We start from the raw sequence: 72,089 nt of genomic DNA, 5'->3' as shown, positions 1-72,089 counted from the left end.
TATATTTTTGAAGTAATATTATGATTGCTTTATTTTCTATGCTTATTCTTTTCCTATTTTCTCACTATGAACGTGCATTTATTAGGTAATTCAAATGTTAGCTGCTATGGCAAATAAGTTTATACAGACTAATGTTTATTGACATAAAGATTGTGCATGTCATAATACATTTTAAATGATAGTTACATGTGGTCAAAATTGCCCTCCAGAATTTTTTTTCATGTTTAGAAATTTGCCACCTGAATATGTTGGTATATTTTCCTACATCCTACCTAGCAATTGCCGTTATTATTCTTTTTAAAAAATCTTACCAATATTCTAAGTGAAATATTACCTTTTTCTAAATTATATTTAAAGCATTGTTTATATGATTTAAGTGCCTTCATATTTATCGATCCACTGAATTTTTTCAACGTTTTCCTGTGGATGCCAAGTGCTCGTTTTTTTCTAGCAGATTGTTTATCTTTTATTTATACTGATTCTAACAAAATAATATTTGCTTACATGTACTGAGCAGTTGGGCTTCCTTGATGACTCAGACAGTAAAGAATCTGCCTGCAGTGCAGGAGAGCTGGGTTCGATCCCTGGGTTGTTAAATCTCCTAGAGGAAGGCATGGCAACGCACTCCAGTATTTTTGCCTGCGAATCCCCATGGACAGAGTGTCTGGCAGGCTACAGCCCATGGGGTCACAAAGAGTCTGACACAACTGAGTGACTAAGAGAGAGAAACTGAACAGTTCCTCTGTGTGGAATGCTAAAACGACAATATCCACTAGCTATATTTTTCTCTGTAATAACTAATATGTCTTAAACTTACAAATTTGAAATATCTCTTCATATAAAAATAATATTTATCATTTTTCCATCATATATGGTATCATTTTCCCACAATTTATAATTAGTTCTGTACTTTTATCATTGTGTATGATGTTAATGGTGATTCTTTCTTTTTTTGGTCAAATACATTTATAATAATATATTACACAAATACATCTTTCAGTGGTTTTGCTGTCAGACACAAAATGATTTTCTAATCTCTAAATAAATAAAATAACTACATTTTCTTCTAGTTCTTCTGTGGCTCAATTTTTTTACATTTAAATCTATTCCATGAGAAATTTATTGTGGTATATGATGTAAAGAGAATTCTAAATTCTTATTCACAAGTAATAATTTGTCCCCAAATTTACCTTTTCAAATAACCCTTCTTCACTAATATGAGATGGCAAGATTCATCAAATTCATTATTTTATCAATAATTTTTCATTGCTTAAGGAATGAATTTTTCATTTCCTCATCCAACTATCTTTATAATTTATGTAGTTTAAAATATTGTTTGCTGTTGAGTCGCTAAGTCATGTCCGACTCATTCTGTGCAGGGAGGAGCTCATCAGACTCCTCTGTGCGTGGGATTTCCCAGGCAAGAACACTGGAGTGGGTTGCCATTCCCTTCTCCAGGGGATTTTCCAGAGGCAAGGATCAAACCAGTGTCTCCTGCATTGTTAGGCAGATTCCTTACCACTGAGCCAACTGGAAAGCCCAGTTTAAAATATAAAGGAGTTTATTTGCCAGTGTTACTTTTTTCCTGCAAATGATTTTGCTCTTTTATAGAAATATTAGAAATCACTAATTTTATTCATTAATTTGGAGAAAAAATGATATATTTTTTATTTCCATTTTTTCCCAAAACATTTAAAATATTACAGCATAATATCTCTTGAGAGTTTATTTTCAGTGGCCTGTGTTTGTTTCCTAAAATGGCTGTAACAAATCACAAAAAAGTGAATGGTTAAAATAACAGCAATTTATTGTCTCTGTTTTAGGGTCTTGAAATCTGAAATGGAGATGTTGGCAGAGCTACGCTCCCTCTAAAGGCTCTAAGGAAGAATCCTTCTCTTCTTCTTGGTTTTTGGTGGTTCTTGGGGATTCTTAAGTTTTCTTGGCTAACATTTGCCTCACTGCAGTCTCTGTTTCCATCTTTACTTGGCCTAAATCCATATATATATATATATATATATATATATATTCTGTCCTCTAATTGTATGCCTTCACTGAATTCAGTGCCCACCCGAAACCAGTATCATGTTATCTTAACTAATTACATCTGCAAGGGTTCTGTTTCCAAATAAGACCATATTCCAAGGTTCCAGGTGGACAACAATTTTGGAGAGGACACTACTCAACCCAGTACACAGCCCATAAAATTCTCCTCAGGTGGAAGAAGATCTCATGGGTCTGGTGTTTTTTTTGCCTACATGCAGATTAAAAAAAAAAATTATTAAAAAGAAAAATACAATCACTTTAAGATAGTACATTCAATCTAGACTTTCTATGCTTATTGTATTAGAAGATAGGGTAATTAATCAAATGATAATTCAACAGAATGTTCATGGCTTTATTTATTGTGCTGTCAAATAAGTAAAATTACTCCTACTGATTTGTAAATACAAATGTATCTCACTCAAAAATATTTTAAGGCAATGCTTAGAGTTTGTCTGTTTTATCTACCCAAGAGTGTGATAAGGAGAACAGTAGCCACTCATTTTATTGCAGATATAAAAATGTTGACATTAATCAGTGCTTACATGGTCATCAGAACAGCTGAGGAGTAGACATCTGGGAAACTACCATTGAAAGTCATGGTAAACTGCCATCAGTGATCTCCCAAACTGACATTTAGAGTCTCAAGTGGAAGCACACAGATGTTAGATCTCAAGAGCTTGCTGGAAACCTCAGTGATTTTTGGTCCACCTGCAAGTCTGGCTGTGATCACTTCTGGAAAATAATGGCTCTGGTTCACTTCTACTTTCTAAGTTTAGCGTGAGCTCCTCTCATGGGAATTTTCAGGTCAGAACTTCACAGGAAAGGTGAAGCTACTCTGGGAAGTAGCTTCCATCTTTTCAAGGAGTGGAGGTGGTGTCATGTGGACATCAAGTAATCTAGCATGTTTGGTATCATGTAGATTAAGCCTCACACACAGAGTGGTCAAGGAATTATGTTGGCAGAGATTTTGGTTATTTAGCTGTTAGCTGTGCTGTTAAAAACTTTAAGGAAAAACAGTTGAGACTCTTGGTAGATAAATTGCACAGACACATGAATTTTGGGTCTTAAACTCAATTCTCTGCTGTTTGAAACACTGCACAAATTAAAACTTTATTAAAAAGGAAAGAAACTCCCAAGACTCTTAAACAGGCAATCATTCTCTGTATTCTTGCCATATTTTGTAGAGAAACATTTAAACAATAAGTAAATTGTATTAGCTATAAGAAGTATTTGATATACATGAAATTTTAGAGACATCTCTTTGCTTAAGCATAAATATTATGAATAACATCATAGCTAATATTTACTTATTATACACTCACTATATACCAGTCACTGCCTGAAACCCAGTTGCTTATTTAATACTTCCAGCAACACTATTAAGTAGATACTAAATATTAAAACCCACTTTTTAATTATAATAATTCTGAGGATGATAAGAAATAAAATGACTCAGAGTGGAATTAATCTTTCTATTGGTTGGACATGCAGCTACTGTTCATTATGTTGAGTAAGTAGCTTTGTAATGAGTTAAAGGTCTAAGTAGCCAAGATTTGATGAGATTCTTCTTAAAAGAAATTGTGTGGAATTTGTGTGAAATATTTACATTAGAATTTATTGGTCTAAAATTTGTCCATTACATATTCATCCTTGTACAAACTGAGCAAATTAATCTTGCCTTTCCTAGACTAACTATCCCTCTATAGTCCATTCTTATAACTTGTGAATAAAGAAAAAATTCTAATCAGAAAAGAAATTCCATCTCTTATTTTGAGGTCTTGACCTCACCAGAGGATAAAGACAGCTACTTTCAGCAAAGGAAAGAAAGTAAAGAGCTCTCATAACTTAATGTCGTGTGTGTCAGTTTAACTGAAACTGTTCAAATCTTAATAGACTAGTAAATCAGGACATCCTATGATGTAGTAACTGAGAAAACATTAGCCTTTTACCTTTTTGAATTTGGGGATGATTCTGACTTAGGTTAAAGGGAAAAAATTCTATTATTCTTGGTGTCCACTGGTCTGTGATCCAAAATTGCATTAGCCTCCACTTGGGTTAAAGAGGCGTGACAGATGATTTAAACACCTTGGGTCAGTTTCTTCAGCCACCCATAGATACACTGACAGGGGAAAGTATCAAGAAACTGAACAATACTAACTCAAAAGTTATCATTTAAATTTTAAACATATGCTTAAAAAAATAAAAACATAATCACTCGACAGGATTTTTCAAAATAAAATTTCAGCAAATATAATGACCTGTTGGCACTATATTATTTTATAGTGTTAAAAATATTTTCAATTATATAGTATTCAATTCCATGTGCTGAGAATATTAAATGCATGCTCATAGCAAAAACACACACTGACTAACAAATACCAAGGAAAAAAAATGGACCAAAAGCACATGCAAATATGTTCAAAGTTAAATGCAATCAGTTCAGTTCAGTTGCTCAGTCATGTCCAACTCTTTGTGACCCCATAGGCTGCAGCACACCAGGCTTCCCTGTCCTTCATCACCAAGTCCCAGAGATTACTCAAAGTCATGTCCACTGAGTCGGTGATGCCATCCAGCCATCTCATCCTCTGTTGTCCCTTCTCCTCCTGCCCCCAATTCCTCCCAGCTTCGGGATCTTTTCCAATAAGTCAGCTCTTCGCCTCAGGTGGCAAAAGTATTGGAGATTCAGCTTCAGCATCAGTCCTTCCAATGAACACCCAGGGCTGATCTCCTTTAGGATGGACTGGTTGGATCTCCTTGCAGTCCAAGGGACTCTCAAGAGCCTTCTCCAACACCACAGTTCAAAAGCATCAATTCTTTGGTGCTCAGCTTTCTTTGTAGTCCAACTCTCACATCCATACATGACTACTGGAAAAACCGTAGCCTTGACTAGATGGACCTTTGTTCGCAAAGTAATGTCTCTGCTTTTTAATATGCTATCTAGGGTTGGTCATAACTTTCCTTCCAAGCAGTAAGTGTCTTTTAATTTCATGGCTGCAATCACCATCTGCAGTGATTTTAGAGCCCCCAAAAATAGTCTGACACTGTTTCCACTGTTTCCCCATCTATTTCCCATGAAGCAATGGGACAAGATGCCATGATCTTAGTTTTTTGAATGTTGAGCTTTAAGCCAACTTTTTCACTCTCCTCTTTCACTTTCATCAAGAGGCTCTTTAGTTCCTCTTCAGTTTCTGCTATAAGGGTGTTACATCTACATATCTGAGGTTATTGATATTTCTCCTGGCAATCTTGATTTCAGCTTGTGCTTCATCCAGCCCAGTGTTTCTCATGATGTACTGTGAATATAAGTTCAATAAGCAGGGTGAAAATATATAGCCTTGATGTACTCCTTTTCCCATTTGGAACCAGTCTGTTGTTCCATGTCCAGTTCTAACTGTTGCTTCCTGACCTGCATGTAGGTTTCTCAAGAGTCAGATCAGGTGTCTAGTATTCCCATCTCTTTCAGAATTTTCCACAGTTTATTGTTTTTCACACAGTCAAACCATAAATTATAAAATATATAATTTTCACCAAATTATTTTCCTTGTAGGAAACTGTCTCAAGAAATAAATATTCAAAATATACATATATACACAAATTATATATATATATAGCATATTTGATTAAAAATTATTTTAATGATAAAAGTATAATCCATATATTCAATTTAACATAAAATTATAATAAATTAGAGTACATCCACACAATGAAATACAATGCAGCAAATAACAAGAATTTAGAAAATCTTTCATGAGAAAAAATTGGTAATAAAGTCATCACTGGAAAATGTAGAGTAAAAATTGCTTTAAAAATATTGTCTTAACAATGTTGATGGATGTAGAGAGCTTTATAGTAAGTGAAGTAAGCCAGACAGAGAAAGACAAATATTATACGATCTCATTTCTACGTGGAACTCAAAAAACAAAATGAACAAACAAGATGAAATGAAAACAGACTGACGGATACAGAGGAAAAAATGGTGGTCACCAGAGGGGACGGGGGTAGGGCACAGTGAATTAGGTGAAGACAATGAAGAGGTACAAACCTCCAGTTGTGAAACAAGCTGCAGGGATATCATATTCAAGAGAAAGAATATAGTCAATAATATTGCAATAATTTTGTATGGGGATAGATAGTTACTAAACTCATCCTGTTGATCATTTCATAATGTATGCAAATGTCCAACAAATGTCTTAGCAATGTCCAATGCTTCCCATGTCCAGTGCTTCCAACGTCCAATCCTTGCAAATCCTTGTAAATGTTCAACACTGGAAGCTACCATAATATTTTATGTCACTATATTTCAATTAAAGGAAACCTCAAAATTGTAAAAAAACAAAAACAAAAATTGAACCTCTTTAGAAAATACTCGAATCCTTAAGGAAATCAACTCTGAATATTCACTGGAAGGGCTGATGCTGAGGCTGAAGCTCTAATAACTTTAGACACCCAATACAAAGAGCTGACTCATTGGAAAAGCTGGGAAAGATTGAGGGCAGGAGGAGAAGGGGACAACAGAGGATGAGATGATTGGATGGCATCACTGAGTCTATGGACATAAGTTTGAGCAAATTCTGGGAGACAGTGAAGGACAGGAATCGCTGCATGCTACAGTCCATGGGGTCACAAAGAGTCAGACAGGACTTATTGACTAAACAACAAGAGAAAATACTCAAAGGGAACCAGACGAATTTCTGATATTGACTATCTCTGACTGTGGATATTGTGGGACTGTTGAAAATTTCTGTTTGTGACAATTTACTTTGGAAAACAGATACATGAACATATTGTACTTTTCTGTTTAAAAAATAAAGACATACCTATTAAAGTATTTAATTTCTTATCCTTTTTTTTTAAATGACCCATTAGTTGAACCAAATGTCTAAGATTTGAGTATGATATTTTAAAAAATTATATGTAAAGCAGCAGATAAACTGTAACAAGTTAATCAACTCAAGATCTATGATAACATAAAGAGTGAACACAAAATATTATAAACAAGATTATATTTTCTTTGGTTCTAAATTTATTATTATAAACTAAGTTCAGTTTACAAAAATCATAAGCTAAATCTATAACCTGCGAATTCTTTGGTTCATCGTATATCCTCAGATGTGCTTTTTATATGGGTTAGAGTGTCTGCCTACTTCTCTGTTAACGCAAGAATTGCAAAACTCAAGTTTTGAGGGAGCTTTATTGTTTATAGGACAAAAATCCTGATTATAAAAAATAATAAATCAAACTCCATGAAATTCAACCAAGCATATTTGGTAAGGCAGGGAAATTTTCTTCTCATATAGCAGAAGATATATTGGTGTTATGGTTAAATAAGTGCTATTATCTACGACTAGCAGCGGAAGCACTGACTACAATTCTCCCCATCAGTGCATTTTGCATGCATTTCATTCATTCACTTCAGTCATGCCTGATTCTTTGTGACACTATGGACTGTAGCCTGCCAGGCTCCTCTGTCCATGAGATAGTCCAAGAATACTGGTGTGGGCTTGGGTTGCCATTTCCTCCCCTAGGGGCTCTTCCAGGCCCAGGAATCAAACCCGCCTCTCTTATGCCTCCTCTCCTGCATTGGCAGGTGGGTTCTTTACCACTAATGCCACCTGGTAAGCCTATCAATGCATTTTATACCTAATTAAAAGCTGTGAACTATTCAAGACTCTCAAAATGACATGTCAGAAGGTCAGAGGCAAATAGTACATTCAGGTAAAGTTCTCTATAACCTGTAAACTTATGCCTACTCCTTTTACCTGTATTACTTAATAATTAGAGAATAATAAATCCTGTAAGTTGAGGATTCTCAGATGGCACAGAGGTAAAGAATCCACCTTCCAATGCAGGAGAGGCAGGAGAGGCAGTTTCGATCCCTAGATCTGGAAGATTACCTGGAGAAGGAAATGACAACCCACTTCAGTATTGTTGCCTAGAAAAGTCCATGGACAGAGGATCCAGGCGAGCTAGAGTTCATAGGGTCACAAAGAATCAGACGTAACTGAAGAGACTTAGCACACATGCATGCAAAAAATGCTGAGCCATGTGCTTCTTTCTATATTTCAGAATTCCAGAAAACTTTAACTGCAGAAATGATAGTAATGATGATATTGATGAAAATGCATGAAGAAAAGGTTTGCATAAAATGTAGCTTTAATAAAATAGAATGTAAACAATAAAAACAGGAAATGACTTTCTTTTATTCACCTCTTGAAATAAGGTTTTGAGAACATGGATAAAAAGAAGTTAGAAAAGAGGGGTTACCATTGTAAAAGAAGCAATAGAAAAAGGTCAAACGATAGACTGTTCTGGAGAGGAAAGGAATGGATTTCTAGCATATGTATATTTTAAAAGCTCCTTTTATCTTCTCTGTACCTGAGAGCCCTTTTCAAACAGCTCAAGAAGCCACCTGGATGCACTTACCTGGTAACAGGTGGACAGAATTAAGCACCAGCCTCAGAATGTCACTGCATATTATGTTTCCAATATGCTCTTCTAGTTTTAGCAAGTAGGCTGTGATCAGGGTTCAAAACAAACACATTTTAGTCTGTCTCTGATTAAACTAATGATAAACCAATAACTGTTGTTAGAAGGAAAAAAAAAAAAAAAACACACACACTAAAGTTCAGGCTGTCAGGATGCATTCTATCTCCAGCTAAAGATGTTCATGCCTGATAAGCTTTCATTTAAAGCAAAGATTAAGCCATATGTTACTTTAGTCACTGATATTTTAATTTGCATATGCCGATATCATGTATAGGAAAACTGTTCTAAATCTGTAGAGTGGGCGGCACTTAGCAAATTGGAGGAACTGCATATTGGTAGTCAGATGATTTATATGGAATTGATTTCACAGAAACCCAAATGTTGTTGTGGTTGATTTTGCCCTGCTGTTACATAAAGGTGCTCTCTTTCTTTAACCCCCTTTCCTAAGCACTCCCTACTGAAGCTGATGAGATCAGAGAATATGTGGGTTTCTTAATAGAACTTGTTGACTTGCTTATTTTTCCATCAGTCTGTCCATCCATCCATCCATCCATCCAATATGTATTAAGAACATATTCCCTTCTACACACTGGCAGAATTAGTGGTTGGGGATGGAAAAATGAATTAAGGACTTTTTGGCGTAAAGACTGTTTCTGTGAAAGGTGAGGCAATACAATGAGAAAAGAGCTAGGGCACAAGATGATTTTCTCAGCTGAGACCTGCAGCAGTGGTATTAACAGCAAGCTCACAATTCTAGGGGCTTCCCAGGTAGCTCAAATGGTAAAGAATCTGCCTGCAGTGGGGGAGACCTGGGCTCGCTCCCTGGTTTGGGAAGACCCCTGGAGAAGGACATGGAAACCCTCAGTATTCTTGCCTGGAGATGTCCATGGACAGAGGAGCCTGGTAGCCTACAGTCACAAAGAGTTGGACACAACTGAGAGACTGAACTGAACTGATATGTATATACTAGGAATATGGACTATGAAGAACAATAGAAAACAGACCTTTTTTTCCCCATTTTTGTTTTGTTCAGTCTCTCAGCCGTGTCTGACTGTTTGTGACCCCGTGGACTGCAGCATGCCAGGTTCCCCCTGTCGTTCACCATCTCCCGGAGTTTGCTCAAATTCATGTCCCTCGAGTCGGTGATGCCATCCAACCATCTCATCCTCTGCCATCCCCTTCTCCTCTTGTCTTCAGTCTTTCCCAGCATCAGGCTTTTTTCCAGTGAGTCAGTTCTTCACATCATGTGGCCAAAGTATTGGAGCTTCAGCTTCAATATCAGTCCTTCCATGAATATTCAGGATTGATTTCCTTTAGGACTGACTGGTTTGATAGGAGTAACTAAACTTCTATCTAAGAAATGTTGGGAGCTCACTATTACCAAAAAATACCTGTAACTGTAATGCTAAACTTCTGTTAGATAGAAATGAAGCAGAGATAATCTTAGAAATCATGCTACAATTTAAAACTTTTTGGAATTCAGCAGTACCATTTGGAATTATGAATTTATGATTTATTGTCATTTAATGAATCTTATGGGCTTCCTCAGTGGCACAGTGGGTAAAGAATCTGCCTGCAGCTCAGGAGACACAGGAGACGCGGATCGGATCCTTGGGTTGGGAAGACCCTGGAGGAGGAAATGGCACCCACTTCAGTATACTTGGCATGAAAATCCCGTGGACAGAGGAGCCTGGTGGGCCTTAGTCCATGGGTTCCTAAAGAGTTGGACACGGATAAGTACTTAGAGGAAAAAGAGAAATGAATCTTTTGATTTATCATTTTCAAAGCAAGATCTCTTAGCTGTAGTCCATAAGGAAAATGTAGGATTTGGAAGAAGAAAATGAAAAAAACATAAAACATTAAGGAGAATCAGAATTTTGTGGGTTTTTTTGTTGTTGTTGTTTTGCATTAATTAAAAAAAAAAGAAAAAAAACTACCTTTCACTTATAATGCCTAAAATAATTAATTTATTTTCCTGTGAGTAAACATTATAAGACACTCTCAGGCTTAGATACCTGAAATTTTCCAAACCACCATCTGAAGTATAACAAACTCATTGCCTGAGAACAGATTTAATCCACCTAATGAAAGAAAAAATCTATAGGTTCTATTAATTCATAAAATCTGTTTTATAATTTATCCAGGTACTTTACTGAAAAATATGTGGCCTGTTATGCTTTAATTTTTCTTTAAAGCATATTATTTAAATAATTTATTAGAATATTTATCTTTTAAAAAATCTAGGGGACTTGAAAATTTTTCCCAGGGCTCAGTATCAAGGTGATGATATAGAAAGCTCCTCAGTTTCCATCCTCCCACAGGCCCACCAAGCACACAACTATCCATGAAGCAATTTCCAGTGAGAGAAATCCAGAATATAGTTGAGGGACTCCAACACCTCAGGCAAATGAGCAAATGCACACACTGAAATGATATGAAAGGCTAGATTGAGACAAACTAAAGCTATAAATCCCATCATTGGCACAGTGCCATATAATCAAAAGGGAAACTCCAACTCCCAGATTTCCCAGGAGGAGCAAAATGTTTAGATGTCACATCCATTGCTTCAGATTTTAAGCCTATCACCCAAAGGATGGACCCCGAATTACCTAATTCTGAAAACCAATGGGATTTGCATTCAAGAGTTCCGTAAGATTATATTTTAACAAACAAAGAATCGGTTGTTAATGATTCTAATAACACTCTCCTTGGCTCAGCAGAATGGGGACAGACAAAAATGCCCATCATTCAGGCTTTCTTTGGAAGGGCTTTGACTAAATACTTTCCCAGGTCCTGCTTGAGGGTCCAGTTTCTAATCAGTCTGAATCTAGGTGCTGACTGCAGTCTTTTCCTTTGGGACACTGAAAAGTGTTAGCACCATCTCAAGTACTGGAAGCCATTAAGAAAAAGAAGGCAGCTTGGGTTAACCCCAAAGGTTACAAAACAGTTGGAAGCTTAGACTAGACCCATAGATGAGGCTAATCCCTGTGAAACCTGTCTGGCAACACTGGGAGAGGTGACTATTTAATGTGCAGAAAGTGACACAGAGCATCAGGTAAAAAAAGAAACAGGGAAAACATTCTAAACACAGAACAAGATAAATCTCCAGAAACAAATCTTAAGAAAATGGAAATAGATAATTTACCCGAGAGAGCTGAAAATAATGATTATTAAAGATGTTCACCAAAGTCAGAAAAGCAATCTTTGAACAAACTGAGATTTAAAAAAAAAAAGCATTAAAGCTGTTAAAAAAAAAAAACAAAAAAAAACAACCAGAAATCATAGAACTGGAAAGTATAATAATTAAACTAAAAACAAAAAAATCAGTAGAAAACTTAAACCTTGGTCTAGATCAAGCAGAAGAAAGGATCGGCAAACTCAGAGAGGGCAATGGAATTAACCCAATCAGAGGAACTAAAAGAGATGAAAAAAGAAGGAAAGAAAGTAAAGATAGCTTAAGGAACTCCTAGTACATCATCAATCACTGACTATACATATTATAGGAGTTCCAGAAGGAGAAAACAGAGTAAAAAGGGTAGGAAGAGTATCTTAAGAAATAATAGGCAAAAAAAAAAAAAAAAAAGAAATAATAGGCAAAAACTTCCCTAACCTGGGGAAAGAAACAGACCTTCATCCATGAAGCCCCAAAAGTACCAAATAAGATGACTTCAAAGAGATTCATGCCAAGACACATTAAATCATCAAAAATTAAAGACAAACAGAGAATCCTAAAGTAGCAAGAGAAAAGCAATGTGTCACACACAAGAGAACTTCCTTAACACTATAAGTGGGTTTTTCAGCAGAAACCTTGCAAGCCAGAAGGGAGTGGGATGATATATTCAAAGTGCTGGAAGAAAGAAAAAAATACAACGACAACAACAAACTGCCAACCAAAAACCGCTCTATCCGACAAAGCTGACCTTCAGTACTGAAGGAGAGCTACGGAACTTACCAGGAAAACGAAGCTGAAGGAGATCATTACAATCAGACCAGCTTTATGATAGAGAATATGGAAAGGAATTTAAGGGGAAATTAAAAGATAGTAATTAATGACAGGGAAACTTACAAAAGTCACTGGTGTAGATAATTATATAGTCAAATTCAGAGTAATCTAATGTTGTAATGATGATACGTAAATCACAACTCAAGACAAAAGTATTAAAAATAACTATGACTAAAATAATTTTAATACATGCACAATATAGAAAGATGTAAATTGCATCATCAAAATCATAAAATGTTTGGGAGGGAGTGTCAAAATATATGCTTTCAAAGTTAAATTGTGAGCTCAAAATGCATTCTTATATGAATTGGATGGTTGATGTGTCACAGTAGCCACACACACACACACAAAAACCTACAGTAGATACATGGAATTTATAGAGAAAGGAATCAAAGCATACCACTGCAGAAAACTATCAAATCACAAAAGAAGAGAGCAAGAAAGGACAAAAGGAAAAAAGAAACTGCAAAATAACCAGAAAAATAATTAACAAGTGGCAACAGTCAGTTTATATTTATCAGCTATTAAATGTAAATAAACAAAATTCTCTAATCGAAAAGACAGAGTTCAAAAGCATCAATTCTTCGAGGCTCAGCTTTCTTTACAGTCCAACTCTCACATCCATACATGACTACTGGAAAATCATAGGTTTGACTAGATGGACCTTTACCTTGGCAAAGTAATGTCTCTGCTTTTTAAAAAGCTGTCTAGGTTGGTCATAACTTTTCTTCCAAGGAGTAAGCATCTTTTAATTTCATGGTTGCAGTCATCATCTACAGTGATTTTGGAGGCCCTCAAAATAAAGTCTGCCACTGTTTCCCCATCTATTTGCCATGAAGTGATGGGACCAGATGCCATGATCTTTGTTTTCTGAGTGTTGAGTTTTAAGCCAACTTTTTCACTCCCCTATTTCACTTTCATCAAGAGGCTCTTTAGTTCTTCTTACCTTTCTGCCATAGGTTGGTGTCATCTGCATGTCTGAGGTTATTGATATTTCTCCTGGCAATCTTGATTCCAGCTTGTGCTTCCTCCAGCCCAGCATTTCTCATGATGTACTCTGCATGTAAGTTAAATAAGCAGAGTGATAATATACAGCCTTGACATACTCTTTTCCCTATTTGGAACCAGTCTGTTGGCCCATATCCAGTTCTAACTGTTGCTTCTTGACCTACATAGAGATTTCTCAAGAGGCAGGTTAGGTGGTCTGGTATTCCTGTCTCTTGAAGAATTTTCTGCAGTTCTACATTTCAGTTTTAGGGACACACATAGATTGAAAGTAAAGGAGTGAAAAAAAAAGATATTCCATTCAAATGGAATGCAAAAGAAAGCAAGATGGATATATTCATTTCAGACGAAAATTGCTTTATGCCAAAAACAGTAACAAGACACAACACAATGATTATGGGTCAGACTTTATTTTTCGGGGCTCCAAAATCACTGCAGATGGTGATTGCAGCCATGAAATTAAAGGATGCTTACTCCTTGGAAGGAAAGTTATGACCAACCTAGATAGCATATTCAAAAGCAGAGACATTACTTTTCCAACAAAAGTCTGTCTAGTCAAGGCTATGGTTTTTCCAGTGGTCATGTATGGATGTGAGAGTTGGACTGTGAAGAAAGCTGAGCACCAAAGAATTGATGCTTTTGAACTGTGGTGTTGGAGAAGGCTATTGAGAGTCCCTTGGACTGCAAGGAGATCCAACCAGTCCATTCTAAAAGAGATCAATCCTGGGTGTTCTTTGGAAGGACTGATGCTAAAGCTGAAACTCCAGTACTTTGGCCACCTCATAAGAAGAATTGACTCATTGGAAAAGATCCTGATGCTGGGAGGGATTGGGGGCAGGAGGAGAAGGGGACAACAGAGGATGAGGTGGCTGGATGGCATCACCGACTCAATGGACATGAGTTTGGGTGAGCTCTGGGAGTTGGTGATGGACAGGGAGGCCTGGCATGCTGCGATTCATGGGGTCACAAAAAGTTGGACACAACTGAGCGACTGAACTGAACGGAACTGAATCAAGAGGATATAACAATTGAAAATATTTATGTTTCCAGCATTTGAGTACCTACATATCCAAACTAAATACTAAAAGGTCAAAGGAGATAGATAGACAATACAATCAAAGCAGAGGAACTCAACACTCTAGTTTCAACAATGGATAGATCATCTTCTCAAGAACGAATGAAACATTCTCCAGGAAAATTATGTGTTATGCCACAAAGCAAGTCTTAATTAAAAAGACTGAAACTATATCAAGCAGCTTTTCTTACAACCATAAAATGAGAATCTTTTAAAAAAGTCCAACTCATAGGAACAGAAAGTGGAAGGGTATTTGCCAGGCACTGGGGCATGCGGGAAATAGGGGGAGGTTAGTAAAAATGGTACAAACTTTCAGCTACAAGATGAATAAGTTCTGAGAATCAAATGCACAGAATGGCGACTGTAGTTTATAGTAATGTGTTAATAAACCAAAATTTGCTAAGAAAGCAGAACTTAAGCACTCTCACCCTCAAAACAGGTAAATATGAAAAGCGATGAATACACTAGTCAACCGGATGATGGAAATTCTTTTGCAGTGTATACATATGTCAAATCATCCTGCTGTCTACAATGAACAATCACATATTATCTGTCAGTTATACCTCAATAAAGTTGAAAAAATTATAGCCAAATTTGAAAACAAATACCTGTTTGCTGCTATTTTGTATCTCTAGGAAAAATGCACATGAAGAATTGATATTATCATTTAAATAAAGGGTGGACACTACTGGCATTTTTGCTATTCTATCACTATACTGGGATCAAGAGTTTTGAGATACACTTTTTTTGTATAATTTCCTCTATATGAGGTTTGGTGGTAAACATATTTTTGTTTTATTGTGCATAAATGAGGGGGAAAAAGCATATGGCATTGACACTGATTTCATGAAAGACTTGAAAGAATTTTATAGATTTATTTTATAGGTTTATCTTGAGTACGATTTGATGAGTTTGAAAATACAGTCCCTTTGTTCACCACCTCAAATGCCTCTGGAATTAGTATGGTCACATAAGTTCAAATAACATTTACCTCCTTTATAAAAACAGCTCCCTCGGAAAAGCAAATTTGAAACAGCCTCTGTGTTTGGTGTCTTTCAAAAGATGCCCCCAAAAGTGAACTGAGGCCTCAGTTTGTCCAAATTATTTTTCCACCAAAATGTGACATAATCATCGACGCATGAAAGAGTGTGTTTTTGCCCATGATTCCCACACACACTATGCCCCAGGGAGGGAGATGAAAAGGATGAGGGTGAGAAATCTCGGATCGGGTAGTTCCCTCTCTCCGAAAAGCTTCAAATCAAGAAAATGACATGTAGCTTCTTTTACAGTGGGATCAAAAGAAACCTACAGACAGCTGTGTTTTTGTGCACATGGATTTTTTTAAGCAAGTTTGTAGTTCGAATTTTTGGTCTCAAAGACCAGATGTTGGTGATAATAGAAACTTCCACGTGTACTTGGGAGGAAGAAAGAGAAAGGAGATGCTTTACCAATTGAAAGCATGTTTCTCTTTTCTTTCTTTTTTTAATCATAAACTGTAACTGTAAAATATCACACAACAAATAGTCATTTACAAACTTTAGGATCCACCAAAGTCTTGATTTCCAAAAACCCATAGAGTCACAGAAAAAAATGATAAGAAGATGCTAAGCATAATTAAATCAGGTGAGCACAATGGTCAGTGAACTTGGCTTTGGACTTGTGCCTAAAATATGACATACTTAAATCTTATGTGTTTTGTTTTGCTATTAATTTTTCTTTTTGCTAAGAAAGAGGGAAAAAGAATGGTAAAGATAAATAGAGTTCTTCCCATGTTTAGGGAATGGCATGAAGGAAGCTGCATGCTGCGTGCTAAGCTGCTTCAGCCATGTCCAACCCTGGGCAACCTATGGACTGTAGCCCACCAGGCTCCTCTGCCCATAGGATTCTTCAGGCAAGAATACTGAAGTGGGTTGCCGTGTCCTTCTCCAGGGAATCTTTCTGAACCAGGGATCAAACCTATGTCTCTTGAAGGAAACTGGGAAAAGCCAAAAAAAAGAAAGAAAGAAAGACAAAGAAAAACATGTATTTAAAGCAATAGAGTTGCAAAGGAGAAAATAAAATGGAAGCAGAGTCTGGAAGGTGTGTGTGTGTGGGTGGTTGGGATGTCAAACCCTGTAAGGGATCAAGGGTGATCAGAGCAACAGCTTTAATGGATAACCATGGATAGATTTCAAATGGAAACAAAAGAATATGTGTTTTCTAAAATCCTAAAAGTATTTTATTCCCTCTCTTAAGAATATTCAGTGTATCTTCACTTAATTTGATCAGCAGTATGTAACTCAGGGATCGAGAGGAAAGGTAAAAAGCATTCCCACAGACACGGTGATTTTGATTAGTATCAGGTCTGTAGATCTTCACTTTGCATCTCAGTTTTTTTTTCTTGTATACATATAAAAACATCTGTGAAAATATACCCTTCGTCAGGCTCAGAAATTGCCTTTTAAAATAATTTCAAATATTATATTTTCCTTGAAGGCCCTTACCCTGGATAGCTAGTCACCCAAAATGATATGCTTGTTTTACTTTAAAGCTAGAGGAAAAAGTATTACTCTTCAAGAAGTGCAAGACATTGGATTTCAAATGTCTCCAGCTTCATTAGGTTTGTTCCCCAAACCAGTTGCTGCAACTCTCCAAGTTTCAGTTTGGGTATTTGTTAATTCATTGGAAGTTTACTTTATACTCTAAGCAGGGTTTTATTGCAAAAAGTAAATTATATATGTGTGTGTGCTTAGTTGCTCAGTTGTGTCTGACTCTTTGCGATCGCATGGACTATAGCCCACCAGATTCCTCTGTCCATGGGATTCTCCAGGCCAAGAATACTGGAGTGGGCAGCCATTTCCCTCTCCAGGGGATCAGAATACTGGAGTGGGCAGCCATTTCCCTCTCCAGGGGATCTTCCCAATCCAGGGATTGAACTAGGGTCTCCTGCATTTCAGGCAGATTCTTTACTACTGAGCCACCAGGGAAGCCCATATCAATATCTATACCTGTATCTGTATCTATATACACACACATGAGAATATTCCTTGGAAGCAGAAATCATTGTTATATGAAACACTTTGCAATTAACAGGGAAAAAAGATCATTGGTATTTCAATGCCTTCTATGGTATTCAACACTAAGAATTGTGTTAAGTGATAGACAAACTGAAAGCTGGAATGACAATTACATAGATAGGCATGTAAGCAGATAGATAGATGATAGCTTGATATTGCCATTCACATAGATACATGCCATTTTATTCCCATTCATTAGGTTGTATTTTGTTGAGGACTGAGATTTAGGGAGACTCAAGCAACTTGCCCAGAGTGACACAGCCATAAAATAACCAACTCTTTGTCCCTAAAGACTACTGCCTTCCCTTAATAATATATGAGTCAGAGAGGACCTTCAAATACATATATTGATTATTTGCTATGACCCTGTGGCTCAAGTGGTTCTTCTGGTCTGGGTTGGGTCAACAGGCCCGTGGCTGGGATTCAGCTGGCATAGACAGGCACATTGGGTTAGCTGGACTAGCTGGACCCTCCCTCCATGTGGTTTCAAGTCAGTCTGAGCTTATTCACACGAAGGCAGAAAGAGTGGCACAGGGCAGTGGGAGAGGCCAGCCTCAGGACACAGGTGCTTTCCAAGGCTCGCTTGTGTCATGCTCACTAATGTCTTAATAACCAACTAAGTTATATGATCAAGCCCAAATACAAAGGCATAAAAACAGACTCCAGTTCTTGAGGGGAGAAGCAGCAATAGGATAAACATGTAAGAATAGAAGACTTTATGGTCATTTTTGGAGTCTATCAAACTATGACATATATTATATCATAGAAACCACATTTATTATTTGATTGTATATATGGATGTTGTATATTTATGTATTTCTACATGTGTGTTGCTTTTGGGGCTTAGGAGGCAATGAAAGGAAACAAGAAAGATGCTTCTAACATCTTGTCTTGACTTACATGAGAATAAGAAGACATTAAGGAAGCACAAGCTAATGTCTTGAACTTGGTGCTTGATATAGCCCTGCAAATTTGTGTGCATTTTTTGCCCATCTTTTGCCTCCCCCACACACTGTTTTAATTCTGAATTGTTTCTAATATTTAAAAATATGAATAGTGCATGGAAAAATATAGATTTCTGGCTTAATTTGTAATATTGAAAGATCTGACCACACCAGGCCACATGACTACAGTTTACTGAAGATAAGAAGTCTTTAAATGGGGTGGAAGCCACAGTTTACTAGTCTCTGCAAGCATTTTCTTGTACTTCCCTCTTCCTAGTGAGGCTGAAGGTTTAAAAAGAAGACATGAAAAGATGACTGGAGATTGTTTTTAAATGCAGTATATCCAGCCTCAGTGATCCTTGTTATTATTATCATCAACCAAAAGTCCCTTACCTCTGATTTAAGAAATATTTCTATATAGGTAGTAATTAACATCATTAACATGAATTTGGCATCATCAATTAATTAAAGTAAGGTGTTTTTTCTCTTGGGAATTCAGTAAATTGCATATAATAACACTTGTGTGTATCTGCCAGTGGGGTGAAAAAAAAAAAATCACTTCAGAGGCTAGAGATGAGAGCTTCAAATAAGTTCCATCTCTAACTGTCAAATCTGAGCAAATCACTTAACACCAAAGTATTTCCCTAACAGTTAAAAAAGAATAATAAAAGAGACTTTCATAACCTTCCAGGGATGCCTTTGGTCTTAAAAAAAATTAAGACAGATGGAATGCACATATTTCTGGGGGGGAAAGGGAGGGGAACTGGGAATCTTTAAAAGTGTGCCTCAGATTTTGCTAGGTTTAGTCATGCTACTTGGGTTTAGAAGCAGAATCAACACTAAAAAGAATCTTTACCAGTATCTTGGCTTGTCAAAACTGTACTAAGCAAAACACTCAGGCTTATCTGATTGCGCCTAGATTCAGGTGCACAGGTACCAAATTACCAGACAAGATCAAAGAGACTTTTTTCCATCTTTTTGAGGCAGAGTGCCATATTCTTGGCCAGACAGTTTCCCACCCCACCCCACTTTTCTTGGCTCTCTGTTTACTGTTTCAGTAGTATAGAAAGATGGCAACAGTCTAAGCCTAATGTGTATGAGCTCATCCCCTATGTCAATCACAGGGGGGAAAGGTATGCATATGAACATTTAAAGGATGTTTTTGAACAATGTCTTCTTTCCATTTGAAACAAGATTTAAAAAAGAATATGTTTCAGTTTATCTTTTTTAAAAATGAAATACATACAGATGGCTAACAAACACATGAAAAGATGCTCAACATCACTCATTATCAGAGAAATGCAAATCAAAACCACTATGAGGTACCATTTCACACCAGTAAGAATGGCTGCGATCCAAAAGTCTACAAATAAAAAATGCTGGAGAGGGTGTGGAGAAAAGGGAACCCTCTTACACTGTTGGTGGGAATGCAAACTAGTACAGCCACTATGGAGAACAGTGTGGAGATTCCTTAAAAAACTGGAAATAGAACTGCCTTATGATCCAGCAGTCCCACTGCTGGGCATACACACTGAGGAAACCAGAAGGGAAAGAGACACGTGTACCCCAATGTTCATCGCAGCACTGTTTATAATAGCCAGGACATGGAAGCAACCTAGATGTCCATCAGCAGATGAATGGATAAGAAAGCTGTGGTACATATACGCAATGGAGTATTACTCAGCCATTAAAAAGAATACATTTGAATCAGTTCTAATGAGGTGGATGAAACTGGAGCCTATTATACAGAGTGAAGTAAGCCAGAAGGAAAAACATCAATACAGTATACTAACACATATATATGGAATTTAGAAAGATGGTAACAATAACCCGGTGTACGAGACAGCAAAAGAGACACTGATGTATAGAACAGTCTTATGGACTCTGTGGGAGAAGGAGAGGGTGGGAAGATTTGGGAGAATGACATTGAAACATGTAAAATATCATGTAAGAAACGAGTTGCCAGTCCAGGTTCAATGCACGATACTGGATGCTTGGGGCTAGTGCACTGGGACGACCCAGAGGGATGGTATGGGGAGGGAGGAGGGAGGAGGGTTCAGGATGGGGAACACATGTATACCTGTGGCGGATTCATTTCGATATTTGGCAAAACTAATACAATTATGTAAAGTTTAAAAAATAAAATAAAATTTAAAAAAATGAAATACAGTTGATTTGCAATGTTATGTATCGAGCAAAATGATTCAGTTATAAATGTATATATATATTATTTTTCATATTGGACTAATATATGTTGAGCCCTAAAACTTGAATATCTTTATATGATGGCACTGTGGGCTCTTGGGTTCATCAGAGCATTCAGTGTTTAAATGGAGGTCAAAAATCAAACTTGGAAAGCAAGTAATTATTCTCTAAAGCTAAGTTTTAATCTGGTTTTGGTTTCATGAGGCTGTAGTGGATTAAAGATGGCCCCTCACTATTGCCTGGAAAATCCCATGGACAGAGGAGCCTGGTAGGCTACAGTCCATGGGGTCACAAAGAGTCGGACAGGACTGAGTGACTTCACTTACTTACTAATTTTTGCTACTTATTCTTTTTTATAATTGTTTACTTTTTGGCCACATCATGGGGCATGTGGGATCTTAGTTCCTCCAGTAGGGATCAAACCTGTGCCCTCTGCATTGGTAACACAGGAGTCTTAACCACTGGAAAACCTATTCTTTTAAAGAAAAATAGTAAGAATCAGCTGCTCAGTCATGTCCAACTTTTTGCAACCCCATGGACTGTAGCCCGCTAGGCTCCTCTGTCCAAGGAATTCTCCAGGCAAGAATACTGGAGTGGGTAGCCAGTTCCTTCTCCAGGGGATCTCCCAAATCCAGAGACTGAACCCAGGTCTCCTGCATTCCAGGCAGAGTTTTTACACTCTGAGCCACCAAGGAAGCACATTCTTTTAAAAGGTGAGGCCTATTCCTTTTCCCCTTGAATGTGGGCTGATATGATGGCTGGTTTTGACCGCTAGCTTTGACTAATAGAATGTAGTCTTGACTGTACAGAAGTCAAGCCATATATTGATAACTCTCAAGGCCAAGCCTGAAGCCATTTGAAGTGTTCACTCTCTTTCTTCCTGAACCAATCCTTTTTGGAAGAATGGCACCAGGCTGTGAAGAGCTTAAACCTCCACTTGTGTGAGAACAGCACAGCCTCATCCTAAATTCCCAGCCAGTCACCAGCACCATCAGCCAGGAGCAGGAAGGAAGCCATCTTGGACTTCCCAGCAGCCCTTGCACCCCAGCCAAGACCATGTGAAGCAGATGATGTGCAGAGTTGTACTCTGCCCACATTCCTGACCCCCAGCATCATGAGCAAATAAAATCATTGTTTTATGCCACTCAGTTCAGGAGTAGTTTGTTACACGGCGAGAGAAAACTTAAATACTCCTCAAAATGTTTTACTGGGTGGGGCTGGTGGGAAATTGGTTACAAGTGGCTTATTTTAATTTCTATGACTGTGATGATGATTAAGTTTTATGTTTTCTCCTGAAGGATAACCATAAAGTGGAGGATCTTCACATCCTCTGCACTAAAAGTAAGAATCTGACAGAGCTAGTCTAAGGAATTCTTGAGCTATGAAGAATATCTTTTATTTACTTAGTCTTTGAAAAAGCATTCTTTTGTTCTCATAGGCACTACTAGGTTTTGGAGAGAGCGTGTGGAGGGGGAAGGAGGGGTCAGTTTTCCCATTTGCAAAGTCATTTTCAATGGTCCTCTTGGGGTCCATTTGCAGGAACACTCCTGGGGCAAGCAGATCAGAAATGAGCAGTTCTGTTTCCCTCTATATTCTTCTGGCAGCAATTAATGAAACAAAGGGCCTCATTAGTATCTCCTGTCTGAAACGTGTAAGTCCACTAGGTGGGCAGGAGCTCTGCAAACTCATCCATTCTTTCCATGAAGCCAGTAAATGAATCACATCATTATCTTTGCTTTTGTATGAACATTTCAACTGAGAATAAAACACACAGGGGTGCAGGCAGACATTCAGGATGTAACTTTTTTTTTTTTCCCAAAGCATAGTATTTCCAGCCTACGTTAAGGCATCTGTGTTCACCAACTCAAAGCAGAATTTGGCAGTGAACACAAATACATTCACATAAGCAGACGAAGCCACAAGCAGGAACAGGCTGATTTCAAAGCAGGCTTTTCAATTAATGGGTGTATCTGGCATAATGTTGACATCTACATTGTAGTGAGAACTGTGGCTTTGAAATTACTTAGCTTCCTTACTGTTGTAAACCATCTTTGTGAAACCCTCAGAGTGATGATGCTTTTAAAGTAGGCTTCAGGTATGAACCAAGCCTTGTAAATAATAGAAAGTAAAATTATTTTATAAACCAGAAGGCTGAGGCATAAACCAACACTGACAAAATGAGTTGGGGCTCACTGCTGGGACAAACTTGGAATGCTTAAACAACTCAGATGCTTCTGTTCTATCTACTAGATCTCAAACTGCACTTCAATCCATCACTGCCCTCTCAAAGTTGTAAAATTATTGGTTGATGCCTATAAATAACTTTCTTATTATTTTCTCCTTTTAAAAAGTAATGAGCCATTATACCCTCTCCACCCTGGGGGCTGGAATTCTCCAACTTTCATCATCATCAAAACTGGAGTTAAAATCAAAGAGTATAATTAGTTTTGAGTAATGCTTTAATTATACAGTAAAACATGACATCCAACAAGAGAAAAAAAAAGCTCAATTTAGTTTTGACTTTTTAATGTTTTTAATTTGTTATTAAGAAATTAAATAAAAAATTGCATTCAAATCCATGGTGCCATTTAATTGTATAGCTTAGAAATGCTTTAGTTTAAGAGTTTATAACCACATAACTTTTTTGAGTGTTTACTAACACCAGTTGCTTTATGTGCTTTATCCTCCCTCATTGATTCCTAATAAGAAACCTCTTATTTAGAAATTTTATTTGTCTTTTTCTTATAGTTGAGGAAACTGAAGCTTAGCAAGTTCAACTAGCTTAGCTGAGTTACTGTCAGTATAGGACAGAGGGGGGATTTGAACTTAGACCTCAGTGACTCCAGGCTTGTGGTCTTAAACTTCTTATTTACTTCCTTCCCATCAAAAATTTCATGGACAGAGGAGCCTGGCAGGCTACAGTCCATGCGCTCATAAATAGACTCAACTGAACACTCATATACACACATACCATCAATGGTACCACTTGCCTTTCCCTAACTCTGAAAATGAAAGCATCATTATTTTTCATCTAAACTGCATTTTTTTTTTAAGGATCACTGATTGCTTAGGAATGAAAGTCAAAGATATCTGATTGTGAGTGATTCTGCAGAGAAATTCTAAATTCAGTGGGATCCTGAGTACTTTGGAGACATTAGACTTTGGAAGTACAACTTCAATAGCTATTGCAGCAACAGAGTGACTGTATGTGAGCACAGATGCATTTTCTGTGTCATTTCATGAGTTCATATGGAAATACCATGTGAGGAAAGATTTGAATCCTGCTGCTTGAATTCCCACGGATACTCTCTCCAGGTCTTATTGTGATGGAAGGTAAGACATCCTTCCTAAAGCTGCCATGCAGCTCTGTGAAGGTCCAGGCCTTCTTATCCCCAAGGCTAAGAACCACTTCATTTTTCATTCTAATCCCAAAGAAAGGCAATGCCAAAGAATGCTCAAACTACTGCACAATTGCACTCATCTCACACGCTAGTAAAGTAATGCTCAAAACTCTCCACGCCAGGCTTCAGCAATATGTGAACAGTGAACTTCCAGATGTTCAAGCTGGTTTTAGAAAAGGCAGAGGAACCAGAGATCAAATTGCCAACATCTGCTGGATCATGGAAAAAGCAAGAGAGTTCCAGAAAAACATATATTTCTGCTTTATTGACTATGCCAAAGCCTTTGACTGTGTGGATCACAATAAACTGTGGAAAATTCTGAAAGAGATGGGAATACCAGACCACCTGACCTGCCTCTTGAGAAACCTGTATGCAGGTCAGGAAGCAACAGTTAGAACTGGACATGGAGCAACAAACTGGTTCCAAATAGGAAAAGGAGTATGTCAAGGCTGTATATTGTCACCCTGCTTATTTAACTTATATGCAGAGTACATCATGAGAAACGCTGGACTGGAGAAGCACAAGCTGGAATCAAGATTGCTGGAAGAAATATCAATAACCTCAGATATGCAGATGACACCACCATTATGGCAGAAAGTGAAGAGGAACTAAAAAGCCTCTTGATGAAAGTGAAAGAGGAGTGAAAAAGTTGGCTTAAAACTCAACATTCAGAAAACTAAGACCATAGCATCTGGTCCCATCTCTTCATGGCAGGTCGATGGGGAAACAATGGAAACAGTGGCTGACTTTTATTTTTCTGGGCTCCAAAATCACTGCAGATAGTGATTGCAGCCGTGAAATTAAAAGACGCTTACACCTTGGAAGGAATGTTATGACCAACCCAGACAGCATATTAAAAAGCAGAGATATTACTTTGTTAACAAAGGTCTGTCTAGTCAAGGCTATGGTTTTTCCAGTGGTCATGTGTAGATGTGAGAGTTGGACTATAAAGAAAGCTGAGCACCAAAGAATTGATGCTATTGAACTGTGGTGTTGGAGAAGAACTGAGAGCTCCTTGTACTGCAAGGAGATCCAGCCAGTCCACCATAAAGGAGATCAGTCCTGGGTGTTCATTGGAAGGACTGATGTTGAAGCTGAAACTCCAATACTTTGGCCAACTGATGCAAAAAGCTGACTCATTGGAAAAGAGCGTGATGCTGGGAAAGATTGAGAGCATGAAGAGAAGGGGATGACAGAGGATGAGATGGCTGGATGGCATCACCGACTCGATGGACATGAGTTTGAGTGAACTCCAGGAGTTGGTGATGGACAGGGAGGCCTGGTGTGCTGTGGTCCATGGGGTTGCAAAGAGTTGGACACGACTGAGCGACTGAACTGAACTGAAGAACCACTTCTGTCTTTGACATCATTATTATTTTAGCCTTGGATATTTTCATAATGATGGAACTAATGTGGGGAAAATTCATCTGGGCATGTCAGGAATCCTGGCATCTTTAGGAAGAAAAGAAAAGGGCAGCTTTCTGAAATCTGACCGGCCTGGTGAGGTGTGTGTGTGTGTGTGTTTGTGAGTGTGTGCGTGCGTGTGTGTCTCAAGTGGAACGCTTGTCCTTGTTTGTCCCCTTAATTGCGTCTCATCAGCAACGTGAGCTGTTGTTCATTAGCCTCTTCTTATTGTCATTGCCTGAAAGTAGAGCATCCAGCTGGCAATTTCTAGCACTTGCTGTTTATAACCAAAGTTACATTGCTCTTTATGAGAGACAAAGAGAAATAAAAAAAGATGACATGTGGGAAACGAGTAACTGAAAAGAAAGGATATTCATTTTGGTAAGAGACAATAGCCCAGTTCTTAATGAGTAGTCAAAGTAAAAAGGTCTTTAGTTGCAAGTGTGTAAGGAGACATTTGTTTCCCTGTGCTGCACATCCATGCGATTTTAGTGTATTTTGTTCCTCATCCTTAATCTCAAGTTAAGAGGCCCTGACATAACTCTATTTTATCTAACCATCATCCAAACGCAGAATTTGTCCGATTTGCACTGCCATCCTCACCCTTAAACACAGACGTGAACTCATGTCAGTAAGTATCATCCCTTAGTCGGTGGTTTATTGGAGACGGTCTGCAGCTGTAGGACTTGCTCTGTATATTCCCCAGGGCTATGTCTGCCTTGGCCTTGCATGAAATTCAGTTCTACAACTGTTGACATGCATTGTTGCTCAGTGCTTGAGGTACTGGTTTAATTACTCAAGGTCCAAAATACTGACCTTCATACTATTAACTCATGAAATGAAGGGAAGGAAAAGCAAAGTTGGCACACAGTAGGAATTCCAAAAGTACACGTAGACAGTGGTTGGATTTGTAAATGAGCAAATGGGAGACTGTTCCCATTCTCCTCTGGCACAGGGCAAGGATAAAATTCATAATGGACAGCAGTGGGTACAGTTGCAAACTAGTTCTGGAAGAACTGAGAGCCCGATGGACAGAGGCGCAGAGGATGAAAGAGACAGAGCACAGCAGGGTTACCGTGGGTCCCTTGTGATTAGACCAGCTGCCTCCTTCTATTCCAGAAGAGTGTAGACTACCTCTAATAATAATCTTTTAAGTGATAACTCACGTAGGTGTCTGTGAAATAATAAGCAGAACTTCTCTGTTCAAAGTTTTACTAACTTTTACAGGTAGTACAAGGGACTTCCTTGGCAGTCTAGTAGTTAAGACTTAACCTTCCAGTGTAGAAGATGTGGGTTCAATCCCTGGTTAGGAAGCCTCATGGCCAAAAACCCAAAAAACGTAAAACAGAAGCAATTTTGTAGCAAATTAAATAAGGACTTTAAAAATGGTCCACAGCGGAAAAAAAAAAAATAATAATAAAGATTAAAAAAAGGTAGTAAAAAAGTAAGTAGCTCCAGTGCTTGAATACTTAAAAGTTGCCACCTTGTCATGGATTATAAAACCTTTTTTTTTATAGTTTTACTGAGTCCAATAAACTCATATATATATATATATATATATATATATTTATTTATTTATTTATCAGCTGACTCTCAAATAAAACAGTGAGATAAGCTGGACAAACATATATATCCTGTAATACGGATGAGGAAAGTAGGGGTCAAGAACTTTGGAAATAATAGGTTGCAGTAACAGGGAAAATATGAGTTGTAGCCTACTACAGATTAGTAGGATAACAAGTGACGGAGAATAAATTAGCCCTTGGATAATTAGCCCTGATGAGACTTTAAACACAAGAGATTTTCACAATTGAGTGTTGAGAGCCACACAATAAAATAAAATAAATGATGAAAAGTTGGATCTCAACTTCAAAGTGTTCCTTCCAAAGAGTTCATTAATTAGTTGAGAATGAAACAAAATACAAATGTTTATCCCACTTAAAACGTTTTCCAGACTGTCCTCAACTCAAAGCCTTTAATGGTTTCCTACTCAAGTCAAAGTCACTGTTTTACAAATCGGCTGCTTCTTACCCTTCTGACTTCCTGTTCTGTTACTCTCTATTTTTATGCGTGCTGTGATGGTTTCTTTCATATGTCAAGACTGGGCTTGGGATACCCAAGTAGCTGGAAAACATATTTCTGAGGACCTTGGTAGAGGTGTTTTTCGCGTTGATTCCATAGACTGAGCAAAGAAGATCCCCACTCACCAGTGTGGGTGGACATCTTCAGTCTGTTGAGAGCCCCAGTATAACAAAAGAGAGAAGAAAGGGCGAATTTTCTCTTATTTTCCATTCACGAACTGAAAAATCCGTCTTTTCTTGCCCTTGGACGCTGATGGTTCCAGGCCTTTTATCCTGGGGCTTACTCTAGTGATCCTCTGGTTCTCTGGTCTTTGGACTGAGACGCCCACCCCTGCAGCCATCACCGAGCAGCGAGCTGCGCTCCCGGTGCTCTGCAGCAGCTTCCCACTAGCTATCTATTCTGCACATGGTGGTCATATGTCAGTGCTCCTCTCTCCATCTGTGCAGCCTCTCCTTTCCCTCTTGTGTCCACAAGTCCATTTTTATGTCTGCGTCTCTATTCCTGCAGTGGCTACTCAGAGTAGCCAGGGCTGGAGTAGGATGCAGATCATTCTTTTGGTCCGATCAGTTAAGAGATCATACAATTCCATAAGGAGAAGAACCCAGAGACTTTGGTCCATTGAAGGCTATTTCTTTCTTCTTTTATGTATGTCCATGAATGGATGATATAAAATGTGTGTATAACTCTCACTCTAGAGTTTCACTTCTGTCTTATTTGATGAATCACTCTGGTAGCTTACTGATAAGAAAAATTATTCTAAAGAGATATTAGTGTATTTTGTGGGTATATTTTATTTTTTAATACTTTCCCATCCTAACAACGTAGTCCAACCCAAAATGAATTGGTCAGCAACCAATGAACTTGAGGAAGACCCTCAGAACTCACATGAGAGAATGACACCAGCTGACACTGATTTTGGTCTTGTGACAACTTATCAGGTAAATTGTGTCCCTATCGAATTCACATATTAAAGCTCTGAAGTGAAGTGAAGTGAAGATACTCAGTTGTGTCCAACTCTTTGTGATTCAATGGACTGAAGCCTGCCAGGCTCCTCCATCCATGGGATTTTCCAGGCAAGAGTACTGGAGTGGGGTGCCATTTCCTTCTCCAGAGGATCTTCCCAACCCAGGGATCAAACCCACGTCTCCCACATTGTAGGCAGATGCTTTACCATCTGAGCCACCAGGGAAATCCCAATTATAGCTCTAACCCCCAGTATTTCAGAATGTGGCTGTATTTGGACATAGGATCTTTTAAGGTGTAGTAAAGCAAATGAGGCTGCTAGCATGAACACTAATCTGGTGTGACAAGAGTCATAAGAATAGGAAATTTGGATACAGTCAGAGACACCCTGCTGGCTCAGGTGGTAAATAATCCGCCTGCAGTGCTGGAGACTCAGGCTTCACCCCTGGGTCAGGAAGATCCCCTGGAGAAGGGAATGGCAACCCACTCCAGGAGTCTTGTCTAGAGAAGTCCATGGACAGAGGAGCCTGGCCGGTTACAGACCAAGGTGTCGCAAAGAATCGGACACAACTGAGCAACTAACACTTCTACTTTCACACTTGAGACACCAGGGAAGTGCATGACAAGAAATAAAACTATTTGCAGACACAGAGAAGGCAAGAACCCAGTTGAGCCCTGGGTTAGGAAATACAGAAACTAAGAGATAATTAATGGATTTTGTTTAAAGTCACTAAGTTTGTGGTAATTTGTTCTGCAGCAATAGAGAATTAATGCAACATATAATTACATCTGTGTCCTCTTGGGGCTTACAATTAAGCAAAGTATGGTAACTAAACAGACAACAGACACAAATACAAATCAGTAAATATGTAGTCATTTCTCCGTCAGTAAAATGAGACAGACATTGATTTAAGTGTCTGTATTTTTTCAGTTTTACATTCTTACCCTGGCTGCTTTGTTATAATGGTTGCTTTGTCAGGTATTATTCGATTTATTAGTCAAGATTCTCTCAATGTTTGTTCTGTGTATCAGGACAGAAATATGCATAATACCTACAATGTTGACCCACAGGAATTTCAGGGTATTGCATTTCTTTTGAATTACTGTGAAAATGTAAAAGTTACACTCAGTAGAACTTGTATATATATAAATACATGTGTATGTGAAAATTGCTTCAGTCATGTTAGACACTTTGCAACCCCGTAGACTGTATAGCCCACCAGGCTTCTCTGTCCATGAGATTCTGCAGGCAAGAATACTGGAGCAGGTTGCTATGCCCTCCTCCAGGGGATCTTCCCCACGCAGGAATTAAACTCGCATCTCTTACATCTCCTGCATTGGGAGGCAAGTTCCTTATGACTAGTGCCACCTGAGAAGCCCATTGTGTGTAATAGTGGATAATCTTTGTTTAAGTATATGGAGTCATTTGATAAAGCTAAATATGCAATTTTGTAACTACACTGGATCATAGAAAAATGTTTGTAACTGTTATTCCTTACCTCAAAAAAATCTTTGAGAGGACCAGCATTTTTTTGAAGGCTGTGTCAGCCCTGAGTAAACCACTCTATTTACTTGTTCTTGTTTTGACTCAGAGGAAGCTGAGAACAAAAGCTAATATATATTAGACACTGTATCACTAATGCCCCCACTTCTCAGATGAGGAAACTGAGTCTTAAGAGAATTTAAGTCAAGTCTCACTGCTGATAGGTGGTCATTCATGAGTTGTGTCCAATTCTAAAGGGCATGATCTGACTGAAAAAGAAAAAATTGAAAACTGTAGATAACTGTGTCTGATGCTGGAAAACTACCAGAATCTAAAAAGACACCGACGCCTAGAGGTTTACAAGTCATCCGGGGTTTGACACTGAGAAAAGCATGCATCTGAAACAGTTGATGAATTGCTCCAAATTTGACTTGATAACCTGCTTTTTGAAAGCCAAACTAAAGAGACCCTATCTGCTAAAGGCCAATGGCCATCTGCCTCTGAGGAGCAAATTTAGTGTATTCAGAACCAAGACTATACCACTTGACTCAGCTCAGGTCTTCAAAATCGTCATGTGAGCTGTCATCCCAGTATCCTGGAGGCTCTGGTGGTCAGACAGCCACTGTAAAATGGAAAGGATGCCACCCATGGGAGTGATCAGACCAAATGTTCTGTGTGCACAGAGATCCTTCTTCTTGGAGTGCTTTTGCCAAATTATCTCTTTTGTTTGAAAAAGGTAACACAGAAACTGTTCTACAGGATTCATTTTCCCTTAAAACTTATGAAGTTTTACCAACCAGAGGTGTTTGAAGGAAAGGTCATCCTGTGAAAGGAATAATTGTTCCCTTGGAAGATTTTTTTTTCCCCAAAAAAATTCTTTATTGTAGAAAAAGCTCATTGAGCACTAGTTTCTCTCCAAAGAAATTAAGCTTCTATAGCCTATGAATTCAAATGCAGTACAGGAGACTGAGACATTTTAAGATCCATTAGGTTATCAAGCCTGTTCTTCTGTAGCCTACTTTAAATTCTCTCTGCAAGGTGATTAAAAGTAACATTTAATAACAGGTCAGTTGACAAGTAATTATTTAGCACCCACAGGGTGTAGAGTTCTATTCAAAATGCTCAGATTTAAATTTTTAATGTTACATAACGGGAAGGGAGACAATAATATCTTTTTCTCTGAGCATGGGAACAATATTCAGTCCTACTTTCTCCCATATTTTGGGAAGATAGGCTGTCAAAAATCATGCAAAAAGTTAATAAGAAGTTACTTTTTGCAGTGTTCTCTTCTTTGTAAAATTTTTTGCATTTTGTTGTAGAATCAAAACACTCCTTTTATGGAGTAACAAATAACCTTATGTTCCTATATTTCAAATGAAGAAACTGAGGCCCAGAATGATAACTTATAAATATACATTTCCTGGACAGAAATCTTCCATCCACCATACTCTACTTATATATCTTAATCTAGTTCGTTGTTACTGAAACTTCAGCATGCTGAAGTTCATAATATAAGATTAGCTCTGCTCTATTCTAAGCTCCTTCAGTTTTCTGTATTTTCCAAGTAGTGATCTTTGTAGGTAAAATCTGGGCTTATGTAACCAAGCCCAGTATAAAGGATCAGAAGTCCAGGACAGAGGTCATTTTTAGTGTTTGCTTATTATTACTTCTCAGTGTCTGGCATAGAACTTGAAACACTGTAAGAGTTTAATAAATATGATTTGAATGTTAAAAACATTTCTTGACTCTGTGATTTTCTAATAAATGTGTGCTGTCTTGCCAATCTCGTGATGCTCAGCACACTAAAGATGCTCAATAAACCTGTGTTCAAATATTGAATTGATGTTCAATGCATTTCCCACATATAACACTCTAGCAGCCCCAGCAGGAAAGGACATATGGCACATTTATTTGTGATAAATGTTCACTATGGCTGTTATTTCCTTGTTGTTTATTTACTTATATTAGTTTGAATCATGCGAAGTATCTTTGTTGCAGACGAAAACTATTATTAGTAAATGCAGTCAATTTCACATAGTTCATCAGCTTAACGCTTTCCACCACAAACTTAATTTACCTGTTATGGTATATTTGACAATAAAATATTTGTGAAAACTCTAGGACTGCAAAGTGAAAATCTAGGGATGAGGAGGGGAACTCTAATGGAGCAATAGATTCTGTTATTATATTGCCTTTAAAAGAGATCACTCTTAGCACTGTTAAATTTAGCTCTGAACTTGCTTACAATAAGACAAAAAAGAAAAGCATGATAGATTCAGGCTAACTTTGGTAACCAAGTTTAAATGCTTGCAATTCACACCCTATAAAATGTCGTGATGCTTAAGTTCTACACCCATAGATTTTCTTTTTCCATTGAGTTTTCTCCCGAAAGTCAGGACTTCAGTTCTACTCGTAAACAAAATATTGAAGTAATTGTCTAGATCCATTACTATTATTGAAACTGTTTTATTGAGAAATAGATGAGCTGATTTAGCCTCACTGTCCATATGTGTGACTTGCATCAGGTAACTCTGAAATTCTGTTTGACTCATAGGCTTCCTGCGTAGCGCATGCCCACAATGCGGGAGACCTGGGTTCAATTTCTGGGTCAGGAAGTTCCCCTGGAGAAGGAAATGGCAACCCACTCCAGTATTCTTGCCTGGAGAATCCCATGGACAGAGGAGCCTGACAGGCTACGGTTCATGGGATCACAAGAGCTGGACACGACCTAGTGCTCTTTCTTTCTTTCATGGTCTTGACTCAAATATTTTGCATAACTAGAAAAGGCCCCTTAGGCTTCATGGCCCTAGGATCCTGAGCTACATTTTGACTTGCTTCTCTCAGTATTCCCACAACCTTTGTTACACCTTCTAACAGTTAAACTGGTTTGTTTCTCTGAAGATTTTAACCCTCTAATTCCAACATGCTGTCGAGATTCAGTTTATTTCTACAATAAGATGCTAAAAGAATTGGGGTACTGTCTAATTTTTAGATTTTCTAAAACAAAATTCAAAGTTTGCCTTGACATGGTCAAACATAAAGGAATCTCAAGAAAAAAAAGGCAAAAACAGCAAAGTCGGACTATATTCGCTTAAACAGTAGTTTTCCAAAATCATGTCCACTCAAAAAATTGTGAATGTGATCTTATTTGGAGACACTTTTTTGTTGATATAATCAAATGAGGATGAAGTCATACTGGATTAGGGTGGGCCTTAATGCAATGACGGCCATCCTTATAAAAAGAGGGACGTTTAGACACAGATCACAGAGAGGAAGGACAGCCGTGAGAAGCCCAAGGCAGAGACTAGAGTCAGACTTCCATAAACTGAGGAACATCAAGGATTGCCATGGCCACCACAAGCAGGAAGAGAACAGGAAGGAGTCTGTCTACCCTAGAGATGCGAGAGGGAGCCATGCCTGACTGACACATGGGTTTCAGATTTCTGGCCTCCAGAAATGGGAAAGAATAAACTTTTTCATTTTTAGCCACCCAGTTTGTGATAATTTGTTACAACAGCTTTAGGAAACTAATCCAAAGATAGAAATAAAAATTGTGCTTTCTTTCCTTTCCATGCATGAGATGTCAAGGTGAAAAAACCATTCTCAAGAATTCCAGGCGTTCTGTCTCCATCCATGAGAAGAATCACTAAAATTCGGAAGGTGACAAACTTGCAAAATTTTTGAACTTGAGTTTAAAAGGTAGGTCATAGACATTGTTTCTTGGATAGTAAGATCTTAAAATTGTGTAGCACTTTCTACTAATTTGACCCTCAAGGAGCCCTTCCATGCAGATAAGGAAGCTAATCAAACTCTCAAGTGGAAGAAGAAGAAGAAGCCTAGATTCAGGAGGATTAAATGATTTGCTTGAGTTGCTCAACAAATCAATAAAAAAGCCTAAACGGTAACTTAGATGTCCCCCTTCAAGTCTTTATTTTTTATGATTCAGCCATGAAGCTCCCAAATAGGTGTGACTAGTTTACTATTTTCTGACGTGACATTTGACCTTCTGCTTAACACTTGGGAGCAGCAACCTTGCAGGTTGGGTTGTTTAACCAGGGAGACAGGAATTCCTGGGTCTATGGAAAGAAGGGGAGATTCAACAGTCTGAAGTAACATATATCGAGTGTATGTGATAAAATACACTTGAGAGCACTGGAAAATGCATGTGCTCTGGGAATTAGATCCCTATGACAGGCAAAGGGCATTGGAGAAGATGAGAATTTAAAAGAAATGAAAGCATAGAGTCTGCAAGTTGCTGAAAGTGCTCTAGGGAATATGATTTATGGCCAGAAACATAAAAGGCCCATGACCAACAACAGAATACAAAGCAGTGGTTCCCAACTGCCAGGCCACAGAAAAGTGCCAGCCTAAATGGCAGAGACTCCTCTGAGGAGTTTATTAAAGACAGTGAGACCAGAACTCCTGTTCAGGGAATTCTTCAGCCCCTTGGGAGATTCCGATGCCCAAGTAAGTTTTGTCATTCTCGCTTCAGGAGAGGTATTAGGTGATGGTTTTGCAGGGTTGCTCATAAGCCATATTCTTCCTGCCCTCATTTATCCCCACCTGTAACTGACTAATATCCCCATTAGTCAGGGACTGGAGAATGTCAGATGCATAATAGACAATGAAGGGGAAACTGAGGCTTTAGTTCTGTGCCTCTCATCAGCTTACAGAGGCAAAACTTTCTAAGGTTTTCTTTCTTTTTGGTACAGTGTTTTTATAACATTTTTTATCTCTGTTTCACTAGGTGATAGAACCTATAAGAGGATACCCATTGTTTTATCTGAAATCAAATAGTCAGTGGGCAAAATCTTAAAGTAGAAAATATTTAAAATTTGTCAATGACCTCTTTTAATATGGTTCATTCATCAAAATCCCCTTTCAATCTGTTGTGGACTATCCAATAGGCAGGCAAAGAAAGTTCAGAGGACAAATCGCAATAGGAGTGAATAATTCATTCCAAAGAGAAAACAATACTGCTGGCTTTTAGAATTTACTAGATTTATTTAATGGTTATATTATTCATTCTGAATTATATATAAGAGAGGTGCCATACTATTTTCAGTTTCCATGGCTTCTGAACATCCTAATTACTCCTTTTCTTTAACTTTTTGTCAATTCCCAATCATCACATCTTTTGGATCTCTCTGTTTTCAACTACTATCTATGCGTTCAAAATATTTTCACTCATTCCAAAATTAAAATTGCTTTCAATAGGATTTGATAAACTAATTCACCTGGAAGAAACGTCTCAGACTATCTCTAATAGGGCTGGATACTGTATGGTATTTTCTTCTCTGCAGCCCCAGAATTTTAGGCATAAATTATAAGTCCATAGTGCATCTATTTTGAGACCATGTTGCTTTCCAAGTTCTCCTCAAATTATATTCAAAGGCAGCTGTCCATGTTAGCTATTCTTGAAGCCACTTCTGAATGCTACAGCAAACAAACAAAATAACACCAGCGTTGGTCTCATTTTTTTCTTCAGTTTTTAGTCTTTCTTTCTGCTAATGAGCTAGCTTAGACTGTGTGTTGGTTTATTAAATGCTTAAATCACTTCTGTTAAAGCTATTGACTACATTTTAAATTATTAACCACCTTCAATATTGCATTTCCAAGGATTTAAACTGATTTTACAGGAGTTCAAATAACGATCTAGGGACTTGAAAATCTGAGAAAGCCCTGTGCTTTGATATTCTTCAGAACTTGAGGTCTACAGAACCTATCTCCCTTGTAATTTTTGTGGTACCCACAATCTCATTGGAAACCAGAATCATTTATCTTGTAGATTTTCATCGCATTTGACTGCTGTTTCCTGTTCCAACAAGAAAACAAAGAACAGAAGATTTAACTTAGAGTTAAATTTAAAAAATACTTGGTATGGAATTAGACAGATTTGTAAAAAAATTTCACTTCTTTTCCTTCTTTTAATCACACATACACACATACACACACAGGCAATATGGCTTTACAATCAGGGAAGAAGGCAGTTAACTTCTAACTGTTGCATGGATTGAAAATCACCATAAATATTAATAAGAGAATAAATTCGGATCCTGGATCTTTAAGTTTTGGAATCTATCCAAGATAGAGTTAGCAACAGAACAATAGGTAATACTCTAATGATGGCTAATTAGCCCCTGCTTCGGAATTTCAGTTCCCATAGGATGCCTCTAATGATGATTTTCCACTACCATTACCTGCAGAGGGTTGTATAACTTGAAGGGCCCAATGTGATGAAACTGGCTCCTTCCAGACTCCCTAACTTTATTATTATCAATGGGTTTCTATATAAAAGCAATGAAGCACCTTTTCCTGGCTCAAACCTAAAAGAATATGACAAGGTATTTCAAGTGTGCATACATATGCTCCCCCTAAGATACACATAATTGGAAATAGTAAACAAATTCTTTAAGAAATAGTCTTCTATAAAGATGACTAGATAGCATAACAAGTATGGAAGACAGGCATAACTTTTCCCGGCATATATAATGGCATTTGCATCCTTAGCTCGGGGCAGGCCAGCCTGGTTAACCAGAGACCCCATAATTTACAGTAGATGTCTTTAATGAGGCCACTGAGAGACATGGGAAAGTAGACAGAGAGCAGGAAGAGTGAAAGTGGGTCTATAATAGAAAACAGAGGTTTCTAAATGCAGTTTCGGAAGACAGAGAAGGGTATAGTAAAAATTAACATAACAGCCATGTCTATAGAAACATTCTTTACTTCTAAGCTTTCATTAAATCAAATACTAAGTGGCAATTACTGAAATACAACAGGCACATTCAGACTCTTGACAACGCTCAACCACTCTGGGCTTTATAAGCATTTGTCCCAGTTCACATGATGTCCCCATCACACGAGGCGACTGTTTTACCACAGTCTTCAATGCCATGTGGAACAATCTAGGGTTCTTGAATGGCTCAATTATTTTGAGGTAATTCAAGACATCTCTATTGAGGCATCCAGTATTCAACCTGCGTTTAAATAGACTCTTGGGTCCTGAAAAGCATAAATGTATGCAATAGACAAGTTATCATCTGTTTCGGAGGGAGTAGGGCTTTACTTCCTGACTTAGAATTGTTCAATTGTGGGCACACACGTAGGATAATGTGCACAATGAAAAGTTTGATGCTATAAATATTTATTACACAACAGGGTTCAGAAAGGCCTACACTGAGTTGAGAAACAGGCAAGCAGAATCAACCGGCAGCATTTTGTTTTTCCTTTCTGGTTCTATATTGTTCAGTGTAGAGTTACTTCCAGCAATTCTTAAACATGTTTCACATTCGTCTGGGGTTGATAAGCAATGCCACTGTATCTCACCAATTTGGAAATTGAGGCTTGGACATGAAGCTGACTTATTGCATAGTTAACCCTAAATTGATGATGTTTCCTAGAGGTTAGAAAAAGAAAGTAGCCGTAAACTGGAGTGGAAAAGCCCCTCACCAGGTGACAGATCAACATGATATTTCTGCTCCTTGACCCTTTTACTCAAACTTGTCCTGTGTGCAGTCCTTAGAAACTGGAGACATCAGGCAGACTGGACAACAATTCAGAGACTCTTAGGACGACTCACCTCGTGAAAGGGTCTTTTAGTGTATATATGTGTGTAAGTACAGACTGGCCGTTTTAAATGGCATAATCTTAGTCATGGTCTCTTTTGTAAACAACCACATTTTACCCACAATGTTTTTCATATTGATACTGTCAGGGTGATAATATCAAATCAGAATAAACTCTTCATATATCCTGGAAGAGTTGCTGCCGAGATATGGAAAAATATTTCTAATGGCCAGGGCATTAGTAGGTCTCATGATATTATTAAGGATATATTAAGGATATAATTATCTCATGATATATTAAGGAAGCACCATGTATACAATCGTTGGGAGTGGAGTAAGGTAAGTTTGGGGGACTGGAGTCAAAATCATTTCTAATTGGTCCTAAGTAGTGATTGAGGCTGATCTAGCTATCTTTAGGGTTTAAAATGCTGCAACACATTCTATACACGCCACTTCCCTTCCCTTCCCCGCAAAACTGGCTGATTGTTCCTTTGTGAATTCTTTTCTCATCAGGGCTACCCTTTGTGATAATGTTCAACAACTATTAGCCTACATGAAGTTACTTTTGAGTCTTGAACAGAGTTATGGAGAAAGGAAGCTGGATCAAGGCTCTGCAACCTAGTGAAGATTTTGCGTATTGCAACTAAGACTCTGCACAGTCAAACATCAATCAATCAGTTAAATAGGGGGAAAAAATGTTCCTGGAAGACAGATGGATCTTTCCATCCTTCCTCTAATCCCAGATCCAGGGTCCATGTTCTTTCCTTTCATGTGGAGTCTAGCTTATCTTCAATCCAATTCAGTATAACTTAACCCATCAAGTCTCTTCAGAACTGTTACCTATGTGTTCATGCTCAGTCACTTAGTTGGGTCCGACTCTGTGATCCCGTGGACTGTAGCCTGTCTGGCTCCTCTGTTCATGGGATTTTCCAGGCAAGAATGCTGGAGTGGGTAGCTATTCCCTCCTCCAGGGGATCTTTCTGACCCTGGGATCCAATTCACTGGCAGGCAGATTCCTTACCATTGAGCCACCTGGGAAGTCCCCTATGTAGTGCTGTATAAATCTGTGGGATTTGGGGAAGGCAGTAAGGAGAGATATGAGAGCATTTAAAAAGATATTAACAAAGCCCTTGGGAGACTTATAAGAACAATAAGAATCAAATAAAACAATACTAATTATCAGTTGGCATGCATGTCTCTGTGCATGCTTACACACACACACACACACACACACACACACACACACAGAGCAATCTTTTCGATGATCAGATGAATATGTAACAGAATCCTGTGGATGAGCCCATTTCTAACTCTGGGTGAGTCCAGACACTGGAGCTCTCTTTTTTCAGAGCTTCCCCCAGCACCTTGTGTAATCACATCAAAGGTCAGGCTACTTTTTCTCCCTGAGGCTCAGCTATTAATGTTAACCCTCCCACAGCAAATTCATCCATGTTCCTGATGTTAGGATTCTTACCTTGTTTCTTTTTATCCTTACTCTACACAGTAATTATCTGGCTTAGACATAATCACATGAGAAGCTTTCAAAAACTTTATTATTACAAAATGTTTCAAAACGTACAAAATCTAGAGAACAGTAATGTCAGCTCCCTCATTCCTCCCAACATTTTGCTTCAATATATTTCAGTTCATGGCTGAATTTTTTTCACTTCCTAATCCCCCAAATTCATTTGAAGTAAGTATCAGATTTTTTATCATTTCATCCAAAAATATTTTCCAGTACATATTTTAGAAAAAATATTTGGATGTATAATTACATACTGTCATCACACTTCAATATAGCATTAATTCCTTGATAGAACATAATATTCTATCAATTTTAAAATCAATTATTGCATAAACTATTATTTCAAATCTTGTTTTATGTTATCAGAACTAGAATATGGTATGGATCTCAATTGGTAGTTGATATATATTCCTTAAGTGTCAAACCGGTCAATCCTAAAGGAAATCAGTCCTGAATGTTCATTGGAAGGACTGATGTTGAAGCTGAAACTCCAATACTTTGGCCACCTGATGCGAAGAGCTGACTCATTGGAAAAGACCCTGATGTTGGGAAAGATTGAAAGCAGGAGGAGAAGGGGACGGCAGAGGATGAGCTGGATGGATGGCATCACCGATTCAATAGACATGAGTTTGAGTAAACTCGGGGAAATGGTGCAGGACAGGGAAGCCTGTTGTGCTGCAGTCCATGGGATAACCAAGAATCGGATGTGACTGAGCAACTGACCTGTAACAAGTGTCTTTTAAAATATCCCTTCCCACACCCTCTTCTCTTTTTCTTTCTCTCCCTCTGTCTCTGCTTCTGTCTCTCTTTTGACCTTACTAATTATTCTTTGAAGAAATGGGTTGTTTCTCCTTTTTCTCACCATCTGGACTTCTCTCATTATCTTCCTGAGGTGTTATTTTATGCTTACTCTACTCTGTTGCTTGTATTTTCTGAAAATGAATCTAAATGCTCCATCAATTTTAGGTTTGAGCTTCCTGAAAAGCAGAAGTCATACCATATTTGGTAGTCTCTATTGCTGTGATGTTAGCAGTGATTAATGATTATTACTGCAATTCATTATGCCATAAGGAGTTGCAAAATAATGATATTCTAGTTCTAACTTCTTATGCTAACATTCCTATGATATTCTAGTTCTAACATTCCTGGACTATGTATCTTAAAAGAATCTCCTCCATCCAACTCCAAATACCATTGCATTGGGAGTTAGAGATCTAACATAATGAATTTCGGGGTGAGAGGTTGGAGGAGAACAATTCAATTCATAGCATAGGATTACATAACTAAATTGTAAAGTCATTTGGAATAAATTGTCTGTAATGCCACCAACTGAAATAAAGACAGACATATTATTTAATTTTACTTTAGATTTCTAGGAAATGTTAATTTTGTTTTGTAATTATGTAAAAATTTTCATGAATCCAAACTGAATTACACAAAACTAGAAGATTATTTCCATCCGGTACCTCTTCACTATTTCTTCCCTCCCATGTAGAGAACATTAAAAAAATGTATTGCTTATTCTTTTAGATAGCATATTTAAGAGACATATTCTTAGGAACTAATTTCAGTCTACCAAATTAGAATAATAATAATTCTAGCAAGTTAGAATCCCAGAGGGAGGCCAAATGACTCTGATGCACGTATCTGATTACAAATCCTACATACTCTTCTTCAATGATGTCATTTATTCCATACTTTCTGTTATAACTTAAAAGCCAGTGACTCAAAAATCTATTTCTAATCTTCAGTCTCTTTTGAATAACGGATTGTTGAAAAAACCAGATAACATAATGTCATCCTATCTTAATATATTCCAAGTAATCTTATTTGTTAAGTGTATCTGAGTATCTATATTGACACATTCTTAGAGGAACATAATTCTTTCCTTTTTCTTACACTCCGTACCAAAGCCTGACATTTCTTCCAAGTTGTTCCTCAAAGTCAGTCTCTATCTTTACTGCCGTAACCTTTGTCAGGACCAGGGTTTCTCAGTCTTGGAACTATTGGCATTTTTGAGTAGATAATTCTATGTCACGAGGAGCTTCCTTGTACTTTGCAGATTTTCTAGCAGTATCTTTGTTATCTTCTCTCTTAGGTGTTATCAGCCTCTTAGGTGTGATCCAGACATTACCAGGTGTCCCGTCTGTGTGTGTGTGTGTGTGTGTAGGTGAACTCTGTGCGGTAAGGTGGAGGGCAGATGGAGAATCTCTTGTCTGAAGCATCATCACCTCACTCTTAGACTCCAACAAATCCTCAGGCCTGGTCTACCTGCTTCTAAAATCATTGGTCTTCCACATTACTGTATATTACAAAATGCATCCTTCTTAATCCCAAACTTTGTTTTTTCTATGGGATATAGGCAAATACCACAGTCAGCTCTACACTGTTCTTGACTAAGAGTCCTTTCCACCATCATCTTCTGCTACTCACTCCCTACCCTGCCTAGTTCCATCCCCTTCTGTAGTGGCAGCTGCTCATCCCACCTCTCCAAATCTCCATTTATTTCTCTTCAATTTAGGCACATACTTTTTCCTCAGCTACATACCACTTGCTTTTTCAAGATGGAAAACCTCTAATCCCTCTTTTTGTAATCTTTATGTATTCATTCTTATTGCTGTTTGGTTGTACAGTGCTGCATGTTGCATCTTAATTCCTCAACCAGGGATTGACCCCTCAGCCTTTGCATTAGGAGCATGGAGTCTTAACCACTAGATCACCAAGGCAGTCTCTCTAATCACTCTTTAAGCTGGTTCTCAAAATTTGTTTAGCGAATGAGGCTTTTCCCTTTACCCCCAACTCAAGTACAATACCAAAGATATCATATTGTAACTATTTATACTCACTCTCACTCCTTTTCCAGGTAGCTCCCCAAGGGTGGCTGGATTTATTCACAATGCTTACACAGTACACCAAAGAGACACTTACTTGTATCTTCACCTTCACCTTTCTAGAATACTCCATGTCAGTAGAAGTAGAAAAAAAAAAAAAATGAGCAGTAAAATCATTCCTTTGAGATCTGCAGCCAGCTGGATTTAAAGGGTAATTGACTGACTGCATGTGATCCAGAAAACATATCACTCAAAACGCTTCTTTCAGAGTTACTTTTAACTTTTAAAAGCATTTTATTACTGCTAGAATTTGAAATAAAAGTTAGTAGTCCTTAACAGAAGAAAATGGCACCCAAGGCATTTCTAGAACTGATTGCAGAGTGCGCCTGTGGTGCCAGCAAAGGTCTGTTCCTTCTGACAGCACAGCTTCTGATCTGGAGCACTGAACTTCATTACCCACCTGTGCCTTTCAGGCGTGGCTGCTGTCCTCTGGTCCATGCATGCCCTTTCAAGGATTCTCAAAAGAGAATCAGGATGATATTGAGATGTTGGCAATGTTAGCCTGTCTGGAGAGAAAGTTATACTTGATACGATGGAGATGATCTGACCAGAAAGACACAGGGAGGTGGGAAAAATAAGCTCTATTTGAGTCCCTCATTAAGTTGCATACAGAAAAAGAGCACTTGCAAAAGTTAGAAACAAAACTAAATGAAATAGGGGTTGACCATTTTTAAGAGCTATCTTTCTTTATGAAAGTTTATTCTTAATTTTAGCCTTTGCTATTCTAGTCATGATAGTTATATAAGCTTCCCACTTTCTAGAGCAAGTGGGAAGAAAAGGAAAGAAAAGTGAACATTAACTGAATGTATTTTATATGTGGACAATAATGTAACAGAGGAGAACAAATTTGACTCCATGTTGAATCTACTCCTTGAGCTCTAAGCTTTTACTCTGTCTCCCATGTTTAGTCACTCTGGCTCTGCACCTTTGTAAAAGCATGTTGCCTCTAGCCTGAAACTTTCATGACAGCCTGTTCTCAAGGCTCTGATCTATAAAGGTATATACACTTTTCCATTCAAAATCCCATGGACGGAGGAGCCTGGGGGCTGCAGTCCATGGGGTCGCTAAGAGTTGGACACGACTGAGCGACTTCACTTTCACTTTTCACTTTCATGCATTGGAGAAGGAAATGGCAACCCACTCCAGTGTTCTTGCCTGGAGAATGCCAGGGACGGGGGAGCCTGGTGGGCTGTCATCTCTGGGGTCGCACAGAGTCAGACATGACTGAAGCGACTTAGCAGCAGCAGCAGTGTTAAAAAGATGCAAAACAGGAAATAACAATTGCCTTGTTGGAGGTTTATAAGAATATTGTGACCAGACCTACATGGAGAGTTGCAAGAATAAATGATTCCTGCACCAAGAAGTTTTCAACAACTGGCTTCTTACTATAAAAGAAGCCTGAATTCTAACCTAGGTAAGATGGTTCTTTGGGACACTAATTAACCATCTTGTACATCTGCTGGCTCTTCAAATAAAAATCAATATTTCTTACTCTAGCACCTCATCTCTTGATTTATTGGTCTGCTACAGCAAGCAATGTGAGCTTGGGCTTGGTAACAATAATGTGAAGAATGTAATATCTGTTACTTGGAAACTGAGGCTCTGTGAGATTAGTGCTGTCCTTATGGAGACAAAACTGGTAAGCCTTGATGTATTATTCAGATATGATTCTTTCTGTCTCTAAAGTCTATACACATTTTAGTTACCTCTTATTTTTCCCCTTTATCACTTTTGAGGCTTAAGTGCAATTCTTTATACTTACTGCACTGGGGTTTAGTACAGAGACTTGTGTTCGCTATGTCATATTGCCATATTGGTAGAAAAATGCCCTTCAATTGGTTGACTTTGTTCTTCACAGCTGACTAGGGATGAAAGAAGCAGGTGAGGGTTACTCAAAAGCAAAAACAAACACAAACAAACAAACCTAGTAGTTGTCACCGATTAGGGAAAGGTTAGAATTAAGAAACTCATGTTCCAATGCAACTATCCAAAGAATGGTTAAGCCTAAAAGTAGATTATGTTCATTGGGAATGGAGTTGTTTTACATGATGGTATTTTTAAATTCTTGCTCATGAAAAGAAGCAGAAGAACATTTATATTAAGGACAGAATCCAATCCTTGCAAATTCTTTGCTGTTTCTGCTAGTAAGACAAGGCAATGCACAGCTGATATTGTTTGTAAGAGCAGGGAACCTAAAATCAATCTTGGAGAGAAAGTCTTGACATAGGGGCTTGAGAAAGTGGGTGAAAAGATATAGGACCAAGGGAGAAAATGCACAATGAAGGGGGCTAAAGATCATACTTTTTTGGTTCATTTTTAATTTTTCCAAAAGCTTCATAAAAATGAATTCTAGAGTATTTTGGACGTGGCCACCTCCCATCTCTACTGCTCTCTCCACTGTGAATGCAGTCCAAAAGACTAACCACTTCTGTTGGAAGTATATTGGACAACTCAAGCAAGCAGAAACAGACTGATTCTAAAAGTCAACCAACAGCTGTTAAGATTTATTTGTAAGTAGCCATTGATTCAAGATCTTCTCTTGATACTACCCTTAGAGATTTATCCATGCTGATTCACAAAAGCATGCTATGAAAGTAGAAAACTGGTATAATTATCTCCATTTTATAAAAGCAGAAACAGAGCCTTAGAAACAAATCAACATTTCCAGAAATACATAACAACAAAGGAGAAGAACCCAAGTCCAGAGCACCTTTGCTTTGGACAATGTGGTTTCACACACTCAAGAAAACAGTGTTTCTCCTGGGTCTGGGCCTTCCTCCCTGATGAGGCCTGGTATTGCATGACCTTTGCAACATATCAGCATAGACAGATGACTGTAAGAAATGTGCAGTGTATTTACCAAGAAATAGTTCCTTGCTAAATTACATTTGGACAAACAAGAGGTTAATCTATAAGAAATTGTACTATAACTGGTGATCACTGGTAATAATAAATAAGACTTAAGAGCTCTGGGGTAGCATTTTAAATATACAATAGCTAATTAACTAAAACTATACAATTTACAAGCACGTCTATTGAAAACTTGAAACTGCTAGTAGAACATCCATTTACCACACGTAGTAGCTATTACATCATAAGAATATTTTCATTTTGAGTTTATTTTTGTGTATGGTGTTAGAAAGTGGTCTAGTTTCGTTCTTTTACAAGTGGTTGACCAGTTTTCCCAGCACCACTTGTTAAAGAGATTGTCTTTAATCCATTGTATATTCTTGCCTCCTTTGTCAAAGATAAGGTGTCCATATGTGCGTGGATTTATCTCTGGGCTTTCTATTTTGTTCCATTGATCTATATTTCTGTCTTTGTGCCAGTACCATACTGTCTTGATGACTGTGGCTTTGTAATAGAGCCTGAAGTCAGGCAGGTTGATTCCTCCAGTTCCATTCTTCTTTCTCAAGATAGCTTTGGCTATTCGAGGTTTTTTGTATTTCCATACAAATTGTGAAATTATTTGTTCTAGCTCTGTGAAGAATACCGTTGGTAGCTTGATAGGGATTGCATTGAATCTATAAATTGCTTTGGGTAGTATACTCATTTTCACTATGTTGATTCTTCCAACCCATGAACATGGTATATTTCTCCATCTATTAGTGTCCTCTTTGATTTCTTTCACCAGTGTTTTATAGTTTTCTATATATAGGTCTTCAGTTTCTTTAGGTAGATATATTCCTAAGTATTTTATTCTTTTCGTTGCAATGGTGAATGGAATTGTTTCCTTAATTTCTCTTTCAGTTTTCTCATTATTAGTGTATAGGAATGTAAGGGATTTCTGTGTGTTGATTTTATATCCTGCAACTTTACTATATTCATTGATTAGTTCTAGGGTTAGGGTAAATGCTGGAGAGCGTGTGGAGAAAAGGGAACCCTCTTACACTGTTGGTGGGAATGCAAACTAGTACAGCCACTATGGAGAACAGTGTGGAGATTCCTTAAAAAACTGGAAATAGAACTGCCTTATGATCCAGAAATCCCACTGCTGGGCATACACACTGAGGAAACCAGAAGGGAAAGAGACACATGCATCCCAATGTTCATCACAGCACTGTTTATAATAGCCAGGACATGAAAGCAACCTAGATGTCCATCAGCAGATGAATGGATAAGAAAGCTGTGGTACATATACACAATGGAATATTACTCAGCCATTAAAAAGAATTCATTTGAATCAGTTCTAATAAGGTGGATGAAACTGGAGCCTATTATACAGAGTGAAGTAAGCCAGAAAGAAAAACACCAATACAGTATACTAACACATATATATGGAATTTAGAAAGATGGTAACAATAACCCTGTATATGAGACAGCAAAAGAGACACTGATGTATAGAACAGTCTTTTGGACTCTGTGGGAGAGGGAGAGGGTGGGAAGATTTGGGAGAATGGCATTGAAATAAGTATAATATCATGTGTGAAACGAGTTGCCAGTCCAGGTTCGATGCATGATACTGGATGCTTGGGGCTGGTGCACTGGGACGACCCAGAGGGAGGGTATGGGGAGGGAGGAGGGAGGGGGGTTCAGGATGGGGAACACATGTATACCTGTGGAAGATTCATTTTGATATATTGCAAAACCAATACAATATTGTAAAGTTAAATAAAATAAAACTTAAAAAAAAGAAAAAGAAAGAATAGTTTCAGTCATCTGCTAATATGCTAAGACTTTCATTATAGTTAAATAATATGCATAAGACAAAAATTTTTCTTCTTTTAAAGTGACAAGAAAAGACATGCAAGGTTTGTAAATGCTACTTTATGACACTTGCAAACTAAAACTGACAGGGGATATAAAATGCTTATAAAATTCAAGCAGTAAAGGAGTTTCCTCCAGTAACTGGCACTCTTTCCCAAGGTGTTTAGTTTTAGTAATCCCAACAGACAGACAGATAGATGGACACACACACATCATATATTTATTCTCTGGAAAAAAAATCAAGTACTGTCTCCGCCTTCTACAGGGTTAAGAGTTGCTGTGATGATAGATGCTCATAGTGTGGTGTGTGTGTGTGTAGTTTCAATTGCTTGTTGTCACTGCATTTTCAGCTTTTGAAAATAAGGATTTAGCCTAGCTTCTCTTTATGCCTGCAGCTCCTAACTTGTGCCGACTCATAGTTTATATTCATTAAATGTGTGATATTTGTTTGACTAGTTCTCAATCTGGCAGTTATTATAGTTGATGGTGCCATTCAGGACCACTCAAAAACTGATGCAAATGCAGAAAGAGCTGGTGCAGTGGTGGGAATGTACAGGCAGATTATATACATAAAGAAACAAGACTCTTTTATCTACCCTAACTTAGCCATTTCAAACTCTTTTTTCTTTGGGATAAATATTGATTTATTGAGCTTAGAGTATGTATAAAGGCCCTGAGTGAAGGGTGCTACATATGTCTTGTCATTTAAACCTCAAAATAGCCTTGTCTGGAAACTATAATATCCTGGTTTTATGGGTAAAGACACTTATATTCAAAGGGGCTTAGCAATTTGTCCAAGGTCAAAATCACTTAATTTAGAAAAAAAAAAAAATGACAGCAAGAGAAAATTACGATTGCATGGCCAGCCCACAGTTCTCTTTACAGTCCATCAATCCCACCTCTTTATGCTAGCATAACATTTCCAGGCTACAGTTCTGAAAGGAGAGGTCAAAGGAAGAAGAGTCCATAATAAAGCAACCTGAGCCTTTAAAATTCACTCTGACTTATGCTGACAGTTCTCCCTGATCATATGCTGCTCCTCCGCTACCTAGTTTAACTTCTGGGCTTCCTGTTACCCTCTCCTCCTAGATTCCTGGGCTCATTTTCCTGTGATGTCCTCTGATACCTTCCAAGTATCCGTGCCCCAGACCTCTACCCATTGCCCCAACTCCAATCCATTTTCACAACTTTATGTTCCTAACATTGATCTAACATTGATTGATGCACCAGTTATAATGAATTCAGCCTTTGCAACTCACGAGAAAGTCCCAGAGACCTTTTCCCTCAAAACGAAGGACTTGACTTCAAGCTAGAGGTAAATCTCAACATCTAGGGCATCCAAATTCTTGTTCAGAGCAGGAAATGGCTCCAATATCCACTCCAGTATTCTTGCCTGGAGCATTCCATGGAGAAGCCTGCTGGGCTACAGTCTGTGGGGTTGCAGAGAGTCCGACACGACTGTGCCATTAACAGACACACGCGCACACGCACACACACACACACACACCCCACACACACATCCTTGTTCTTGTTTTTGTGTCACTTTGAAGAAAGCCATTCTCCCGTTTTCCACTCTCTGCTCTCCCTAACATTTCACATGCAATCACTGTGGGTCACTCCAGCTTTTCTCTCTCTCTCTCTCTCTTTTTTTCAATGAGTTCTCCTTCCTTTTCCCACACTAGTTAACAACAGTTCAAATTAAGGGTCCTCAACCAAGTGGTACCAAGTACCAAGTAGTACATGGCCTGTAGGAACTGGGCCACACAGCAGGATATAAGTGGCCGGCAAGTGAACAGAGCTTCATTTGTATTTATGGCTGCTCCCCATCAACGGCATTACCTCCTGAACTCCGCCTCCTGTCAGATAAGTAGGGGCATTAAATTGTCATAAGAGCTTGAATCCTACTGTGTTTGAATAATCCCGAAACCATCTCCCCCCACCCCACCAGGTCGGTGGAAAAATTGTCTTCCATGAAAGCGGTCCCTGGTGCTGGGGACTACTGTTTTAAATTATCCAATTTGACAGCAAAGCCCACAGGTCCAGAGGACTGCTTAATAGTGTAAGCTCATTCCGAGAAGGGATTTTGTTGGAGCACAGCTCTAGTATGAGCAGTAAGAATAGTAGGGTGTTGCTGGTGGTCACCTAATAACAACAAACACTGGTTTTGTGACTCACTAGATGCCTCGTAATTTGCTGAGTCCTCTGTATGCATTCTCTCTTTTACGTTGCACAATAATTTCCAGATAGACAGTACCTCTGCTTTTAAAATGTGGAAGACTGTAGCTGAAAAATCTTAATTGCCCAAGATCACATGGCACAGTCAGAATTCAAATGCGTGTTTATTTAAATCTAAACATCTAGCTATTAGCTACTGTCAGCCACTTCCTCCCTTTAGTGTCTCTCTCTATCCCTCATGTTTTGCCTTATTTTATTGGAGAAGAGAAGGATTTGTGCACTTCTAATAACACATTCAGGACCACACAGCTAGCACATAACAGGGCCAAGATATCACCTTGCCTGCCTGAGTCTTTTTATGACACCAGGTGAAAACATTCTTGAAGGGATGATACATAAAAGTATAACCATCTTTATACATTTGAGATACATGTCAATAAAAAATCATAAATTCACTAAGAATATCTAGCCTTAGTTCAAAGAAGCAACGTTTATCTCTCCCTAGAGCCACTTTACTGGCAACCTGAGTCATTTTAGTGAGCCGGGGGACCCAGTCATTTCAATGCCTGTTGCCCTGGATGAGTGTCTTTTACAGTCTAGCTGAGTGCTCAGGTCAGAACCCTGACAGACCTGTTAATAGGCAACGCTTCTTTGGGGAAGCCAACAGGAGGTGTGTGAAAGACTGCAGAGCTCCGAGGGCTTTAAATTGTCTGTCTGTCACAGTGAGTCAGCATCTCCCAGGAACAGAGGGTACAAGCCCTAAGGAGGAGATTCCTGAGTCTCACCCTGCCAACATGGCATTACAGACACAGCTTTTAAAGACCAATACTGTTCACTGTATTTCCACTTGGTCTTTGTTCCTAGGACCTCCAGAAAACATTTTGCCCCAGGGTATAGCATATCTGGAAAAATATATAACTGCCTCTGGATATATCCTTTAATACCATGCGGCTACATGTCCATTCCAAACTCCCTAACTATCCCTTTCCCCATCCTTCCCCCCCAGCAGCCATGAGTTTGTTGTGCTGTATTTAAAATGGATAACCAACAAGGACCTACTGTATAACACTTAGAACTCAGCTCAGTGTTACGTGGCAGGGAAAGGGAGTTTGGGAAAAATGGATACATGTATGTGTATGGCTGAGTCCCTTCTCTGTTCATCGGAAACTATCACAAAATTGTTAACTGGCTATACTCCAATATAAAATAAAAAGTTAAAAAAGAATTGTCAAGTGGCCACTCAGTGGGAGTCTGGGGGAATCTGTAGGGAGCTAGCTGTTTTCAGAGAACAATAGGAACATAAAACATTTCCCACTGAAACCAAAGGCAGTTGGTCCTAGGACTGGATTTGATTTAAAATCAAAACATAACACTTGACTCATTTCCATAGTAAGAACTTTTCATTTTCTCATGATGCTTAAGTAAAGCATAATAAAGTTTAAAAAAGCAGTGGAGGATCTTAAACTCAGTAAAAGACCAGTAAGGCTCTTTAAACATTTTAAAACGCTGGGCAGGGTACTTATTCTCTCAGACTCTCAGTTTCTCTATCTGCTGAAATGAAAAACAGAAGGAAAACACTGTTTTCTTTTGAGTTTAATGAATTGTACTCCAAGGCACGTTGTGTTTTTTGGTATTTAAAATGCTCAGCTCAGGCCTGGACAATCTCGTGTTGCTACAGTCACTGCAGTTACAATGCATAGCTTATGATAGAACACCAGGTCAATCACTTGTTGGACAAGTGACCTTGGACTAGGTACTAAACGCCTCAGTGTCTCCATTTTTTTTTTCATTTGTAGTATGAGGATAACAATAGCAGCTATTCCTAAGTGTTGCTTAAAGATTAAGTCAATTAATATGTATTAAGTACTCAGAATAGTTTCTGGAAAAACTCCACGCATACATGTTTCTTAAACAAATGTGAGTTTTTACCCAATGTCTGGGAAAGAACCTAGAGTCCATGCTCCACTGAGCTTAGCATAATTGCTCGGAAGTTTTCCTGAAACAAGGATCCTCTAATGCATAACCCTTTTGACTCATTCTTGTTACCTGCCTGATGGTTTCTGCCTGCAGGCATCTGCCTCTGTGGCTCCTGTTTGAACTGTTATACTTCCAACGTCACTGCATTTTAATGAAAGGAAAAAATGAGGCTCTTATATTTTCGTAGACTATCTCTAGATTCTGCGTAGAGCTCCACAACCCTAACTTTGCACCCCAGACACTAACAATAGAGTCAGTCCTGCTCTCATCTGTCTTGGTTTTCATTGAATGTTGGAGTCTAGACTATTAGCACCTAGCCACCTGCCAGGAGGGTTTCAGAAAGGGTGCCTGGAGAAGGGGTGGGTGAAGAAAAAAGCTCTGAAAGGATTCCTATCTGCTTGCTAGGTCTTACTTTCAATAGAGGTATTGAAAAATCATTATAGTAACTCTCAATGGCACTTGCCAAGCACTAGCCTTTGTTCCAAGTGTTTTTCAAGTGTTGATCTTTAGAACTTTGTGAGGTACCTCCTTATGACTAACCTGCTTTACAGGAGGAATAAACTGAATCTGAAATCTTAGTGTAATGTGCCAACATCACACTGCTGTGTGCGAGTGAGTGCTAAGTCACTCAGTCATGTTCAACTCTTTGTGACCCCATAGACTGTAGCCCCCTGGACTGGAGCTGCCTGCCAGGCTCTTCTGTCTATGGAATTTTCCAGTCTAGAGAATTGCAGTCTAGAGAATTCTAGAATGGTTTGCCCTTTCCTACTCCAGGGGATTTTCTCCACCCAGAGATTCAACCCACGTCTCTTGCGTCTCCTGCATTGGCAGGTGGGTTCTTTACCACTGTGCCGCCAGGGCAGGCCAAGCCACACTATTGATAGGTGGTAAAGCAAGATTTCAAAACTAGAATACAGGCTTACACGTGGGTATATACACAAGCAGACAATGCAGCTAGGTAGAAATTTAATTTAAGATAAAATGGGTACCTTGGTACATGGTCTGTGGTCTCAGTTTCACCAAGTAAACTTGAACCCAATACTTGTCTTATTGGCTGTGTGCCTTCTGTAAGATCTTAATCTTTCTGAGTTTCTCCATTTAAATAGAAACTCTCTATAGAAATGAAAAAAAAATATTGCCTTCCTATTGTGATATGAGACAATGTGTATGAAATACACAGTAAATGCTCAAATGATTTTTAGCTATGACAATAAATAGTATTAATAAGCAAGTATGATGGCTATGATGTAAGGAAAGTGTCTAAAGCAATGCTCAACTCTTAGCTAGTTATCAATATATATTCATTTCATCTCTTTCCAATAGGATGTACTGACTATCCTCATGACAAGCATGTTTCCATAGCCAAGATTACAGAGTAACCTGAGGAAAACAGACACATTCTCAAGGGAATAAAAACAAATGGAAATGCAAGAAAAGATCACTTCTTCAGAGAGAACTTTTTAATACTGAAGGAAGAATTTAGTTATTCATATTTAATGGGTGCAAACAAATATTTCAGGATGATGCAAAATTGGAGTCAATTCCTTTGTCTCTTAAGGGGTTTAGATTCTTTTTGAACTGTAAGGTTCTGTTCAATTACTTTCTTTCCATGAGAAGAAAATGATGAGAAAATCTAGTAAGATTTCACAAGGTTTGAAATACCAATACTGAACACAGAAGTCATGCTCAAGTAACTGTCATACCCTGAGGTGAGGCCTCCAGGACCAATTAATGGCAGAGCACTTCCTCAGTTTTCTTGGAATCAATAGACTGGCTTAACTTCACTATGTTCTAAAGATCTTTAGAAAGTGGTCTTTGGTTAAATGCGGTTTGGTGTTCATAGCTCACTTCCCCTTCTCGATGCCTTGATATTATGCTGCTTTGTCCGAAGTAGGTACTGATAAATCATATTTATATTCATCATGTTGAAAAGTGAACCAAACACTACCTTTTCTGATACAGTGAAAAATCAATTAATCAGGACTTAATTAACCGAGATCATATATTAAAAATCTATTTCAAGCCATTTTCTATCAGCAATTAACCTTTAGAAATCAGATCAGGGTTCTCCACTTAGTGTCTTACCATTGCTGAAATCGAGAAGTCACCCAGACTGTGACTTCCTTTTATTGCTTGAAATCCACTTCCAAGTTCATGTTTTGTTCTGTTTTTCTGAAATTCAGTTTCCCTGTGGCTGTAGAACTGAGGTCTCCGCTCTGCTTCTGGCTGTCAGTTGGAGGGCACTGTCAGTTCCTAGAGTTTCTCACAGCTTCCTGCAGCCCCGTCTCGAAGAGAACCTCTCCTGGGCACTCTTGTGCTATGTTTATTTCCAGTCTCTCTTCAGCAAAGGCCACCACCCTCCTTTAAGAATTCACTTGACTAGGCTAAGCCCACTCAGGATAATTTCCCTTTGCTGCTGCTGCTGCTAAGTCGCTTCAGTCATGTCCGACTCTGTGGGACCCCATAGACGGCAGCCCACCAGGCTCCCCCATCCCTGGGATTCTCCAGGCAAGAATACTGGAGTGGGTTGCCATTTCCTTCTCCAATGCATGAGAGTGAAAAGTGAAAGTGAAGTCACTCAGTCGTATCCACTTCCTTGCAACCCCATGGACTGCAGCCTACCAGGCTCCTCCGTCCATGGGATTTTCCAGGCAAGAGTACTGGAGTGGGTTGCCATTGCCTTCTCCAAATTTCCCTTTGGATTAACTCAAAATCAACTAACTAGTGATCTTAATTGGATATGCAGGACCAATCTACCTTTGCCAAATAACAGAAGCAAATCATGGAAAGAACACTGCTTTAGCAACACAAGTCCTATACACCCTTCAGGAGAGGGGATCAAGTAAGATCTGTGTGCAAGGAAGTGGGCTTCTTGGAGGCCCTCTAGAATTCAGCCAATCACAGGTACCAAGAAAGCTTTGCCAGAATCAGCTTTAAAAGTCAATTGATAGATATAGCGTAAAGATCCTTTAGGGATATAATTAAATAAAGGCACTCAATACTGATTATGGCATTCACTGTTTTCTGGGATTAATTTGGTCTTTATGAGATAAACAACTTGCTCATTAATTTATTTCTTCAACTCATTTATTTTTTATTGATTTATATTTCTTTTCTGATGTCTTTCTTTTCTATTTATGAAATTAAATTTATAAATATATCTCTAAACAAAGCACTGGCTGCTTCATATCTATTTTGGTATTTCATTATCATTTAATTTCTAATATTTTCTAATTTCCATTATGATTCCTTATTGATCTATGTACAATTTATAAATACATCTTTTAATTGCCGAATATATTCAATCATCTTTTTTTTCTATTTTTGGTTTGTGGTAGTCATAGAACACACTTTGTGTGATTTCAGTGCTGTAAAATGTAGTAAAGCATGGCTTAGGTCCTAGTAAATAGGCAACTTGTGTAAACATTACAAATATATTTGAAAATAATGTGCACATTGCTTTTATTGGTTTTTATATATGACAATCATATATCTGCAAATCAGGTGAAATATGTTGATTATAATATTGAATTCTTCCTTTTCCTTAATGAATTTTGACCTTTTACTATATCAAAAATTAAAAGATATGTCACAGTAAATGTGGATTTGGGGTTTGTTTACTGATTTTTTTTTTAATTCTGTCAATTTTAGCTATATCTGTCTTGAGGCTCAAATTTGAAATGCTAAATGTTCTGGGTGGATTAAATTTTTATGATTGTAAAATGTTCTTCAGTAACTCTGATAGTGCTTTTTATTAGAGACAATATCATAAACTCAACTTTGATAATAATTTAGCTACACCAACCATTTTAGTGTTTACATAGTAACTATATTTTCCTACCTGCTCCTTTCAATCTTTCTGAACTCTTATAATTTGAATATGGTCTTATAAATAGTATGTTAATGAAGTCTTATTAATTCTTTGACACTAGAAACCTTTTGAGGTAAATATAAATGGTTGGTATATATTCATTTATATCTATTTGCTTTTGATTTTCCTCACTAGTTGTTTTTTTTTCTCTTTTATGTGTTTGAATTAATTTTGTAGTTGATGATGATGATTCAGCACCTCACATTAATAGATTGGTAGCTTTATGCTCCTGTGTTGGTTACAAGACATTCTTGTCTTACTAAAAAATGAATATTATTTGCTACCTTTGCCCTGTTTATAAATAATGCAAGTATCGTAAGACCCTAACTTCATGTTCCATTCTGTTTTGGATTGCAATTCTTTGTATATTGCAGACCTCACAAGGGGTATTGTTATTGTCATATATCAATATCCACTGAACGTTGATCAGATTTGCCCTTTCCTATTATCATTCATTGCTTTCTGCTTCTCAGATCTTCTGTCTGGGATCATATCATTCTGCCTAAAGAAACTAAAATTAACTTTTCGCCAACTCAATATTTTCTTTAGTGTGAATATGCTGGTGACATTCTCTTGGTTTTTGTTTGTGTGAAATGTCTTTACGTTTATTCTCCAGTCATATTCAGTATGGGTATAGATTTCTAAGTTATTTCTTTTTAGTGCCTTCAAGATATTTCATTTTCTTCTAGTTTGAAATACTACTGTTTTGACATCAACTTGAAGTCTAACTGCTCTTCAAACATATTATCCATTTTTTCTGGAAGCTTTTTAATAATTTTCTTTTTGGCTTTGGGTTTAGCAATTTTATTACATGTGCCAAGTGGAGCTTTCTTTTCATTTATGCCTCTTGGGGTTCAAAGGCCTTCTTGAATCTGAAAGCTAGTATCTTCCTAGATTTTGGAAAGTTTTGTGATTATCACTTCAAATATTGCTTCAGCTCTATTTTCTCTCTTTTTAAAATTCTGGACACCAGTTGTACATGTATGGAATCTTCTCATATATCTTTTTATATATTCTTCTCTATTTCCCATACTTTTAATTTTTCATTCTGCAAAATGTTCGTCATAGTCCATTTTATCCTTTCTTTGTGGTTTAATTTGCTTCAAAACATCCTAATTAAGCTTGTCAGGTTTATTAGATAAAAATAGAGGATGTTCATTGAAATATAAATTATAAATAAGCAGTGGATACTTTTAATAAAATTCTTTCAAATATTAGTATTGTCATTCAGTCACTAAGTCAGGTTCGACTCTTTGTGACCCCATGGACTGCAGCACACCAGTCCACTGTCTCCCCAAGTTTCCTCAAACTCGTGTCAACTGAGTCAGCGTCATCCAATCATCTCATCCTCTCTTGCCCCCTTTCAAATATAGTGAGAGGAAATTTATATGTTGAAGACCTTAAGCCTAAGAACTCAGGACATGACTGTATTTGGAGGCAGAGCTTTTAAAGAGGTTCAGTTCAGTTAAGTCGCTCAGTCGTGTCCTAACCCTAACCCAACCCTAACCCTAACCCTAACGTGGATTGCAGCATGCCAGGCTTCCCTGTCCATCACCATCTCCCAGAGCATACTCAAACTCATGTCCATCGAGTCAGTGGTGCCATCCAACCATCTCAACCTCTGTTACCCCTTTTCCTCCTGCTTTCAAATCTTTCCCAGCAGCAGTGTCTTTTCTAATGAGTCAGTTCTTCACATCAGATAACCAAAGTGTTGAAGCTTCAGCTTCAGCATCAATCCTTCCTAGGAGTAATCAGGACTGATTTCCTTTATGATTGACGGGTTTGATCTCCTTGCAGTCCAAGGGATTCTCAAGAGTCTTCTCCAACACTACAGTTCAAAAGCATCCATTCTTCAGTGCTCAGCTTTCTTTATAGTCCAACTCTCACATCCATACATGACTGCTGGAAAAACCATAGCTTTGACTAGATGGACCTTTGTCAACAAAGTAATGTCTCTGCTTTTTAATATGCTGTCTAGGTTTGTGATAGGTTTTCTTCCAAGGAGTAGGTGTCTTTTAATTTCATGGCTGTATTCACCATGTGCTTTAAATTAAAGAGGTAATAAAGGTAAAATGAGTTGATATGGGTGGGTTCTAATACAACATAACTAGTATCCTTATCTCAGAGAAGGCTATGGCAACCCACTCCAGTGGAAAACCTGCCTGGAAAACCCCATGGATGGGGGAGCCTGTTGGGCTGCCGTCTATAGGTTTGCACAGAGTCAGACACAACTGAAGCGACTTAGCAGCAGCAGTGTCCTTATCTACAGAGCAGATTCAGACACAGACACACAATGAGGAAAGACCCATATGAAGATAGACAGAAGATAGCCATCTGTAAGCCAAGGAGAGAGGCCTCAGAAAAACACCAAACTTGCTGATACCTTAATCTCGGACTTCTAGCTTCCAGGACTGTGAGAAAATACATCTCTGTTTTTCAAGCCACTTAGTCTGTGTTACTTTTTTATGGCAGCCCTAGCAAACTAATTTTAGTTATTTTTATTTGGACTCTGTATGTATCTGTTTCTATTGTTTGTTCTTTCTCTTGGTTTTCATTCAAGTCAATTCTTGAATGCCTTTTCCCCTTGTCACTTCAAAACACTTTATATATCATTAAATCAAATTTTTCAGTGAAACAGAATTTTCACAATGATTTTTGACATACCGTTTTTGTGAATCCGCAAATAGTAACTGCAAACATTCTCGTAGTTGTTTAGTGATGCATGTGAGAATTTCATCCTTAGGGTACCTTCCTAGGGACGGAATTGTTAAGTCTGCACGAAAACTTTTCTTATTCGGATATGAGCAAAGGCTGCTCTGCTCCCCCTCTGCTCTTACATTATCCTGAGAGGACATGTGGTCTGTTCCTGTTTAAGCCACAGAATGAGCTTGTCTATGTTCAAGCATTTTCAGGGAGAAATAGAAGAAGAGGACAGGAAGTGGTGGTGCTTCTTTGCCCATAGAATGCTTCTTTCAACCACGATCTTGGGAAACCAGGCAAGGTGACACATTCCACCCAGCTCTGTTGAATATGGATGTGAAGTTGCATTCTGCTGACTGGATAGTAGGGTCTCAGGATGCAGCATAGTTGATGTCACAGAATCCACTATGAAGTCACGACTGTCCTACGAAACATGCAAGTTCAAAAGGAAGTTTGAGATTCATTTTGAGAATCGATGCTTTTATTTATTAAAAAGTGATGAAACAAAACCGGAAACAACCCGGTCCTCATCCTCTGCTCCTGCTTGCTGCTCTCGTGTTTTGATAGGCTTCAGAGTTTGCTGTCACTTGGACTCATATACCATGACACCAGTGATCAAGTATCTCACCATAGACTGCTGGCTGCCTGACGGCCTCCACACTGCTCCGAGATGTGATGTCCACCTCTGTACAAGGTGCAGGGTGGTGAACTTTTAGAACTGTTAATAAAGAGTCAATTCTGCTGGACATTTATCTTGCAGGACCTGAGACTACTGTTTATGTGGTAGAGCTGATGTTGAATTTCATTAAAATTCAATCCTTCTGGATTTTTTCATTGTGGGACCTGGAGCCACTGTTTACATAGTAGGACAGATTTTCAACAGTTAGCCAAACTTCTGTCTTTTAATTGTAGAACCTGGGTTTTGAAGTTATTAAAGAGACAGTCAATTGAGTTGGCTTTTTCAAGAACCTGAATTAGTTGTAGACCGGCTCCCTGCCAAAGTCTGAGGTAATCTGGACTTCTTTGCATTCTGTTCATTCAAGTACCTGTCACTCTGCAATGTTGAGACAAGGAGTGTCTTGATTATACCTTTAGTTGTTTCTGCAACAGGAGTGTTGGAGTCTCTACTCTGGCAATCATCATGCATGCTTGCTAAGCTGCTTCAGTTATGTCTGACTCTTGGCGACCCTGTGGACTGTAGCCTGCCAGGCTCCTCAGTCCATGGGATTCTCCAGGCAAGAATACTGGAGTGGGTTGCCATTTCCTTCTCCAGGGGATCTTCTTGACCCAGGGATTGAACCTGGGTCTCCTATATCTCCTGCATTGGCAGGTGGGTTCTTTACCACTAGGGCCCCTGGGGAAGCCCCAAAGTATTCTTATGCTAGGCCTATATGACGGAATGGACAGCCTGCATCTAAGCTTTCGATTGAGTCTATTCACACACCAAGTTGAGGAACTGACAGGCAATTGATAAATACAGTGGCCGTCATCACAAGCCTGCTTTCCTCCGGGAAGAGACTGAAGCTTCCGCTGACATTCAGACCAACCCTCTGTCCTGCCAGTGCCATGCTAATTTGTCCTGAGTCTGCAGACTCAGTCGTGGGCACATCCACAGTGCCCACTGTGGTCCAGCCCTGCGGCTGCCCCTTTGCCAACCACTGCAGGTGGCGTGTTAAGGACAGTGTGCTTTTAGGAACACAGGATGCACGGCAGACACGATGGGGTCCTCTCCCACCAGCATAACCGGATGAGATGACGAGGCCCCAGACAAGAACTGTGTGAAGCTTCTTGATCTTGGTCACCTTCCTCATGGAGCTGCATGGCCTCTCGTCCTTTGCCTCAAGCATAATATCCACGGTGTCCTTGGTTGGGACGACCTGCAGAGCTGGAACTCTCCACCGGTGGTCTCAGGAAGTAAACAGTTTATCCCCAAATAAATGAAGAGATGTCTTGCATCAGAAAGGGGACACAGCTGAAGGTCAAAAGAGCAGCCAGTGGCAAGCTTCAGACAGAGCTATTTTTCAGAGTCATGGATGGAGATGTTTACAGACTTCAGGGCAAGCATCTGGTTAGCTATCAGACAGATCTTTGTAGGTTTTGGGCCTCTTCCCTGGCTGACCTGGCCATGTCTGAGATACTGTTCACAGCCTGCAGCTCTCAGGGCCAGAGGCAGGATGTCAGATAGGGGCTGGGGGATGTGAGACTCACGGTCACCATTTGCCCATGAGTGCACACATCAGTGGGGCTTCCCTGGTGACTCAGAGGTAAAGAATCCACCTAAATGCTAAATGCAGGAGATGCAGGAGATGCAGGCTCCATCCCTGGGTCGGGGAGATCCCTTGGAGGAGGGCAGGGCAACCCACTCCAGTATTCTTGCTTGGAGAATCCCCATGGACAGAGGAGCCTGGCAGGTCATTTTATGTTGACATCACTTCACTGGGGTGGGCAAGCAGCCATTCTCTGCAAGCGTCCCTTTCTGTCTCAGTGTCCCACAGAGAGGAGTTCAGAACAACTGAGGGCTGGATAGATGCTGGTGGTTACGTCACTTAGTCCGCATTGCCTCAGATCACCTGGGCACCTGGACCCAGACCATGCCCATTTGGCATGTGGAAAGGCAGAGGCATTCTCCAAGGAGTTTCCCACCAAGCCTGACACCCCGGCGGAGCTTTTAACCCTGCCTCCCCATGGTGACTGTCACCACATCACAGCACTCTGTCTTCATCCCCATGACCAGTCCCTCCGGGTAGGGACACCAGCCTCTGCCTCAAAGACAGTGCCATCAAGCAGAGAGTCCCCTCTGAAAGCCGACCCTGGTTTTTAAATATTAACCCTATTGCCGTTCAATGTTGAACAATGTGCTTGAAAAGTGGCAGAAATGATTCAAGGCTCCATATGTTGCTATCATGCTCCAGAGATGATTCAGCTTTGCTTCTGACAAATGATCAGGCTAAGGGACTAGCATTCTGAGATCACTTTATCTATTTCTTTAATTTTTAAAAAATGGTATATTGGAGCCTACTTGATTAACAATGTTGTGTTCAAGCGTACAGCAAAGGGATTCAGCTATACATATACATGTATCTATTCATTTTCAAGTTATTTTCCCATTTAGGTTATCATAAAACACTGAGCAATGTTCCCTGTGCTATGCAGTTGTTGATTATCTATTTTAAATATAGCAGTGTGTACTGGTCAATCCCGAACTCCCTCTGTCCTCTCCCGCCTCACCCCATGGTAACCAGAAGTTGCTCTCTAAGTGTGTGAGTTTGTTTTTGATTTGTAAATAAGTTCATTGGCATCATGTTCTTTAGATTCCACTTGTAAGCAACATCGTATGATGTTTGTCTTTCTCTCTCTGACTTACTTCACTTGGTATGATAGTCTCCAATTCCATCCATGTTGCTGTAAATGGCAATTATTTCATCCTTTCTGATGGCTGAGTAACAGTCCCTTGTATATAGGTACCACATCTTCTTTATCCATTCATTTGTCAATGGACATCTAGGACTTTGATTCAACTTCAGTCCTTGAAGGTGTCATTCTACCTCTGTTATTTAACCTTTATCCTGCAGGGCTTCCCTTGTCGCTCATCTGGTAAAGAATCTGCTGCAATGTGGGACACCTGGGCTCAATCCCTGTGTTGGGAAGATCCCCTGGGGAAGGGAAAGGCTACCCCCCGCATATTCTGGCCTAAAGCATCCCATGAACTGTATAGTCTATGGGGTGGCAATGTGTCAGGCACGACTGAGCGACTTTCACTTTCACTTTTATCCCGTAACCCCATCCCAAAGTGGACAGACTTATCTGACTCCACCTTGGTAGGCCTCACCCATGAGTTTTTGTCTGTCTCTGCCTGTGAGGCTTCTGAGAGAACTGCTCAGCTTTTCCACCTTGAAGACAACTTTTCCAAGATCAGAAAATGCCACCAGGGAGAGAGTTTTCCAAATCCTAGGCTTATCTCACCGCTCAACCTGCTTTTTACCTGGCTCTTAGCCTCATGAGTCACCACTACCTTGATTTTCTCTGATGTTTTCAAGTATTTGATGTTCTATTTTAAAATATTCTAATTATTCTCATTAGAGCTAATTCACAGGTTCCGTTTAAATTAACCTGGTTCAGAATTGCTGAAAATAGAACTATCCTCAATTGTCTTTTCCATCTTAGAAAAATCAGGTAATTAAAAGTCAGTGTTTATCTTTGCATAATCTAGTGTTCTGTGGCTGGAGTGAATCTATGGATAGTAAGGAAAAAACTGTTATTGCCAATAATTCCATAGAGACAGTGATTCCACAACTTGACCAGCACCTTTCCAGCGAGGCATTAAGACAGAAAGGTGCTCAGGACGACAGCGTAAAAATGAGACTGGCATAAGCTCACTCTCATCATGACAAAATAATCAAACTGACTGAAATCCTTGCCATCTTCGTAAAGATGGTAAAATGGGAGTGGAGTAGTATCTGATAAAATAGCAAAAAAAAAAAAAAAAGGACTTCCTGGTAGTTTGAGAGATCCCAAATAAGCCAGAAGGTAATGAAAGTCCTTAGAATGCTGAGGAGACTCACTGGCTTTACATAAGCAAATGAGGGATTTCAAAAGGAAAGACTGGATCCCGAGCTTATGGGTGTTGCTGTCATACATGCCGGGCTTCCCAGGTGGTCCTAGTGGTAAACAGTGTGTGAAAAGTGGGTTTGGTCCCCGGGTTGGGAAGATCCCCTGGAGGAGGAAATGGCAGCTCCCTCCAGTATTCTTGCCTGGAAAATTCCATGGACAGAGGAGCTTGGCGTTCTACGGTTCATAGGGCCGCAAGGGTCATACACAACTGAATGACCAAGCACATCATATATATTATTAAATTAGTGCATATTAAAGTCTTTCAGAGATCCAAAAGGAGAGAAACTGATAAATGCATATTTGCCCCCAAAAAGCAATGGATCAAAGAAGGAAAGTGACTTTCAGTCTCTAAAACTTTATTCTAAACTGTAAAAATGGAAAAACACAGACCTTAAAGTATAAGAAAGGACTTGGCACCATCCACCAAGTTTTCTCAAAGCCTTAGTTGTTCTGAGAATCAGCCTCATGGTCCCACATGCTTTTAAATACTAAGTTAAAAAATTACAGAGCATAATATCTTAGTTTCTGGTTAAATATAAACTAAATAGATGTAAAATTGTACCAAAACAAGATTCCTTTATACAGAACAGAACTCCTGCTTTCTGTACTCCAGAAGAATGAAAAAAATAAAAGTCTTCAAAAGAATTTGCAAAGTGAAACCATCAGTAAAGCATTTTTCCTACATTTGTTGTGGTATTTACTTGGCATTTTAAGCATTTTCTCTTGGTGTGACACATCCATTTTGCACATATGGGTTATTTTATTATTAACACATAATGGAGTAGTTAGGCAGGCAATAGCATTTCATGCCTAAGCATGTGAAAATTAATCTACCCTTTCAAATAAATCCATATTCATTCTATAAATTCTGCTTCCTCTTTCTAATTCCCAGACCTGTGCTTTATGTTAGGTTCAAATTCCTTTACACTATACTTTTACATACCATAAATATATATATATATACTGGGTTAGTCTTAGGTAAAAGCCTATTTGTTTATTTAAATTATTTTTTAAAACCAGTAATCTTGATAGCAACATAGGGCCACTTTCTAGTTTAAGTTTTTCATTTCTATTTATTTAGTCTTCCATGCAGACATTTGAATGATACCAAAGTTCGTAGTAGTCAAAACAAAAAAAAAAAAAAAAAGGTCTACAATTTTACTAGAATGTATTCATCCTTTCCACTAAGATTTTGTCTCTAGAAGACCAGCTTTTGATAACACGTAAAGAAATAACAGAGGCAACTGAATCAGTCCTTAAGTCGCTAATACACTATTATCACAGCAGTTTCTCAGATCAGCTGCTATGTTTAAAGGAAAGATTCAGAGAATGAGACTCAGGGCTTGCGGACTGTCATTGCCATGCATTGAAATTACTGGATCTTGAGACTTATATTTTGTTCCAGGTTTAGAAAGCTGAACTCAAACCTTTTGTTCTCCTGCTTAATAGTGCTTTAAAGTATCTTGAGACGTATGAGTTCAGGTTCTTTAACGTGGCATATGGAGCCTCCACCTTACAGCTCATGCCTACTGCTTTTGCCATCAGTTTATGTAACACCACTCAGCTAATTGAACTTGATACCCCGTCTGTTGCTTGCTTCATGGTCATACTGCTCCAGGCCTCCACCTTTGCTCCCTTTCTGCCTTTGGAATGTGTTTCTCCTTCATTCTTCAGGAAAAGCTTGCTCATCTCTTTCTTGCTGGATGAGGTATCCCTTTCTCTATTACCATGCGTATTTCTGTATCTCCATGAATATGTCTGGTATGGCAGTGACTATGTTTTATTATAATCACTTATTTTTATGGCTTCCTTTCCACAGACTATGCTGAGAAAAGGGACTTTATTCTGCTTTGTATTCCTTTGATGGTTATTTTATGACTGAAAAGAGTTGGCTTTCTAAGCTGCTGTAACAGCATGCTGCTGTTGCTAAGTCGCTTCAGTCATGTTCGACTCTGTGCGACCCCATAGACGGCAGCTCACCAGGCTCCTCCGTCCCTGGGATTCTCCAGGAAAGAATACTGGAGTGGGTTGCCATTTTCATAGGTGAAAATCAAAGACTCAATGAGGGAGAAGATATTTTAATTAGGAAACAATGGAGTATGTGATCCTGGTTTTGTTCCAAACATACACTGAGCCCTAAACCTTGCTTTGGAGAAGGCAATGGCACCCCACTCCAGTACTCTTGCCTGGAAAATCCCATGGGCGGAGGAGCCTGGTAGGCTGCTGTCCATGGGGTCGCTAAGAGTCGGACATGACTGAACGACTTCATTTTCACTTTTCACTTTCATGCATTGGAGAAAGAAATGGCAACCCACTCCAGTATTCTTGCCTGGAGAATCCCAGGGACGGGGGAGCCTGGTGGGCTGCTGTCTATGGGGTGGCACAGAGTCGGACACAACTGAAGCGACTTAGCAGCAGCAAACCTTGCTTGACAAGATACTGTACTATTTATCTGCAATGTAATAGAGACACAGTATTTCCCTATTTAATCCTATAGACAAATACTAATAAATAAGTGATACCAAGTTAGTACAGAGCCAGAGATATTAAATATTATGGTGAGTAATGGGAAGTCATTTTGTTGCTACTTTTGAAATGATGTTTCAAAGTGAAAATAATATTTGAGCTAAGGTATTCCAGTAAAAGCGTATGCAATAGATAAGGAGAAAAAAAGTTCAGATATTAAAGTATGAAGTTATTTTATGTGTTAAGAGTAGAAGAAAATAAAAAAAAACTGAAAAAATGTTTTTATTATTATTATTATTATTATTTTGGCTATGCCCTACAGCATGTGGGATCTTAATTCCTTTGCAAGGGATTGATCCCCAGACCCCTGCATTGGAAGCATGGAGACTTAGCCTCCAGGCCACCAGGGAAGTCCTTGAAATAATATTTTTAAAAAGAACACTTATTGTATCTAAAAACAACTCTGAGAATTGAAAGATGGTCTTAGGGGGGCATTCATGGGTGAAAAGTAAAATCTGAAAGAGAAATTCTCAAAATGGTAGCAAAACAGTAGGCACCCTAGAGAGAGAACATTGAGCCTATAGCAAGTTCAGTTAATGGCCCCAGTATTTTCCTCTCTCTCATTGACATTTAGCGATATCTCCCCATTCTGCCTTTGGGGTGGGCCATGTTACTTGTTTTGGCCAGTGGGACAACAACAACTTTGACCTAAGCAGAGACCTGAACGAGCACTTGTGTGCTGCTTTTCTTGCCTCTCAGCAGAACCTGCTCAATGATGAGGTTTGTGGAGCAGAACCAAGCCAGTTCAGATTTCTCCATCAAGACCCAGGCATGTGAGAGGACCCCAACCATGGTTAGCAGACTCCTAGTCCACAGGCCGGAGAAGGCAATGGCACCCCACTCCAGTCCTCTTGCCTGGAAAATCCCATGGATGGAGGAGCCTGGTGGGCTGCAGTCCACGGGGTCGCTAAGGGTCCGACATGACTGAGCGACTTCACTTTCACTTCTCACTTTAACACATTGGAGAAGGAAATGGCAACCCACTCCAGTGTTCTTGCCTGGAGAATCCCAGGGATGGAGGAGCCTGGTGGGCTACCGTCTATGGGGTCACACAGAGTCGGACACAACTGAAGCGACTTAGCAGCAGTCCACAGGCAGCTGCCCAGAAGGATGAGTCAGAATGTGTCTCCAGAGCCCAACTCAGACAAACATAAAGAGCAAACGGCCTCAAGATTTGTGAGTGAAAAGAAATATGTTTGTTACATAATAGTGAGCTTTTGTACTTGTTTGTTACGCAGCATGATTTTGGCCATCAATTACTCATATAAGTATCCTGGGTGCCAAAAGATGTTTTCTGTAAAGGCATGTATGCAAGGTTGAACTGTGTTCCCCCAGATGATACATGATGTTCTAATCCCAATAACTGTGAACGTAACCTTAATTGCATACATTGTGGATATAATCAAGCTAAGATGAGGTCTTTAATCCCATATGATTGCTGTCTTTACAGGAAGCAGAGAAGAGGCGTGGGGGGAAGAGAAGACAGTACATGAAGACTGAGGCAGAGACTGGCTTGATGCATCTGAAAGTCAAGGGACATGGAATTTAAAAAGGAGTAGGTACAAGTATAGGTGTAACAGATTCACTTTTCTGTACAGCTAAAGCTAACACAGATTAAATCGACTATACTCCAGTATCTATTTTTAAAGGGATGTGAAGGATTGCCAAGCACCGCCAGAAGCTAGGAGATAAGACTAGAAGAGATTCTCACTGAGGCCCCAGTAGGAATCAATTCTTCTAGAACCTTGATTTCAAACCTGTAGCCTTTAGAACAATGAGGAAATAAATTTCTGTTGTTGGTTCAGCCCCTCAATTTGTGGTATTTTGTTACTGCAGTCCTAGAAAACTAACACAACATATGATTAAGGAACAATCGCGACAGAAAACTAAAAATTTCTAAAAGAAGCCTAAAACATATGCAGAGTACTTGGCTAAAGCTCAAGAATTCATATACATTAAAAATATTATTCCTGACGTTTATATCAGGGATCCCTATAACCGAGAACATACTTACATTATTTTTCCTGTGAAGATTCAAAACCTGCTTAAAAATACGATACAATCAGAAATTTCTACTCAACTTTCCTCTTCTTTATATAATATAATTTATCTTTCTTATTCTGCTTCCCTTTATTTTATTGAGGTTCTCTATCTTCTTCATCGAAATCCTTTCTCAAAGTCTGAGCTGGAAGCCATGTTTAAGTTCCCATATTCCATGTACTCACAGCTTTGGTGATTTTGCAGTTGATATTTTAATTTGTCCATTTTCTGCCATCAAGTTCCAAACTCTGAATTCAGTGCTATGACTATATTCAGTTCTTAATACAGTGCTGAATATAGTGCCTGGAACAAGTGCTCAATAAAAAAAAAAAAAATTAAGTGAATTATATTATTAATTTACTAGCCAGAGCTGTTTTCCTCAAGGCTCCAGTTCTACAATTGTGTTCTTTGCTGCTGCTGCTGCTAAATTGCTTCAGTCATGTCTGACTCTGTGCGACCCCATAGACAGCAGCCAACCAGGCTCCCCCGTCCCTGGGATTCTCCAGGCAAGAACACTGGAGTGGGTTGCCATTTCCTTCTCCAATGCAGGAAAGTGAAAAGTGAAAGTGAAGTCGCTCAGTCGTGTCCAACTCTTAGCGATCCCATGGACTGCAGCCCACCAGGCTCCTCCGTCCATGGGATTTTCCAGGCAAGAGTACTGGAGTAGGTTGCCATTGCCTTCTCCTCTTCTTTTCTAGTTTATCATTAATCTATTGCATTCTAAATATAACAGTAGGCATTCTTCAACCAATAGAAGTGATCTTGTTTTGTTTTCAACCAAAACTTTGACAGTTATGTTACCATTTGAACAGCGCACAGGCAATATTTTGTCAAAGATAGCTCCACACAGACATAGCACAGTGATTAAAGGAAATGTTTCAGAGGCATGTTCTAGTCTCAGTCTTTGGCTTAGTGACATATGAGCTGGGTGACCATGAAAAATTACTTAAATTCTCTTAACCTCATTTTTCTCATTTGCATCATAAATTCAAAATAACAATATATTAATCATAGACTTGTCATAAGAAGCAAATAAGAACACACATACAGCTATTAGGACATATGAACCTGAATGGAAAAATAGGGCTTTGAAAAGAATTATGTGAGAATCCCATTGTATTAGTGTGCTAAGGCTGCCATGACAAAAATGGCAGAACTGAAGACCAAGGTACTGAGTGAAGTTTTTCTCCTTGTTTTGTGGGTGGTCCTCTGTCCATGTTTTCATTGGGTCTTTTCCTATTCATGTTTGTGTCCCACCCACCTCTTACTTATAAAATGAGGCATGTTTGCATATTAGGTTAGGTCTCACCCAAATGACTACATTTTACTTTAATTACCTCTTTAACGGTTTTGCCTGCAAAAGCAGTCACATTCTGAAATTTAAGACTTCAGCATATGAATTATGGGGGGTGCATAATTCAGCTCTGCTGCTGCTACTGCTAGGTCACTTCAGTCATGTCCGGCTCTGTGTGACCCCATAGACGGTAACACCCTTATTCCAGGGTTATGTTGTCAGACCAAAATGGTGTTTCTTATTTTCAATATCATGCTTGGTTTATGATCCTAAAGCTATGGTTTCATATTTAATATAAGAGGTGTTTAGTTTTTAATCTGTCATACATGTCAAAAATGATAGGGCACACACATAGCCTCCGTGGTTTTAAACAAAATTCAACTCTAATCTTCCACTTTAAAAATGGGTTTTGGCAAAAAGTTATGTAACTCCTGTTAGAATATTATCACAATATTTTCTATGTCCCCATGGAAATGGAGTCTTTACTTTCTATTTCCATCACATTTTATTTATGTCCTTCAATACTGAACAGTATTGAAGTAGCCATTACACAGTAGCCATTACAGGCAACTTGCATCCCTATGGGCTGCCTGCCTGTTCACTTCTGAAGAATTTCTGTCCCAGACTCCCCTAGGGCATTGAAAAGAATATGTTTCTTTCTGGCAGTCAGCACTTGGTACATGTATGGATTGTGACTGTCCGTAAATCTGCATTTCAACAGTTTAAAACCTAAAAATATGAACATACATACATAGATGAACAGAATTCATAAAGATCTATTTGTTGCCATTGCCATTCAGTAGCTAGGTCATGTCCAACTCTTTGTGACCCCATGGACTGCAGCACGCCATGATAATCTGTCCTCTACTATATCCCAGAGTTTGCTCAAATTTATGTCCACTGAGTCAGGGATGCTTTCTAACCATCTCATCCTCTGTTTCCCTCTTTCCCTTTTGGTTTCAATCTTTCCCAGCATCAGGATCTTTCCAATGAGTGTCAACTCTTCGCATCAGGTAGCCAAAGTATTGGAACTTCAGCTTCAGCATCAGTCCTTCCAATGAATATTCAGGACTGATTTCCTTTAGGATGGACTGGTTGGATCTCCTTGCAGTCCAAGGGACTCTCAAGAGTCTTCTCCAGCAACACAGTTTGAAAGCATCAATTCTTCAACACTCATTCTTCTTTATGATCCAACTCTCACATCTGTACAGGTCTATCCCTGGCTAGTTATTGTTAATTAAATACAATTAGAATAAAGTCAAGATGTTTGATACGAGGATACTGAACCAAATTACAATGGAGAATATTTAGCAACTGTCTTTTTTATGTTGAGGGACAGAATTGCCAAATCTAGTTAAATGCAATCAGCTAAAATACCTTGGACACCCATGCATCTCTGGCTTTCAGTTGCAATATGTGGGTCACAAAGGAGAATGACTCAAAGAAAATCTTTCCCCATTACATGGGAATGAAGTTAAAGGCCACGCTGGATACATGTGGGTCAGTAGCCACATCATAGTCCTTTCATGACAACTACAGTCAAGTTGTCAACAATTGTCATGTAGGAAATCATCTTGGTCTAGGTACCAGCAAAAAGTTGTGCATGGAATTTTTCCCTTCAGTATACCTTTTACTGAAAAAAATTTCCAACTGAGGAAATTAATTGGTTACACTTAACACAATTCTTGACAAGATGAAAATATATATTCAAATTTAATAAAGCTTATGTTTTGTGGTCATTGACTATTTTCCCATTGAGTATTTTCTTATATATGTAGTGTTAGCCAGCAGCACAATAATTCTATTGATAAGATACCTGAAGTTCAGGTCACATAAGAAATGTCCTCATTTTTAAGCCTATGTTCTATGAAGAACAAAATAAATAGTATTAGGAAAATAGGCTATCCATTTGGGGAAAAAAAGGAAATTAAAATTGCTTCCTATTCTGCTTGTCTTAAGCAGCAATTTTCCCTGAATCAAACATTTGCATATAAAAGTGAAGCTATAAATAGGAAAAACTAGATATTTTTTTCTTTAATAATAATTGATTAGGATAAGTCTTTCTAAGCAAGAACAAATGTCTAAATGCCTAAAAGAATATAAGCGATTAAATTGTATAAATATGTATGGGTTTTCTGTGTTAGTAAATACCTTTCAAAACTCCAAAAGGCAATTGGCAAAATTAGTTTTTAACTGGTTAACTAACTGATGAAGTGCCATTTCAGACATTAAAGTACATATAATTTTTAAATGTAAAAATAGTTTTCAAAGCATTAAAAAATGAAAAATCCAAGGAAAAATAAGCAAAAGATATAGAGTTAGAAAATAATGAGAAAGTAATAGAAATTATCCAAAGCAAATAAAAACATGCTCAACTTTTCCTCACATTATAAAAAAAAAAACTGAATGACATTAAAATATGTAGACTCTTCACAAAGTCAAGTTTTTGAAAGCATGTAGATAAATATGCAAATTTGAATAACTTCTCACAAGTTAGTTTAAGATGCTCAGTCACTGCGTGCGTGCTCACTCAGTCATGTCTGACTCTGTGACTTGATGGACCGTAGCCTGCCAGGCTCCTCGGTCCATGGGATTCTCCAGGCAAGGATGTTGGAGTGGGTTGCCATTTCTTCCTTTCTGCAATCTTCCAGACCCAGGGATCAAATCCACATCTCCTGCATTGGCAGGTAGATTGTTTACCACTGAGCCACCTGTAGGTATTTCAAGGTAAGTATATTAAAAAAATTAAAATACATATTCCCTTTGGCTTATAGTCTCCACTGTTAAGAATTTTCTCTATAGGTAAAATGGGTATATAAGATGTTCACTGAAGGACTATTTTAAAAGAAAAATATGGGACAATTTATCATAATTAAATGCAGAATTAAAGCTTTTCCAGTAACTGAAGAAAATGAGATTTAATAAAAATTTGTCTGATGGAACAGGTAAAAGTCACCTTTCTTTTTCTGTTTTGGAAAATCTGGCATCAGTGCATAATAGGAAGAGACTATTATAATTTTTTCAATCTCTTCATATACAGTGAAAAAATAGTTTTATCTCTTACAGAAGATACTTTAACTTTAGAAAGTGATTCTTTTTCTTTCTTTCTTTCCATTTCTTTTCTTTCTTTCCATGTATAAAAGTAGAGCTGCTCTACGAGTGAATTATCTTTTTATAACACAACGTGAAGAGAATACATTCATAGCAGAATGAAATATATTTACTTTGATCTTGTTACAATGAGAAAGGGCCAGAACGGACCTAAAGTCCCATTCATCATGTGTTTACGATGAAGGCATTAATCATGATAGCACTGTGTCTCGTGTAGTAAGAGCAGTGGATCAGGAAACACACGGAAACAGTTTCAGGCGGGCACATATTTGCTTGAGATCCTCTGCATTCAAAGTCAAAACACTCCCTGGCCAGGGCACCTCGTATATTTCCAACCCAACATCTCCGGTTGTGTTTTCCAGACCTGCAGTTAAAATGCAACATTGGATCATGTTGGGTGGTGTTTAAGAGCACCCCATGAACTATTTGGATCATGTTGGGTGGTGTTTAAGAGCACCCCATGAACTATTTTGGCAGCCGTGGACCTTCTAGAAGAGTGTGGAGAATCGTAACATCTGCCCTACGGGGATGAAGTCAGCTCCAGCCACCACAGACCACTTGTGCTTTTGGCAATCTAAAAAAGCGATGGTTGTACTCACCAAGATCATCCATCTGAGTTTCTCCCACAGTGGTCAGGGCTGAGATCCATTGTTAATGTGAACTGGACTTAGTAACAGACATAACATCCAAAGTTAAAATAGCAATTCTATACCTAAACACCAATAGGGACACTTTATTATCAGCTCTGATCTAGGAAAGAGCATCCTCACAAAATCAAAATACTATGGGGTACACATTCTTTTAGTAGTAGCACATGCCCATCATTAGCTTCTTGATTGAATTGTTGATGCACTATTTTCAACGGCTTGGAGAAACTGCAGCTATTTGTTTTCCTTTGCCCTCTGTCCTCTGCTCAGCTCCTACTCATGCACACGTTTATAGATGC

General features: G+C 38.6%; 1 long non-coding RNA gene across 2 annotated transcripts; it reads left to right on the top strand.

The window, feature by feature from the left end:
* The first annotated feature begins 33,713 nt into the window (after window positions 1–33,713).
* On the top strand, window positions 33,714–69,775 carry LOC147363891 (uncharacterized). Of its 2 annotated transcripts, none has more exons than XR_015133589.1 (3): window positions 33,714–33,849; window positions 66,149–66,253; window positions 69,006–69,775. It is a non-coding gene; the product is annotated as an uncharacterized LOC147363891 (long non-coding RNA). The 2 variants fall into 2 exon arrangements; XR_015133590.1 differs by lacking the exon at window positions 33,714–33,849 and adding an exon at window positions 65,401–65,874.
* The last annotated feature ends 2,314 nt before the right edge of the window (window positions 69,776–72,089 follow it).

The sequence above is a fragment of the Bos grunniens genome, chromosome 10 (assembly GCF_055505025.1).
Source record: "Bos grunniens cultivar Pamir isolate PY7600 chromosome 10, Bosgru_T2T1.0, whole genome shotgun sequence".
NCBI classification, from domain to species: domain Eukaryota; kingdom Metazoa; phylum Chordata; class Mammalia; order Artiodactyla; family Bovidae; genus Bos; species Bos grunniens.
Note: the sequence above shows the minus strand (reverse complement) of the source record. Positions and strands in the feature narration are given on the sequence as shown.